This window comes from Panthera pardus, unplaced genomic scaffold, assembly GCF_024362965.1.
Source record: "Panthera pardus isolate Hobbes unplaced genomic scaffold, ASM2436296v1 HiC_scaffold_6, whole genome shotgun sequence".
Classification (NCBI taxonomy): domain Eukaryota; kingdom Metazoa; phylum Chordata; class Mammalia; order Carnivora; family Felidae; genus Panthera; species Panthera pardus.
In genome coordinates this window covers 59,371,010-59,442,180 of record NW_026526991.1, presented here as the reverse complement: position 1 = coordinate 59,442,180, position 71,171 = coordinate 59,371,010, and the positions used below count along the sequence as shown (strand labels likewise).

At 46.7% G+C, this 71,171-nt stretch overlaps 4 protein-coding genes across 4 annotated transcripts; 1 reads left to right on the top strand and 3 right to left on the bottom strand.

The window, feature by feature from the left end:
- Positions 1-11,153: 11,153 nt before the first annotated feature.
- Positions 11,154-12,092, bottom strand: LOC109270246 (olfactory receptor 9-like). Its single transcript, XM_019454660.2, has one exon. It carries the CDS (start codon positions 12,090-12,092, stop codon positions 11,154-11,156), a length of 939 nt encoding a protein of 312 aa, XP_019310205.2.
- Positions 12,093-39,544: 27,452 nt separating this feature from the next.
- On the bottom strand, positions 39,545-40,836 carry LOC109270292 (glyceraldehyde-3-phosphate dehydrogenase-like). The gene has a single exon (XM_053895211.1). The coding sequence runs from the start codon at positions 40,759-40,761 to the stop codon at positions 39,760-39,762; it is 1,002 nt and encodes a 333-aa protein (XP_053751186.1). The 5' UTR covers positions 40,762-40,836; the 3' UTR covers positions 39,545-39,759.
- A 6,508-nt stretch (positions 40,837-47,344) lies between these two features.
- On the top strand, positions 47,345-50,145 carry TMT1B (thiol methyltransferase 1B). The gene is made up of 2 exons (XM_019454692.2): positions 47,345-48,159; positions 49,256-50,145. The coding sequence occupies exons 1-2, from the start codon at positions 47,662-47,664 to the stop codon at positions 49,490-49,492; spliced, it is 735 nt and encodes a 244-aa protein (XP_019310237.1). The 5' UTR covers positions 47,345-47,661; the 3' UTR covers positions 49,493-50,145.
- On the bottom strand, positions 50,106-70,011 carry ITGA7 (integrin subunit alpha 7). The gene is given in 27 exon segments (XM_019454685.2): positions 50,106-50,835; positions 52,901-53,026; positions 53,115-53,213; positions 53,443-53,556; positions 55,854-55,985; positions 56,164-56,340; positions 56,877-56,979; positions 57,123-57,197; positions 57,340-57,419; positions 57,525-57,605; positions 57,688-57,880; positions 58,442-58,557; positions 59,235-59,384; positions 59,809-59,978; positions 60,124-60,185; positions 60,342-60,437; positions 60,547-60,674; positions 60,804-60,892; positions 61,256-61,394; positions 61,396-61,450; positions 61,579-61,786; positions 62,635-62,754; positions 63,050-63,181; positions 63,662-63,917; positions 65,070-65,149; positions 65,251-65,378; positions 69,644-70,011. Coding segments are annotated over 27 exon segments (3,546 nt in total). The 5' UTR covers positions 69,850-70,011; the 3' UTR covers positions 50,106-50,604.
- Positions 70,012-71,171: the final 1,160 nt, after the last annotated feature.

Below are 71,171 nucleotides of genomic sequence, written 5' to 3'. Positions count from 1 at the left end.
AGACTCTGTTTAGAAAGACCAGCTAAGGGGTTCCTGGGTGACTCAGTCAGTTGAGCGTCCAACTTCAGCTCAGGTCATGATCTCACAGTCCATGAGTTCAAGCCCCACATCGGGCTCTGTGCTGACAGCTCAGAACCTAAAGCCTGCTTTAGATTCTGTGTCTCCCTCTCTCTCACCCCTCCCCCCACTCACCCTCTGTCTCTCAAAAGTGAATAAATGTTAAAAAAAAAAAAAAAAAAAAAAAAAAAGGGCACCTGGGTGGCTCAGTCAGTTAATCATCCAACTTTGGCTCAGGTCATGATCTCACAGTTCATGTGTTCAAGCCCTGCATCAGGCTCTATGCTGATAGCTCAGCCTGCTTCAGATTCTGTGTCTCCATCTCTCTGCTTCTCTCCAACTTGGACTCTGTCTGTCTGTCTGTCTGTCTCTCAAAAATAAATAAAAACATTAAAAAAAAAAAGGAAACAAAGACCAGCTAAAAGGAACTTGGGGTCAGAGAACATGCGCAAACAGTTACAGAATCAAGGAGCCCACAGCTATATGGCACTCCTGATACTCAGAAAAGACCTGATGAGGTCCTTGCTCTCATGGGGCTCCTAATATAATGGGGGTGGTCATGAGGAGAATGGAGTGGAGAGAAAACAATCCAGCAGAGGCATATAATGAGAGTCATTATAAAAATGTATAATCATGCATTGGAAGGTTAATGATTGATAACAGTTTGAGGGTATTTCTGGAAGTCTTCCTGGAAGAAGTGGCCCACTGCCATACTTCCAACCTTCCTCACATAATGGCATACACAGAAAGTGCTAATATTTGAATGGCACACTGGAATAAACTGAAGGGGTTTCCAATCAGGGCTTGATGGAAAAAAATTCATTGCACTGTCTTTTTACTATATAATTATAAGGCAAATAAAATATACAGTAATACGGAAGTTTTTAAAATTGGTTTTACATAAAACTTCCAAATAAAATATTTATATTTTTATAAGGAATTGAGCTTGTTTCTGTAAACATAATTTTTATATTAGATTTTGTGCTTGAAAATGACTGAATGGGGACGCCTGGTGGCTCAGTGAATTAAGCGGCCAACTCTTGATTTCAGCTCAGGTCAGGATCTCACGGTCAGTGGGTCATAGAGATCGAGCCCTGGTCCAGCTCCATTCTGGGCATGGAGTCTGCTTAAGATTCTCTGTCCCTCTCTTCTGTTCCTCCCCCCACTTGCACAAACTGTCTCTTTTTCTCTTTCTCTTGAAAAAATAAAAAATAAAAATAAGGAAAATGACTAGATGCCTCCTGATCAAGATCTTTAAGTACTGATTTCTTAAAAATAACTGATGGTCACCATCAAAGAAAACTACTCACATAAGTGCGTGATAAAAAATGGAAAGTCTTTTCAAAGTCATTCAAAATTTTGCAGTAATTAGAATTATATGCAAGTACATATTTATATTTGCTAGCTCTTCCTTTTCTTTCATTGACAAATGGTAATTTTGAAAAATTTTGTCTCAGTCAGTTAAGCATCCTACTCTTGATTTTGGCTCAGGTCATGCTCTCACAATTTCATGAGTTCAAGCTACGTCAGACTCTGCGCTGACAGCACAGAGCCTGCTTAGGATATTCCCTCTCACTCTGCCCTTCCCCTGCTCGCGTTTTCTCTTTCTCAAAAATAAATAGTAAATTAAAAAAAGAAGAGGAAATTTTGTAATAATGAAAAAGGATTTTGTATCCAATCATACTTTTCCATGTTAAGTATTTCAATACAGTACCATTGGAGCCCTAATGTGCAGAATGCACATGCATTGTTACAGCAGCCACCATGAGAACAACTTAGCTACCACAGTGGGGCCAGCAGGTAACAGACAAAAGTATTGGATATACATGAAGACAAGTATTCAGGACCACTATGAACAGCTGACCTCCCAGGAGGCCCCCTAGGCTCCCCATCCTCCAACCCATGAGGGCCACATCTTGGGCTGCACTCTGTGCTCCTTGAGCACATGAAAGTCTGGCTCCTTAACAGCTCCATGGGCCTCTTGTCCACAATGAACAGCAGACACTCAGGAGCTGGCTGCTGGAGTAGACATGAACATAGCAGAGCACCTCCTGGGCTTCCCTGAACAGCTATGGCTATGGCTCATTTTTCTTTGTCAGGGTTACCAAACCCCACTCCCTTTGGGCTTCCCCCTGAGGAGTCCCAGGCAAGGCTGTTTATGGTCAGATGCAATAGGCCTGGGAGCTGTGTCTATTCTGAGACCCCACAAATGCAGAAACCAAGGGCTTAGGGGATCATTCTCTTACAGAACACTTCCAATATGAGTGGCCCTCCAGTGTGCAATAATGCACCCTTTAGGAAGTTCAAGGTTTTCATTCAGAAAATACTATGTCAAGCTGTGTGCCAGGAATACAGGGCAGAGGAGAATAAAACACAAACTAATGGGGGAGGCAGGCCAATTAATAGGCAGCTACAAACTTATAATTTTCAAAAGATGTGTACCAAAGATAGCAGCAAGACAAGATGATAAGGAGCAAAGAAGAGGTCCTGAATCCAGTCTGAGAAAGATGGAGAAGGCTTCAGGGAGGAGAGGATATTTTAACTTAAATCTGAATAACAAGAAGTTACCTGGAGTAAGAAGTAAGAAAGGGAAGAAAATGTCCAAAAGGCCCACACATTATAAGCCATAAGGCATCCTTTACAATCTAGTATAGCAAGCAATGGGGAAGTGACAAGAGCGAGAGATAAGGGATGACCAAAATTGTGGGGGTGTGAAGAGGTTCAGTTAACCACGCATCTGTCTCCATTTTGGGTCCTCTCCCAACTAAGAAAATATATTGGTAATAGATAGGGAGCAAAAGATCAGCTTTATTACTGAATTGGAGGATATGGCTTGAACCCAAGGTCAAAATGAGCTTCCTATTCCCCACGTTTACCATCACCCCCCAGGTACAAGTGGAGAATCTGTACAAATTACAAGTCAACCCAAACAGGCCTACCCCTGAGCTCACCATCTGAAGGGGGAAAAAGTGTATGCAGCCTCAAGCAGGGCAGCCTGAGAAAGAAAGCCAAAGAGGGCTTAGGCCATGCATGGTCAATATGCTTTCTACAGTGTCAGCAGTAAGTTCTCCTCCTCCCCAGAAGAAGCGGTGAAGTCTTGACAGAAAGGTGGGAGATGTCCCCACCCTTGTTCCCTTCTTTGAAAGTAATTAAAAAATCCCCTCATTTTGTGGAAAATCTAAGGAACGGGATAATAGATGTGCTCCCACCTCCACACAGTATAGATCATGAAGGGTATTGGGGGTCACTTACAAATTTGGGGACTCATCCTGAGTGACGAGATGGGATTTGAGGGGTTTTTAATTTTTTTAATGTTAAATTTATTTTTGAGAGAGAGAGAGCACATGAGAGTGGAGGGTGGGGGGCAGAGACAGAGGGGGACAGAGGATCCAAGTGGGCTCCATGCTGACAGCAGGGATCCTGACACAGGGCTCAAACTCACAAACCAGGCATGAGATCATGCCCTGAGCTGAAGTCAGACACCTAACCAACTGAACCACCCAGGCGCCCCGGGATTTGAGTTTTTAAAAGATCGTTCTAGTCGCGATATGAAGAATAGATAACAATGGCAGAAAAAGAGCCAGAGACCACTAATCAGTTTCTTAGGGCATCCCACTGCAAACCACAGATTCTGCTCTGATCATCCGAAGCAGAGAGGAATTGATCAAAGAAGACTTAGCAGTGCAGTCTCCAAGGGAAGCAGAGAGTCAAGGTCCTCGGTCACACATCAGGGATGAAACTCAACACTCCACAAGGGCATTCCAGCATCCATACCACTGACACCAGACTCAGTTCACCCAACACTGTCCAGTGCATACTGATGACCCTCGGGCCCAGACATCAGAGTTCTGCCACAGCTGTCCCCATGAGCCAGATGCCTTCTCCACACGCTCTCCAGACCATAAATTCTACATCCCTCTGCCACATTGCTCAACTCCAAACCAATGTATGACTTACAGTAGAACCACAGTCACATGCCAGTGCCCTAGCTACAAAGGTAGCTGGGAATAGAAGTTTTCTGGCTACTACTTTGGAGAAAGGGGACTTACAAGGCAGGAAACTTCCCAAACATTAGAGGGGTGTTTGAAAGATAAAGACCAAAATAAATAAATAAAATAAAAGACAATGTCTACCACTTACAAATCCCACTGCTGTAACTGGAATCCAGATGATTCCAGCACACTCTCCATTGAAAAGAAGGGGTATACAGTGCAGTGACCTGGTAGAAATTTGAGGCATAAAGGAAGTGATTAGGGCCTAACCAGAAGCACAGAAAGGCATTTAAGCCAGAATAAACAGTAATAATAATAGCTAATATCATTTGAGTACATATTGCACTCATATAATAACATGATAATAACCTCTTGACTAGTGATTGTCTTATTTAACTCCCATAAAAACCCTATGTGGTAGGCAAAGGGAGAGATCCTGATTTTGTGGGACCTAAAGCTTATATAATTTGAGATGGCCCTATTTAATAAAATAAACAAAAAACTACTAATATAAAATTAGGCACAAATGTTTATTTAAGATGAGAAAAGAGGGGCGCCTGGGTGGCTTTGTCGGTTAAGCGTCCGACTTTGGCTCAGGTCATGATCTCACGGTCCGTGAGTTCAAGCCCCGCGTCGGGCTCTGTGCTGACAGCTCAGAGCCTGGAGCCTGCTTCGGATTCTGTGTCTTCCTCTCTCTCTGCCCCTCCCCTGTTCATGCTCTGTCTCTCTCTGTCTCAAAAATAAATAAACGTTAAAAAAAAATTTAAAAAAAAAAATAAAAATAAATAAATAAATAAATAAATAAGATGAGAAAAGAAACTGGAGTGCCTGAGTGGTTCAGTTGGTTAAGGGTCCAACTCTTGGTTTCAGCTCAGGTCATGATCTCATGGTTCATGGGATCCAGCCCCATGTATGGTTCTGTCCTAACAGGGTGGAGCCTGCTTGGAATTCTCTCTCCCTCTCTCTCTGCCCCTCCTCAGCTCTCTCTCTCTCTCTCTCTCTCTCTCTCTCAATAAATAAATAAATAAACAAACAAACAAACGTTAAAAAAATTTCTTTAAAAATATGAAAAAAGGGGGCGCCTGGATGGCTCAGTCGTTCAGCATCTGACTTCAGCTTAAGTCATGATCTCATGGTTCATGAGTTTGAATCCCACATTGGGTGAGCTCAAGCCCCACTTCAGGTGAGCTCAAGCCCCACTTTGGGCAAAAAAAACACAAGCCCCGCTTCGGATGAGCCCTGCTTCTCTTTCTCTCTCTACTTCTCTCCCTTTCTCCCTCTCTCTCTCTCTCTCTCTGCCCCTCTCTCACTTGTGCCCGTTGAATTGTATCACCCTCTGTACATTGGGTATAACATGATCCACCCAGCCTAAAGCTAGGCATTCTCAATAGCACTTCATCAATAAGTGATAGTGTTACTGAATGTTAACTAACTGGAATTTAAATTAAAACTTTTAAAAAATAAGTGGTAATGTTAAATTCACATGGAGCCCAAGCACATCCTGGAGACACAAAAAAAGTTTCATCTACCCCTCCTTCCCCAGCAAATCATGCCCAGTTCATTCATAATGAACCTGTGAATAAAATGGCTGTCATGGCAAGAAAGGAGGCCATGCATGAACTTGACAAAAGGGGCTTCCCTTTACCAAGCTAACCCAGTTACGACCACTGCTGAGAACAACTCGCCATTTACTTTGAGTTGGTGGTTAAGAGCTTTGTGAGAGACAAATATCCACCCTGGTATACAAAAGACAGTAAGGCCAAAATATTGGCTTTCCCTAAAGTCTGGCAGCCAAGACACAAGCCTATGACCTTGGCTAGCCCTAGTGCTAGACTTTAAATTGAGTGCGAGTGATACAAACAGTGGAGGAAAGTTTACAACTCATTTTGGTGATGGCAGCAGTGCAATTCAGGGCCCATAATCAGCAGAGCCACACAGTGCCAGAAGAGTCACCAATAACCAATGGTGGCAGTGCCAACAGCCTCCTAATCAGACCACTCTTGTGGTGTGACCTTAGCTGTAACTCTGGTCTCTAAACTTCTCTTGGTTCCTAATCATTTTCTAAGCCTGGTTCTCCAGGATTCCTATAGCTCTGTATGCCACCAGAGTTCTTTTTTCTCCACCCCAGAGTTGCTCACTTGCTACCCTTTTCCTTCTCCTCCATGGCCCATCTCTACTCACAGTGTGCATCAAGATTTCCTAATTTCCAAATCCCCTCTCTTCAAAAGCCCACACCCCACTTCTCATTACCTTTTTCAACATAACACATTTTTTTAGAGAAGAGAGAGAAGGAAAGAGGGGCAAAGGAAGAGGGATAAAGAATCTTAAGCAGGCTCCACACTCAGTGCACAGCTGGACTCAGAGCTCTGCCCTAAGCATGCACTCTGCATTCAGGCCCTCAACGTAACACATTTTAGACTTTCCAGCAACTTTAGAAGAATTTTTTTTAATGTTTATTTATTTTTGAGAAAGAGAGAGAGAGAGACAGAGTGCAAGCAGGGGAGGAGCAGAGAGAGAGGGAGACACAGAATCTGAAACAGGCTCCAGGCTCCCAGCTGCCTCGAACTCACAAACCACGAGATCACGACCCAAGCCAAAGTCGGCTGCTTAACCCACTGAGCCACCTAGGTGCCCCTAGAGGAATTCTTTTCAACGGAGAAAGTCCCCAATTTTTAAGATCTAAAAACCTCTATGTGGGGTGCCTGGGTGTCTCAGTGTGTTAAATGGCCTGCCGACTCTTGGTTTCAGTTCAGGTCATGATCTCACACTTTGTGCATTGGAGCCCCACATCATGTGCTGACAGCACAGAGCCTGCTTGGGATTCTGTCTCTCCCTCTCTCTCTGCCCTTCTTCTGCTCATGTGCTCATGTGCTCTCTCTCTCTCTCTCTCTCTCTCTCTCTGGATAAATAACTAAACTTTTAAAAAATCTCTGTGAAAGTCATCATAGGGGCACCTGGGTGGCTCAGTTGGTTGAGTGTCCAACTCTTGATTTCAGATCAGTCATGATCCCAGGGTCATGGGATCAAGCCCTGAGTTGGGCTCTACACTGAATATGGAGCCTACGTGGGATTCCCTCTCTCCCTCTGCCCCTCTCCCCTGCTCTCTCTCTCTCTAAAATAAAATTTAAAATTTTTTAAGAAATAACAAATTATAATAGTATCAATCATAGTAGTAATCAAAATAGATTAGTTTACACTTCACTATTTGCCATGCACTGTGCGAAGCAATTCTCTTATATTTATTGACCCAGTCAACAAATGTTTTCTGAACATCCACTATGTGCCAGACACTAGGAATACACTGATGAACAAGACAGGCAACATTACTGCCTTTATGGGACATATATTTTAGTGAAGGGAGAGAAGCCACAAACAAATAAACAAGTTGATTTCAGATCATGCTAAGTGGTCATATAGTAAAGAATGACTGGAGGAGGCTACATTTAATCCTTACAACAATCCTGTGAAGCATAGAAACTTTTGTAATCATTATTCTACAGTTGAGGAAATTAAGGCATAAACATGTTAAGAAATCTTCCAAAGTTTCAAAGATGGTAAATGACAGTCAGGATTTGATCTTGGACCTGCTCCACACCAAAGCCAAACTCTAAAGCATTATGCCATAGTGCCATTTATAACCTAGCCTTCTGGTCAACCTTCCTTAGCTAGCTCTATATTCTCCTTGACTTTCCAGTTACATAAGGGACCCCATTCTACTCTTTAATGCCCTCGATTCACAAGGATTGACTTGGGCTCCTCCATCTTCAGAATCCTATATCCTCCTTTGCACTTACAGGAGGGCCAACATTCACACAAGTACTCAGAGTGGGTCTCTGGTCAAACAAAGGACTCATATCATAGGAAACTACTCTATTTCCCAAGGGGCTTCCTTCTTCCTTAATGGAGGTGATCAGAGTTTTCTACTTAACTCCTCATCTCCAACTGCAGTTCCAGTCCTGCTCAAACAACACGTGGGACTAGAGTTGCCAGATTTAACAAATAAAAATACAAGATGTCCAGTTAAATTTGACTTTCTGATGCACAGTAAATAATTTTTTATGTAACTATGTCCCTAATATTTCCTTTAAAAAAAGATTTTTGGGGGGCGCCTGGGTGGTTCAGTCGGTTGAGCGTCCGACTTCGGCTCGGGTCATGATCTCGCGGTTTGTGAGTTTGAGCCCCGCGTCAGGCTCTGTGCTGACAGCTCAGAGCCTGGAGCCCGCTTCAGATTCTGTGTCTCGCTCTCTCTCTGCCCCTCCCCTGCTTATGCTCTGTCTCTCTCTGTCTCAAAAATAAATAAAACATTAAAAAAAATTTTAATATTTTTGTTGTTGTTATTTATTTGGGGGGAAGAGGGGCAGAGAAAGAGGGAGAGAAAGAATCCCAAACCTGGCCTATACCCAGCATGGAGCCAGACTCAGGACTTAATCTCATGACCGCAAGATCATTACCCAAGCCAAAATTAAGAGGCGAACGCTCCACTGACTGACCCAGCCAGGCATCCCCCAAATATTTCTTTCCCCAGAAAGATAAAACAATGCTAAATCCCTGCGGCCAAATATTTTATGGGACATACTTATACTATAATATTGTTCGTTGTTTATCTGAAATTCAAATTTAACAGAGCACTCTGTATTTTCCTGACAGTTCTAACCAGGAACCCTGAAAATAGGGGACCTCAGCTTCCTGAGATTATGGTCACCATCTCAAGTGAGAAAAGCATGAAACCAACTTGGGCTGAGCCAGTCTGATTTCATCACATCCTCCTCTTGTCACAACCCCAGCTCAGAACAATGGAGAAAGAATCGTCTCCCCTTGTCTTGTTCAGACACCAACTCTATCAGGAAGTCATCCTTGGGTCTGACGGTGATGCCCCATGTTGCCCTCTCAGTCCACCTCTGTCTCAGCCAGACCTCGTCTGACTGAGGGAAAGTGGGTTCTTGTCTTCCTCATCACATCTTTTCTGCACTATAAGAATATTAAATATCCACACCTCTCCATCTTTCTTTTCCCTAGGCCATCTAACACCAACATACTCCTCATCCTTAACCCATCAATTTCCTTGCCCTGAACATTGGACAGCCCTCAACTGGGCTGCAAAAAAATAAGAATTCTCTTGGAAGGCAATTTGGCAATATGTTTCAAAAGCTCTAAAACTGTATGAGTTTTTACCCAGCAATTCTACTTCTAGAAATTTGTGCTCATAAAAAACATAAGATAACAATACAAAGACATAAGTGCAATGATATCTATCTCGGCAAAATTTATAACAAAGGTTATTAATTCCAGGGGCGCCTGGGTGGCTCATTTGGTTAAGCTTCTGACTCTTGATTTCAGTTCAAATCATGATCTCACAGTTCATGGGATCAAGTCCTGCATGGGATACTGTCTCTCCCTCTCTTTCTTTTTTTTTTTTTTTAACATTTATTCATTTTTGAGAGACAGAGAGAGACAGAGTGTGAGTGGGGGAGGGAAGAGAGAGAGGGAGACACAGAATCCAAAGCATGCTCCAAGCTCTGAGCTGTTAGAACAGAGCCCAACACGGGGCTTGAACTTACAAACTGTGAGACCATGACCTGAGCTGAAGTCGGATGCTTAATCAACTGAGCCACCCAGACGCCCCTCCCTCTCCCTCTCTTTCTGCCCCTTCCCCACTCATGGTCTTTCTCTCTGTCTCTCAAGATAATAAATAAACTTAAAAAAAAAAAAAAAGACACATCTCTGGTCTGCAATTTGTCACCAAGAAACTGGAGCTGTCCTTTTTAAAAATAAATAAATAAATAAATAAATAAATACACTTTTAAAATATTATTAATTCCAATAGTAGGAGTTGCTTAATATTATAGTATGTATCCATATATCAATACTATAAGGATATTAAAATCATGCTTTGGAAGTCTACTTATATGGTAAAATGCTATCATATAGTTTAGTAAAGTGGAAAATAAGGGTTATAGAACAACCTAGACAATAAAATCCCATTTTTAGTTTTTAAAAATATGTTTATATACATATATAGAGGGAAACCAGAGTACAATAATTTCCCAAGAACATTAACGTCAAAATGGTAATAGTTATTTTCTTTTCTTCAGAATGTAAAATTTTCTGCGATTAATAGTGTTAATTTTGTAAACTGAAAATCAATGCTATTTTAAAGGCCCCATTTATTGTGTCTTGAGAATGATTTCCCTGTTTATATTGGCCCCTCCTGTGGCTTATTGCTGAAAGTAAGTTAACGAACAAGCAAGAACTGGCTTCCCAAGAAAAGTAAAATAGTGCCAGGTCTCTCTATCCAGCATATTAAGGTGGACTCCAAGTAGAAATAGTGGACAGTTTACAAGAAACAAAGGCATCATCTTGGGAGTCAAGGGGCCAGACTGGACCTTTTGATCGGTCAGGGGAGAGAAATCATATGTGCATTTTTACCTTAGAACCAGAGGAGAAAATAGAGAGCAAGTCAGGCAGCAGGTGAGAAGGAAGCTAAGTAGAAAATATTAACATCTCAGGGATCCCAGGATGACAGTTGTAAATGAGCAAAGTACTAGGCAGATGCTTCCAGACCTAAAGCAACACCAAGCAAGACTTGGCGCCTGAGCTTCTGAGCCAGACAAGCTATGCCCTGCTTCTGTTCCTTCCCTGCCAACCCAGTCACACAGATCAGACCTTGCACCTGGACTGAAAGAGCTCCTGCTGTACGAAAGGCAACTGATATGAGTGAGAAAGGCTTGCAATGAGGAGTCTGGGAGAAGAGTTATCACCAGGAAGCATGGTCCCACACAGTGCCTTGAACCTCAGAAAAGAGCAGAAATTGCTCAATTATCGCACAAGATGGGCACAACTGCCCTCTTTCCTCACCCATCCCTCCAGTGTATGTTTTTGCAGCTCTGCACCTACAAACAAGACAGGTCAAGGCCATAAGAGGAGACCCCAGAAGCAGAGCTCTGAGAATCATGTCAGTGGCTTGGGCCCTCGAACTGGGCAGGCCAGGGAACCTCACACTCACAATGCAGAGCAGACCAGATCCCTGGGGACCAAGGGTCCTAGCTTCTCCCTCCTCTGAAAACATCCAAGGATCAGGCCCTTATCTTCAATAACTCAAGGGAATCAAGGGCTCCAAAGGTATTTCTTCACAAGCCGCCTCATTGCCCCTGTAACCTCCCTGTTCCTCAGAGTGTAGACAAAAGGGTTGAACACAGGAGTGACAACTGTGTAGAAGAGAGCAAGGATCTGGTCCATGTCCTGAGAGGAGCCTGCCCAAGGCCTCATATATGCAACAGTCCCAGTCCCAAAAAAGAGTATGACCACAAACAGGTGGGAGGAACAGGTAGAGAAGACTTTTCGACGTCCCTGGGATGTTGTGACCCCAAGGAGGGTGGCAAGGATGCAGGCATAGGAGGCTACGATCAGTAAGAAGGGGGTCAGGATAAAGGCTATTGTGACGGCAAGATTGCCCACTTCGCCCCAGAAGGTGCTGGCACTAGCCAGCCTCAGCGCAGGCAGGATGTCACAGAGGAAGTGGTGGATTGTGTTGGCACCACGGAAGGGCAAAGTGAAGATGAAGAGGGAGTGCGTGGTGCCTGTAATGATGCCCATGAGGTAGGAGGCCCCTGCCATGCTCACACAAGCTTCCTGGTTCATCAGAGTGGTATAATGCAGCGGCCGGCAGATGGCAGCGTAGCGGTCATAGGCCATGGCAGTGAGCAAGCAGCATTCAGCAATGCCAAAGAGGGCAAAGAAATACAGCTGGGTGAAGCAGCTGGCAGATGAGATGGTGGGGCAGGAGGCGAGGAGATCAGCCAGCATCCTAGGCACGACGGTTGTGGTGTAGAGGATTTCCACCGTGGAGAAGTGGCGAAGGAAGAAATACATGGGCAAGTGCAGGGCAGGGTCTGCCAGCGTGAGGAGGATGATGAGGGAGTTGCCCAGCAAGGTGACCAGGTAGATGCAAAGCACCCCCCAAAACAGAGGACCCCGAAGGGGACCAAAACCCGAGAACCCCAGCAAAACAAACTCAGTTACTGCTGTGCCATTGCCGCTACCCATATCCTCAAGTCCAGACTGGAAGAAGGAGCCGGGCAGGGGCTCATGCAGCACCAGAAGGCAGCCAGGCAAAGGCAAAGGCTCCTGCTGCAGCAGGAAAGGCATGAAATAGTCTACAGGAACATTCCAGTTACCAGGAATGAGATGCGTGAGCACCTGAGCCGGTAGCAATTCCCTCCCAGAAACTCCCTCAGAACAGAAAGAAGACAAACCAGAGGAATAGAGGGAGAATGGCAGGCCTTCCTTAAGCCTGGGAACTGGAAAGAAATCAGGGTGGTCCTTCTATTCACTGAGTTCTGGGTTCGAGGAGCAAAGAGCTGGTACAGGTAAAAGAGCTCCCTTTGAGAAAGTCGTGGTGAAAATGGGCAGAAAGATGGGTGAGCAGACAGAATAAACAAAGCTAGCAGCAAACTGGAAGAAAAATAGATCAACCATGAGGCAGAGGAAGAGCTGGAGTGGGAACAAGAGAAAGAAAGAGAAGGCACAGGATCACAGGCTAAAGAGAGAAGGCACAGGGTGCTTTTACCTACAGATGAGTCCCCACAGCCCTCAGGATGCCTTCCTTGGCAGCACATCAACAGGTGCTCTGTCCCCCCCAAGAGCCAGATTCCCAGAGGATAGGGAGGGAAAATAGGCAACGGAAGCTAAGGAGAGTGTTAGAGTCTTTTCTAGGCTGCAAAAAGTTTATTAAGAATTTCAAATAATTTATGTAAACAATCCACCTTCAAGGAGGGGAAGGATAACTCCCCACTCCTTAAGTGTGGGCTACATATAGTGACTTTCTGGAAAGAAGGTGACAAAAGAGTAACTTTACAGTGGAGCAGCCTGACAAACACCACCTCAACCAAGTGAGAATCAGCTGTGTCAAATCATGTTGATAGTATGTACCTTTGATCTCGTGTGATGACAATGGCATGTCCCTCCTGTGGCCTTTCTCCTGAAACCCATAACTCCAGGCTAATCATAAGAAAAATGTCAGATAATTCTAATAGAGACACATGCTACAAAATATCTGACCAATACTCCTCAAAACTGTCAAGGAAGGTCATCCAAAACAAGGAACATCTGAGAAACTACAGAGCATAACAACTAAATGAAATGTAGTATCCTTGAAAGGGAAAAAAAAAAAAAAAGAATATTGGGCCAAAACTAAGGAAATCTGAACAAACCGTGAATCTTAGTTAATAATAACATATCAGTATTGGTTCACTAATTGTGACTAATGTATCATACTAACATAAGATGTTACTAATAAAGGAAACTGGACACGGAGTATTTTTTTTAATGTTTTATTTATTTTTGAGAGAGAGACAGAGTGTGAACAGGGGAGGGGCAGAGAGAAAGGGAGACAGAACCCAGAGCAGGGTCCAGGCTCTGAGCTGTCAGCACAGAGCCTGACGTGGGGCTCGAACTCAGAAACTGCGAGATCATGACAGGAGCCCAAGTCAGGCGTTAAACCAACTGAGCCACCCGGATGCCCCAGACACAGAATACTTGGGAACTAGGTGTACTATCTTTGTAATTCTTCTGTAAATCTAAAACTATTCTTAAAAATGTTTATATTTATTTCATTATTTAATGTTTATTTTTGAAAAAGAGAGAGAGACAGAGCATGAGTGGGGGAGGGGCAGAGAGAGAGGGAGCAGACTCTTCACAGACTCTGAAGCAGGCTCCAGGCTCCCAGATGTCAGCACAGAGCATGATTCAGGGCTCAAATTCACAATCCATGAGATTATGACTTGAGCTGAAGTTGGATGCTTAACCAACTGAGCCACCCAGGCACCCCAAAAATGTTTATTTTTAAAAGTTTGTTTTTAAAGGTTAATTTATTTAAAAAAAATTTTTTAAATAGAAGTGAATTTATTGATAGAGAAAGGTGTTTACAACATATTATTACATGATAAAAGCAGGGTTAAAAGACCAATAAATTCTTAATATAAAATATATATCAGATAGATAGACAGATGGACACCAAAGTAGTAAATGATAGGCTCTGAATGAAAAAGACGTGGAGTTTGTGTGTGTGTGTGTGTATGTTGTTTACTTTTTTAATGTTTTTGATCCAATGATCATACAGCAGGAAAAAATAATTTATAAAACATTAAAAGAAAAAGATGAAATTTGTTTTAACATATTTTGATATTTAAAAAAATGTTTAACGTTTATTTATTTTTGAGAGACGAAGAGGGACAGAGCATGAGCAGGGGAGGGATAGAGAGAGAGAGGGAGACACAGAATCCAAAGCAGGCTCCAGGCTCTGGGCTGTCAGCACAGAGCCCCATGCGGGGCTCGAACCCACGAACCGTGAGATCATGACCTGAGCAGAAGTCCGACACTCAACCGACTGAGCTATCTAGGCACCTCTAACATATTTTGATATTTTTAAATGTCTAATTTATTTTCAACCAATGATGCCTACTTACACCTTTGGAAATGTTTTTATTAATAGTTTAATTATGCAATTTGAATTAGTAGTGAGTGTTTCTGAATATTTCAAAAGCTGTGAGTGGAACACTGCGATGGACACTTAGGTTGTTTTCAGATTTATGATGTTCCTACAATTTCCAATTTAAAAGAGTTACAAATAAAAACAGCAGGGGGCGTGGGAAGTCTGGAAAATGACCCCAAAAGGTAGATTTTTTTTTTTCCCTGAAGAGTGCACAATTCCGGAGTTTGTTCAAAATGGGATCGCATCGCTCCCCATGTGGTGAATCTCAGAATAGCCACGTTCTGTCTGCACAGGACGGAAGAGCTTCTCAGTTGGTAACCTCCTAGGGAGCTTCTCTGTTGAAATCTGAAATCTGTCCCTGTACTCAAGAGAGCAGGGAGAGTTGAGAGAAAGAGACAGCCACTCTAAGCTGGTAGGTGGCATTTTTAATAAGCAAAGGGAACTTACAGATGAGGCTTGTCTTGGGCGACAGCAAAGCGAATGGATCCCTGCACCTGCCCGCTGCGCCTTAAGAGTTTATAAAGATGCCCTAACTGGGTTTAGTCACGTATTCCGTGCAGGTGTTCTCAACACCACATCACTATCTCAAGGCTATGTCCTTGGAGCAGTCTCTGGGAGCGGGAAAGGCAAGTGGAACCCACATTCCAAGAATAGGAGCGGGGGTGAGAAGCCTGTGATCACCCAGGTGCAGCTGACTGGTCAACGGGTGGTCATGTCTTTTCAATGACCTTCTCCAACGGATCTAGAAAAGCTCATTTGGTTTACCCAAGATCACTCAGTGAATTAAGGGCAGAGCTGAAACCAGTAATAACATGTGTCATTTATAGGGCATGGCATCGTTGCATAAACCACCTCTCTTAATCCTGACACAGTGAGGTTCCATTAACCCCACCCTACAGTTGAGGAATAGGTGGGGAGAGAGATGAAGTGTCTTGTCCAAGGTCACACAGCCTGATAGCAGCAGAGCCAGAATTCAAACATAGTCTATCTGCCCCCAAAGCCAGTGTAACTGAACACTGTAAACCCAGTCTCTGTCTAACCCAAAGCCTATCCCACTTGTCTTTGCAAAGTGTCTGCATCTACATCACAAAAGAAGATGCCTTGGAGACAACTGCTCTAATCTCTTCTTGTTACAAACGAGGAAACAAAGACAGAGAAGGGATAGATAGGATTTTTCCACAGTCACCCAGGGACAGAGCTAGGCCTGAGGCCAGGTTTCTCATTAAATGTTCTCTCTCAGCCTTTGTTTTATCTCCCAATCCACTGCAACTCTGTGTACATGCGTGCATGTGTGTGTGTGTGTGTGTGTGTGTGTGTGTGTGTATGGGTCTGTGTGGGTGCACATGTGTTCCATGTTTGCGTGCAGGGACTAACCTACTCATAGGAAGAGTAACCATGAAAACCCCAGAGTAATCCCCACCAGTAACAGGAACTTCTCAAATCAGCACCTTCCCATTTGCAGAGCCTTGAAGTCAATGTCAAGACTTAAGAGTTTAAAGGAAGAAAGGATTCATCAGTGGCATAAGACAGCACAAATGGAGCCCTGAGGGGGACTAAGGGTGCTTCAGTGGTGCAATAAGTCAGGTATATATAGTTGATCTTTGAACAATTTGGGGGTTAGGAGTGCCAACCCCCACCCCACAGGCAAAAATTCACTTATAACTTTTAACTCCCAAAAACCTTAACTACTGATAGCCCACTGTTGACTAGAAGCCTTACCAGTAACATAGTTGACTAACACCTATTCTGTATGTTACATGTATTATATACTGTATTTTCACGATAAAATAAGCTACAGAAGAGAAAATGTTATTAAGAAAATCATAAGGGAAGGGTGTCTAGGTGGCTCAGTCGATTGAGCATCAGACTTCAGCTCAGGTCATGATCTCATAGTCAGTTGTGGGATTGAGCCCTGTACAAGGCTCCATGCTGGGCATGGAGCCTGCTTGAGATTCTCTCTCCCTCTCCCTCTACCCCTCCCCAACTCACACACACACATGCACATTTGTGCTCTCTGTCTCAAAAAAAATTAAAGATTAAAATTAAAGAAAATCATAAGGAAAACACATTTGTAGTATCATACTTTTAAAAATCTACATATAAGTGGACCCATGAAGTTCAAACCCATCTTGTTCGAGGGTCAACTGTATTTCCCTGAAGTACAGTGTACAAGGCTCAAAAGGACACATGAGGCCACTAGGGGGTCAGACATCCTATAAATAGGCAGAGCTCAAACCATAAGCCCCTTCTTCCCCCAGGAGAAGAAGCCCAGGGAACCAAAATAGGACCTACTTCAACCAAGAAGCTTAGCATCCTCCATGCTCCTGCTTCAGCACAGAACTCAGGGTCTGAGCCTCCACACAGACCCTGTGGAGGGGGAGCAGGTAAACTGAGACAGGAGCAGAGATGGTAGAAAAAGTAGCACTGGACAGAGAGGAGAAAGCATGGCCACAGCCAAGGGAGGAACATCCCTGATGCCCCTGAGGAGGAGGTGCCCCAGCACCAGTGAGCCCGTGCCAGAGCACTCGAGGACAAGCTGTGAAGCAGCATAGGACAAAGACCACAGGCCCTATGAAGACATGTACCACTGACACAGAAGAGCCACTCCTGCCTCAGGTAGGATGTTTTCCTCCAGGTACATATGTAGGTGAGGTGATTTCCACCAAACCAGATTTCACGTTCCTGGAAAACTCTTGTTAGTTGTTCCTCTGCTTGAGAATCTTTCTCTACCTACTTCTCAAGTTCATATCCTGTCTACCCCTCCTGGCCCAGTACAGACACACCTCCTCTGAGAAGTCTCTCCTGATTCTCCCTCAGAAACCACATCACTCCACAGCTTTCCGTGTAGTATTATCTCAAAACTTAGTAACTTGAAACAACAAATATTTATTATCTCCTGGTTTCTGAGTCAGGAGTGCAGGTGTGAATTAGCTGGGTGTCTGTGGCTCTCACAAGACTGCAATTAAGACTTCAACTGGGCTGCCTCATCTCAGGGCTCCGGTGAGAGAGGGTGTGCTTCCAAACTCACCCACAGGGCTGTTGGCAAGCCTTAGGTGCTTACTGCCTGAGGACCTCAATTCCTTGCCTTGCGGGCATCTTCACAGGGCAGCTCACTCTGTGGCTGCTGCCTACCCTCTAGGTGAAGGAGCAAAGGAGAGAGGGAGAAAGGGAGGAAGACCAAAGTCACAGTCTTTTGTTGCCTAATCTCAAAAGTGACATCCCATCACTTCTGCTGTGCACTGTGAGTTAGGAGTGAGTCACTAACACTAGCCTGAAAAGATCCAGGGTACAAAAAGACTGTGACTTCAGTTTTTCTCATTCTCTCTCTCTCTTGCTCTCTCAGTCTGAGGGAGGAAATCTGCCATGTTGTGAGCTGCCCAGTGGAGAGGTCCACATGGCAAGGGATGACTATCTCCACTTACTCAAGGGAAGGGGGTTACATGAAGGCTCAAGCACCAGAAGGTGAGGGTTGCTGGGGGACAGCTGAGGGGTGGCTACCCCACGTGCAGCCGGTACAGTGGCATTACCTGAGCAGCTCCTGAGCCAAGCACTAGGCTGAGTAATCACTTCAGTTAAATCCCATCATCCACCTAGTAAGCCAGGCATTATTATTACCTCTTTACAGATAACATGCTGAGGCTAAGAGAGGTGATGTGTGTGACCTGCCTGAGGTCCCATTAGTCAGTGACCCAGGCAGGATTCAAACCCAAGCTCTGACCCAATCCCATGCCTTTTCTACCTCAACTGCTTGCCACTGCTCACTTTTCAGGTTAGATTCTTGGCTTCACCACCTATGAGCTGTGTGACCTTGGGCACATTGTTTAACCTCTCAGAGACTTGTTTTTCTCATCTGTAAAACAAAGATAATTCGTACCTCTTAGGGTTATTGCAAGAATTTAGTAACATGTTTGAGAAGCGTGTAGCACAATGTCTGGTGTATAATAAAAACCAACTTCATATCACATGAATTGGGGAGATAGAGAAGGGGAGTTTACTGTATCTATTTCCACCCTGGTCTGGGAAGACAATAAAATTTCAAAGCCATTTTTAAAAAGGTACCCAAGGGGCGCCTGGGTGGCTTGGTCGGTTAAGCGACCGACTTCAGCTCAGGTCACAATCTCGCGGTCCGCGAGTTCGAGCCCCGCGTCGGGCTCTGGGCTGATGGCTCAGAGCCTGGAGCCTGCTTCCGATTCTGTGTCTCCCTCTCTCTCTGCCCCTCCCCCGTTCATGCTCTGTCTCTCTCTGTCTCAAAAATTAAAAAAATAAAAAAAAATAAAAATAAAAAATAAAATAAAAATGTACCCAAGACTGGAAAAAGTATGGGATCAAAGGAAAAATGTCTTGAAAGTTATTTAAGTGGAGAGAAGGTCCTCCCTTAACAGCCTTGAGGGCAAGGAGAGGGTTTTCTTGATCACACCCTACGACTTTTCTCAGAACATTTTTAGAAATTGATTGGCTGTGGTATCTGGGGTGTGTGTTGACAGGGGGACATGAGGGGAGCCAAGGAGAAGGAAAATGAAAAATATTATGAAAATGGAAGGTGGCTGGAGGCTGTTGGCTGACCCCACAAAAGTCAGAAGACGAAACTGGCCTCAAGAGGCAGCTGAAGACATCACGATTAGACCCAAGAAACTAAGCCTTCCCCCTAGAGATCATGAAAGAACACACAAGTCTAGGAAATCCATTTACCCTGAACCCCGGACCTCCTTGACTCTCCTGAGGGAAAGCTTTCCCTTTGTAGAAAACACTGTTAAGTGAAGATCTCATAGGTGCTTGTTAGCTCCCATGAGATAGAAAGAGAGAGACAGAGAGAGGGGTGGGGGAGAGGGGGAGGGACTGGCCTTTCAAACCCCCTCAGACACTTTTTACTCTAAAAATCTAAGCAGTAGCTTGCATCCATCTGGGTATATGTATAGAATGATTAACAAATACTTTCTTCCCATGGATACTATGTACGTTTTAATTAATTCCCACACGTCAGCCATGTCTCTCTGTTTCCCTCAACACTGCTTCCCAGCTTCACAGTCCCCAGGGCCTCTGCCACAGCAATTACCTGCTCCAGATGAGCATGTCTCCACAGCACATCAGCAATTGTAATCACACCACAATAACTCCACAATGACTTTTGTCCCTCAACATTTAAAAAAAAAGAAAGAAAAAGTTTACACCCTGGCAATTAATAGAGCACTTCAGCAATTTCCCTTCAGTATCTCATTTGGTTCTCACATTGACCCTAGATATAAGCTTAACAGGTATCACTAACCTGTTTTAGCAATGGGAAAACTGAGGAGCCACGTGACTGCAAAGTCACTTGTACAACAAGAGTGCAACCAGGACTAGAAACCTAGAAGCCAAATCCCTGGCTCTCGGTCCAGGACACGCTAATGCACCACCTAGTGCTGTCCCACGATCTCTGTCCCACATCGGTTACTTGACCTCTGAAAGCCCAGCTCCTTCCAACACCAAGAGGCCACAGTGTCCCACAGAGCAACCAGAAACAGCTGCCCTCCCCTGAGAGTCCCCTACTTCCTCACACCGTCACCACTTAGCCAGGCTTCTGGAGCACAGACAAGTGCACTCTGGGGAGGTCATTGCTCCCTGCTCCCAGTCCTCACTATGCCCCTGTAACACTACCACATACACCAGATAATCCACCTGATTATCTGTCTCCTGCCTCCCACTTCCATCCCAGAGTTACAAAGAAGCTCACAATTACATTTGTTAACTTGCTGTCTTGGTTCTTGTTGCATAGCATCAATAGCTTACCAAGACCTATCAAACACCACAAGATGGCAAAAATTAAATGTGGAAACAAAGGAAAGAAAGAGAAAGAAAAGAAATGTTTTAAAAAGAAAGAGAAAAGTAGGGACATATGATGGAACGAGGAATGAAACTAAAAATCCAAATGTAAGACCCATACCCTTCCCAAGGGTGGGCCACAAGTTTGGCCTAACCTACCTAGCAGCCAATCCAAAAAGGAAAGTCTGATCGGTTCTAGAGTTCACTGTGTCTGTGAGATAAAACAGAGACAGGCTACTCAGGGCAGTACAATTATTCTAGGGGCCAGGACCAGACAGAAATTTCTCCCAAGGACACTCCTAGAGAGATGACTGTGGCTCACATCCTTGCCATTGCCTTCAGAGTGAATTACCTAGGATGGGTCTTAATAACTGCCCTCAACATAGGGGAGGCCATCACACCACAGGACCTCTGTGACTGTGGAAGAGGTAGCTCTGTCTTGATGGAGCTTGATGTAGGGCAGGTTTCTCAACCTTGGCTGTACTGACAATTGGACCACGATAATTCTTTGTTGCTGGCGAATGTACTATGCATGCACTGGAGGGTGCTTAGCAGCATCCCTGGCATCTACCCTCTACATGCCAGAAGCTTCCTCCCCCAAAACTGTGACAAACAAAATGTCTTCAGATAAAGGCAAACGTCCCCTGAGGGACAAAATCATTGAGAACCACAGATCCAACAGTAGAAATCATTGCTTCTAGTTTCTTTTTAATGTGGAGAGGCAAAGAAGGGACCGGTTTTACTATTGTTATTTTTGTAGCTTTATTGAAGTATAATTTATATACCATACAAATTCACTCATTTAAAGTATGTAATTCAGTGTTGCTTTTGTTTGTTTGTTAGTATATATTCACAGGGCTGTATAACCATCACCACCACCTAATTTTAGAACCTTTTCAGCATTTCAAAAAGTAACTCCATGCCATGCCTGGGTGGTTCAGTTGGTTGAGTGGCCAACCTCAGCTCAGGTCATGATCTCACAGTTCGTGAGTTCGAGCCCCGTGATAGGCTCTGTGCTGACAGCCCAGAGCCTGGAACCTGCTTCTGATTCTTGTCTCCCTCTCTCTGCCCCTCTCCTGCTCATGCTCTGTCTCTTTCTCCCAAAAATAAATAAATGTAAACCAAAAAAAAAATTTTTTTAAGTAACTCCATACCTTATAGCAGCCACTCCCTATTCTTCTTTTCTCCCAGCCTCTGAAAGCAAGTAATTTGGTATCTCTCTTATGGATTTGCCTATTACGGACATTTTATATAATAGAATCATACAAAGTGTGGGTTTTTTTGCACCTGGTTTCTTTCATTCAGCATAATTTTTTCAAGTTTTATCCATTACCAGTACTTCTATCCCTTTTATTGCCAGATAATATTCCACTGTGTGGATATATCATATTCTGTCTATCCATTCATCTGTTTATAGACATTGGGTTGTTCATACTTCGGGGCTATTATTAATAATTCTGCTATGAACTTTCATGTACAAACTTTTAGGTGGACATTTGGTTTTAATTCTCTTGGGCATATACCTAAGAATGGAATTGTTGGGTTATACGGTAGCTCTAAGGTTAATATTTTGACGAGTTGCCAGTTTTCCAAAATAACTGCACCCTTTTATATTCCACCAGAAATAAATGATGGTTCTAATTTTTCCACCTCCAGCACTTGTTAGTTGGTGTATAGTGTGTAGTTCAAGCCTTCTATTTCCTAGTTGATCTTCCTCCTAGTTGTTCTCTCCATTATTGGAAGTGGAGTGTGGAAGTCTCCAGATAGTACTTGTCCAATTGTCTATTTCTGTTCTGCCAGATTTGGATTCCTGTATTTGTTGTTAGGTGGCTCTACTAATACCATGCAAAAAAGGGTTTAAAACAGAAGTTATTACTAGAGATAAAGAAGAACATTTTATAGTGATAGGAGATTCACTCTATAGTGCAGGAAATAATAAAAATTAAGCTGAAATAAGTGATGTAGGAATTTTAAAAAATAGAGAAAATCAACAAAACAAAAGTTGAGTCTTTGAAAGGATCAAAAAAATTGACAAACTTTTAGCTAGACTACCAACAAAGAGAATAGAGTTATTAAAATCAGGAATGAAAGAGGGAGACATCACTACTAACCTTACAAAAACAAAAAAGATTATAAGGGAAAGGGCACCTGGGTGTCTCAGTTGGTTGAGCATTGGACTTGTGATTTTGGCTCAAGTCATGATCCCAGGGTCATGGAATGGAGCCCAGAGTCAGGCTCTGTGCTGAGCATGGAGCCTGCTTGGAATTCTCTCTCTCTCTCTCTCTCTCTCTCTCTCTCTCTCTCTCCCTCTCTCTCCCTCTGCCCCTCCCTCATTCACACACTCTCTCTCTAAAATAAATAAAATGAAAACAAAATTTTTAAGTTATAAGGGAATACTATGTGTCTAGTAAGTCCAATATCTGGTTTTCCTTAGCAATACTATTTACTGCTCTTTTTTTCCTCTATGGATGGGCCATAATCTCCTGTTTCTTTGCATGTCTCATAATTTTTTTGTTGAAAACCGGACATTTTATGTATTTATGTATTTTTTTAATGTTTATTTATTTTTGAGAATGAGAGACAAAGCACAAGTGAGGGAGGGTCAGAGAAAGAGGGAGACACAGAATCCGTAGCAGGCTCCAGGTTCTGAGCTATCAGCACAGAGCCCAATGTGAAACTTGAACTCACAAACCAAACTGTGAGATCATGACCTGAGCCAAAATCAGACACTTAACCAACTGAGCCACCCAGGTGCCCTGATTTGTGCATTTTTTTTAAGTAGGCTTCATACCCAGCAAGGAGCCTAATGCAGGGCTTGAACTCATGACCCTGAGATCAAGACCTGAGCTGAGATCAAGAGTCAGATGCTTAACCATGTGAGCCACCAGGAGCCCTGAAAACTGGACATTTTAAATAATATTATGTGGTAGCTCTAAAAATCAGATTCCCACTTCTCAGGGATTTTTGTTGTTGCTATTTGTTATCATCATTTATTTAGTGACTTTCCTAATTCTATAAAGTCCATTCTTTGTTATGTGTGGCCACCTAAATCCCTGCTTGGCCAGCTTAGCAGTGAGCTAATAATCGAACAGATTTCCTTAAATGCCTTGACCACTAAATCTCCCCGCTTTGCTGAGGCATTCATTGTGTGAGGATTGCGACATGCCTTCAATTCTCCAGCAGTTTACGACTCCCACTTAGTCTTCATTTCCTGCTTGTACAGAGTCCCAAGGTCAACCAGAGCTGAGAGATGTGCAGCCGTGTACATTCTAAACCCCTAGGATTAAGAGATTTCAAAGCCTCCTATTGATATCCCCAAATTTTCCTTTCAAGATTTTAGTAGCCTCTTGTTTGCACCAAGAGATGCCATGTCAGGCCACTGATTATTTGACCAATGCCCTAAGGGTAGGGATTTCCTCACCCAGACGAAATAAAGACAAATGCCATGAATGGGGCTTTTCCAGGGATCTTTCAGACAGGTCAAATAGTGACAATTCTCTGGAAAACAGCTCTTTCAGGAGCTCAAGCCCATTCTACCCCTTCCAGTAGCTGCTAGGATTCTGGATTTTGCAGTTACTGTGGTTCCAAGGCCACTGGTTTCAAGGCTACACGGAGCTGGGGAAAGAGGATAAAAATAGGGCAAGTTAAAACACCACAAAACTCACTGTTCTTAACAAAATTCTGCCATTATTCTTGGGAAGAATGCTCCTCAGGTTGCAAGACTTTGATTAATGTCTAGAGTTCTGGAAAACTTGATTTTGATGATTTTTGTCAGTGTTCTTATTGCTGTTATCGAAAAACGTTTTCAGAGGTCTTTAGTCCACCATTCCAGAAGTGCTTCCTCCAGCTCTTAAGGTTTTAATCACACTCCCTTAATAGTTCCCTGGGGTCTCAGCAGGGAGTGGGTCCTGAAGAAACAACCCAACCAAAAAAGATTTCAAGGACTTCAAGTCTGCCTTTTGCCAGATCCCAGAGCTGTAAACCCTCAGGATGAGCCCTCTGTTTCCCCAGGACCACAGTTTTATGGTTGCAGGGGTATGATAGCCATGCTGGGAAACCAAGGCCAACCCTGACAGAGACTGCCTCAGGAGCCGGGCAGGACTGGAGCCACAGTGACTGGAGTGAGTCACAAGCTTTTGTGATATCAGTAAGTTGGTCCATTTCATGGTTTTCCATTGTTCTTAGTGACTGTCTTGAAAGGAGGAAATACAATTTTCACAGTGTTTCAGAACACAAAACCACAAGTAGCTTTCTACAACTGTCATAACTGACTTCACATTCTATCACCAGCCTGTGGCAGGCAAGGCCACTCAGAGACAGAGAGAAGACTAGTCCTCTTCGTTTTCCAGGGAGTGGGTATGTTGAAAAACAAAGAAATGCCAGAACAGAGTTACTAAAATATTGATATATTTTAGATATTTATTTTTAACCAACCAAAAGTTCTAATACAACAAATCAATACATAGACAATAGGACCTTATTTGGCAATAAGGCAAAATCTATACTTGAGGCTCTGCATGGATACAAGGCCTAGACCCTATAGCTTTCCTAGTAATAAGACCCCTCCTTTCTGTACTACTGGGGAGTTCTTTGCTTCCCGATGGGAGGAAGGGAGTGAGAATTCAGATAAATCAACTTCAGGTTCTCTCTTGAAAGGAGAGCCACCTACAGGATCAGTAGATCAAAGTGGTAGCCCCTCCTCACAAACCCAAGGAGGTGAAAAGAAGTTTATTCTCCCCAACTCATGGCTACATTTCAGCCCCTGCTCATGTCCTCCTTCCTGCCTCTTCCCTAGGGGAAAAAAAAATCATTCCCTATGTTTTCATGGAGAGCTACACTACTCTGTAATAGGGAACTATTACAGAGCAGTCCAGAAGAAGACTAGAAGAGTTGTTTTATCTAAAGAAACCATTCCCTTGTATCACACAAGCAAGAGTCCTTATAGACCTAGATCTTCAGAAGAAAAGGATTTCCTGTGGACCCTTCCTCTCTCTCTACCCATATTCCAACTTCAGATGTTAGCCAACTGCTAATAGAAACTTTCTGCTGTCCAATACCATATGTTTTCACTCTTATGTGGATCCTGAGAAACTTGACAGAAGACCATGGGGGAGGGGAAGGGGAAAAAAAGGCTAGAGAGGGAGGGAGCCAAACCATAAGAGACTCTTAAAAACTAAGAATAAACTGAGGGTTGATGGGGGGGGGGGGTGGGAGGGAGGGGAAAGTGGGTGATGGGTATTGAGGAGGGCACCTGTTGGGATGAGCACTGGATGTTGTATGGAAACCAATCTGACAATAAATTTCATATTAAAAAAAAAAAAAAAAGAAACTTTCCACTGTCAGGATTTTACCAGATCCAAAGTGGGGAGAAATTGTCTCTGATTTCATGAATGAAGTAGACATTGTGTGCTGTAGCCAATTTCCTCACAGGTTACCTAAAAAGCAAGCATATATCATCCCAGTGAGGATTAATTTTTCTCCCAAATCAATAAAATCGAGTTTCATATCAAGAAAACATATATTACTGTGATGTTAAGATCTTGACTCTATCCCTTGCAAAATAATAACCCCAACAGGACTGTGCTAAGGCATACTTGCCTTCTTCCCGAGCCTGCAGTATCTCTAATAGGTCACAAAGCCCTCCCAGGCCAGGTCCAAGCTCCAAATTCTGATCCAAAATTCTCTTCCCTGACAGAAGAAAAGGGCGGGTATCGATACTTCTTAACACATATCACAGTTTGCATTCTAACACATATCTGATGGCTTCCATTATTTTTGCTGTGAAATTCTGAAATAGCACATTTGAACATAAGACAGTGCATGCAGGAGCCACACAACAAATACATATGACAAGAAGAGCACACTGGGGTGCTGGGAAGGCACCAGCTCTTCTGCCACTCCAGCTTGTGCTCCCTGTGAGTTGTCCTTATGACCACAGGAGACCTAAGGTGTAAGTCTGCCAACTGCAGTATAAAGCAGGACATTTTAGCACAGCCACCACTTCAAAAGGTAAATTATTGCTATGGATTACACAGAATGTTGTTTACATTCAACATTCTGACCCTTACTCCAACCCTGCACCTTGCCCCATTCCTGAAGCTGAACACCCAGCCCCAGTCCCTGCCCCACACCCAGGAATTGACTCATCTGATCCTCTGGCCCTGACCTATGCTCACTGCCCAGGCCCCTGATTGTCTCCCCTCTCAGTTCCATCCAGGTCCACCTCCTGCCACCCTTCCCTGCCTAATCCTAGCTGGACTCCATTTGAGCCTATTTAACCAAGCCCAGTCTCAGGACCCAAACAGTTCCTGTTTAACCTGACCTGAAAGGTGCTCAGTCTCTAAACCTGACTTGGAACAGCTGCTAGATTGAGTCCTTTGCCACCACTCCTTCCTGAGGTCAAGCTCTGGAATGTCCAGCCAGCCAAGCCTTAAACAGCACTGCTTCCTGGAAGAGTGAGAGGGACTAAGGACCTGAGCTCACAAGCTTCATCCCCCTCTTCAACTAATAGTTTGTTTTTGGGGGTTTTTTTTAATGTTTATTTTTGAGAGAGAGAGAGAGAGAGAGAGAGAGCGTGTGCACTCAAAGGTGGGGGAGGGGCAGAGAGCGAGAGGGAGACACAGAATCCGAAGCAGGCTCCAGGCTATGAGCTGTCAGCACAGAGCCCCACATGTACCTCAAACCCGCGAATCATGAGATCATGACCTAAGCCAAAGTCGGACACTTAACCGACTGAGCCACCCAGGAGCCCTTAAAGTAGTTTCTTAAGACAGTGTGTCTCAAACTTGAATGCACATAGGAGTGACCTTGGGATCTTGTTAAAATGCAGATTTCAGGGGCACCAGCGTGGCTCAGTCCGTTGGGCATCCAATTTCAACTCAGGTCATGGTCTCACAGTTTGTGAGTTTGAACCCTCTGTCAGGCTCTGTGCTAACAGCACAGAGCCTGGAGCCTGCTTCGAATTCTGTGTCTCCTTATCTCTCTATCCCTCCCCCGCTCACACTCTCTCTCTCAAAAATAAACATTAAAAAAAATTTTTTTAATTAAATAAATAAATACATGAAATGCAGATTTCAATTCTGCATGTCTGGTGTGAGGCCTGAGACAGTTCTTTATTTTTTTTTTTTCTTAATGTTTATTTATTTTTGAGACAGAGACAGAGCATGAACGGGGGAGGGGCAGAGAGAGAGGGAGACACAGAATCAGAAGCAGGCTCCAGGCTCTGAGCCATCAGCCCAGAGCCCGACGCGGGGCTCGAACTCACGGACCACGAGATCATGACCCGGGCCGAAGTCGGACGCTTAACCGACTGAGCCACCCAGGCGCCCCTAGAGATAGCAGTTCTGACAAATGCTCAGGTGAAACCAATATTGTTAGTCCAGGGAATATACTTTGAGTAGCAAGTTTCTAGAATACTAATTACTAATTGCAAAATAAAAAATATATATATATATTTCACATTAACAACAGCCCTAATGTCACCAAGGAAGAGGAAAAATTTTTCACAGTTTGCTCTACCCCACAGAATTTGGAGTCTGTCCCATGCATATTTTGCACCAATCACATGCAATATTGCTTTGAATTTCACTTAAAAGTTTCCTATGTGTTGTGATAAGCACCAGGTGATGTATGGAAGTGTTGAATCACTATATTGTACACCTGAAACTAATATACTTTATGTTAACTAACTGGAATTTAAATAAAAACTTCTTAAAAATTTTTTTTAACTTTTTAATGTTTACTTTTTTTGAGAGCGAGAGAGAGAAAGCAAGCAGAGGAAAGGCAGAGAGATAGGGAGACGCAGAATCCGAAGCAGGCTCCAGACTCTGAGCTGTCAGCACAGAGCCCAACACGGAGCTCAAACCCACGAACTGTGAGATTATGACCTGAGTTGAAGTCGGAAGCTTAACTGAGCCACCCAAACACCCCTAAATAAAAACTTTTTAAAATTTTTCCTATATGTGTGTTTTGTTTACTACTCATGTATCAGATTCCTTTATAGCATTCATTCATTCTGCAAACAATATTGAGGGGCTATAGGAATATATAAGACATAATCTCTGTGCTAGGTAAGCCAACAGGCCATTGAAGGAGACAGATACAGGGGCACCTGGACGGCTCAGTCAGTTAAGCATCCAGCTTCAGCTCAGGTCATGATCTCACAGTTCGTGAGTTCAAACTCCACTTTAGGCTCTGTGCTGACACAAAGGCTGGAGACTGCTTTGGATTCTGTGTCTCCCTTTCTCTCTGCCCCTCCCCTGCTCATTCTCTCTCTCTCTCTCTCTCTCTCTCTTTCTCCCCCCCCCCTCAAAAATAAATAAACATTAAAAATTTCTTAATAAAAAGATAAAGGAGACAGAAACATAAGCAGGTATTTTGGGCACAATATGGTAAGAACAACAATAGTATCTGTATATAGTGTGAGGGAAAAGAGGTCTATGACATTATCAGAATTGGGGAGTCATCAGGAAAGCATTCTGGGCAAAGAAGAGCCTGAGTTGAATCTAACCAAGAGAGGGAGTAAACCAAGTGAGGTATAGGGGACCCATCTGGCAGAGACTCCAATATGAAACACCTGGAAAGCAGAGGAGCTGCACACACTTGAGGTTATCGAAACACATTACCAAAGGAGAAGGCTTCAGAGAAGAGGCTGAGGTGTTGATCAGGGGTAGATCACAGAGAGCCTCTCTACCATATTATGGAGTGTAGACTTTATCCTATGAGTGACAATGAGGAAACAATTCAGATTTTTAAAGAAGGGCATGGCATGGTCATGTTTGTCTTTTAGGTAAATCATGTTCCGTGACTGTCTGGAGAATGGATTTGAAGGTGACAAAACTAGAAACAGGGGGACCCATTAAGAAGCTGATTTCATGGTCTAGAAACCAGATGATATGGGCCTGAACTTAAAGTACTGGTGGTTGGGATAAGAGGAGATAGATTCAAGATATGTTTAGAAGGCATTTGGAAATACATGGCAAGATTTAGTGATGAATTCAGGTGCATGTGTGGCTCTGTTGGTTGAGCGTCTGACTTTGGCTTAGGTCATGATCTCTCGGTTCATGGGCTGGAGCACTACAGCCAGCTTGCTGCTGTCAGCACAGAGCCTGCTTTGGATTCTCTGTCCCCCTCTCTCTGCCCCTCCCTGCCTCGTGTTGTCTCTGAAAATTTTTTTAAAAATGGAAAAAAAAGTTAGTGATGAATTGAATGGGGATGGGGTGAGAGAACAGGAGGATGAAGAATGGTTCCCAGGTGCTTCCTTGGAGAAATTTCAACCAAATCAGAAAGGACAGGAAGAGTTGGTGGATTGGAATTCTGGACCAAACCAAATCTCTATGTTAATGGGTCTCAAATATTTATCTCTAGCCCAAAATGCTCTTCAAAATTCCACATCCATATAGTTAATGGCTCACTGGACATATCACTTCCAAGTCACACACCAAATTCACCATCTTTAAAAAAAAAACAAACAAACAAATCTTATGCTGGTAAATTGCATCCAGCGACCAGAGTCAGAAGTCTCAGAGTAATCTGTAAAAAATTATAAATATCGATCCCATTTACAATTGCACGAAAAACCATAAGAAACCTAGGAATAAACCTAACGACAGAGGTGAAAGATCTGTATGCTGAAAACTATAGAACACGTATGAAAGAAATCGAAGAGGACACAAAGAAATGAAAAAACATTCCAAGCTCATCGATTGGAAGAACAAATATTGTCAAAATATCCATACTACCCAAAGCAGTCTACACATTTAATGCAATCCCTATCAAAATACCACCAGCATTCTTCACAGAGCTAGAATAAACACTCCTAAAATGTGTATGGAATCATAAAAGACCCCAAATAGCCAAAGCAATCCTGAAAAAGAAAAGCAAAGCTGGAGGCATCATGATTCCGGACGTCAAGCTATATTACAAAGCTGTAATCATCAAGCTGTAATCATGGTACTGGCACAAAAACAGACACATAAACCAATGGAGCAGAATAGAAAATCCAAAAAAGGACCCACAACTATATGGTCAATTCATCTTCAACAAAGCAGGAAAAAATATCCAATGGAAAAAAAGATAGTCTCTTCAACAAATGGTGCTGGGAAAACTGGATAGCAACATGTAGAAAAAATGAAACTGGACCACTTTCTTACACCACACACAAAAATAAATTCAAAATGGATGAAAGACCTAAATGTGAGACAGAAAATGATCAAAATCCTAGAGGAGAACATAGGCAGCAACCTCTTTGACCTCAGCCAGAGCAACTTCTTTCCAAACATGTCTCAAAGGCAAGGGAAGCAAAAGCAAAAATTAATTATTGGGACTTCATCAAGATAAAAAGTTTCTGCACAGTGAAGGAAACAATCCATAAAACTAAAAGGCAGCCTAGAAAATGGGAGAAGATATTGCCAAATGATGTATCTGATAAAGGGTTAATATCCAAATCTATAAAGAATTTATCAAACTCAACACCCAAAAAACAAATATCCAGTTAAGAAATGGGCAGAAGACATTAACAGACATTTCTCCAAAGAAGACATACAAATGGCTAACACACATGAAAAGAGGCTCAACATCACTCATCATCAGAGAAATACAAATCAAAAACCATGATGAGATACTACCTCACACCTGTCTGAATAGCTAAAATTAACAACACAAGAAACAACAGGTGTTGGCAAGGATGCAGAGAAAAGGAAACCCTCTAGCACTGTTGGTGGGAATCCAAACTGATGAAGCCACTCTGGAAAACAGTATGGAGGTTCCTCAAAAAGTTAAAAATAGAATTACCCTATGACACAGCAATTGCACTACTACTACCCAAAGGACACAAAAATACAGATTCGAAAGGCTACATGCACCCCGATGTTTATAGCACCATTATTGACAATAACCAAACTACAGAAAGAGCCCAAATGCCCATGAACTGAAGAATGGATAAAGAAGATGTGGCATATATATACAATGGGATATTACTCAACCATCACAAAGAATGAAATCTGGGGCACCTGGGTAGCTCAGTCAGTTAAGCATTCAACTTTGGCTCACATCATGATCTCATGGCTCATGAGTTTGAGCCCTGCGTCAGGCTCTGTGCTCACTCTCTCTCTGCCTCTCTCCCACTCCTGCTCTGTGTCTCTCTCAAAAGTGAATGAATAAATAAATAAACAAATAAACATTTTTTTTAAAAAAGACTGAAATCTTGGGATGCCTGAGTGGCTCAGTCTGTTGAGCATCCAACTCTTGATTTTGGCTCAGGTCATGATCTCATGGTTTGTGGAACCCAGCCCTGTGTCAAGCTCTTCACTGACAGTGCAGAGCCTGCTTGGGATTCTCTCTCTCTCCCTCTCTCTCTCTCTTCCCCCACCCCGCGCCTCCCCTGTTCATGTGCTCCCTCTCTCTCTCTGTCTCTCAAAAACAAATAAATATTTTTTAAAAAGAATGAAATCTTGCCATTTGCAATGACATGGATGGAGCTAGAGAGTATTATGCCAAGCTAAATAAGTCAGAGAAAGACAAATACCATATGATTTCACTCATGTGGAATTTAAGAAACAAAATAGAAGAACATATGGGGGAGGGGAAAAAAAGAGGGAAACAAACCATAAGAGACTCTTAATTATAGAGAACAAACTGAGGGCTGATGGAGGGAGGTAGGTGGAAGATGGGCTAGATGGGTGATAGGTATTAAGGAGGGCATTTGTTATGATGAGCACTGGGTGTTGTATGTAAGTGATGAATCACTGAATTTTCTACTCCTGAAACCAACATTACACTGTATGTTAACCAACCAGATTTTAAATAAAAATTTGGAAAGAAGCACCTGGGTGGCTCAGTTGGTTAAGCGTCCAACTTTGGCTCAGGTCGTGATCTCACAGTTCATGACTTCAAGCCCTGCGTCTGGTTCTGTGCTGACAGCTTGGAGCCTGGAGCCTGCTTCAGATTCTGTGTCTCCCCCTTTCTCTGCCCCTCCCCTGCTCGTGCTCTCTCTCTCTCTCTCTCTCTCTCTCTCTCTCTCAAACATAAACATTAAAAAAAATTTTAATTTTGAAAAGAAAAAAACCAGAATTGTAAGTGTTTGGTGATTGCCAAGGGCTCATGTGAAGTTATTAATAGGTATGGAGTTTCAGTTGTAAAGGTCAAAAAGTTCTGGAGATGGATGGTGGCCATGGCTGCACAATAATGGGAATGAAATTAATGCCACTGAACTATACACTTAAAATTGACTTAAATGGTAACTTTTATGTTATGATATTTTACCAAAATTTCATAAAAGAAAAATAAAATGCTACCTTAATAACACCTCTTACACAAATCTTCTCTCTGTTCCCCACTTTTGCTCCATTTTCATTGTCCTTTTACTGGACAATTGTAAATCATATCTCCTTTTCTTTTTCATTTTTATTTTTTTCTTTTATTTCCAGTATGATTAACATACAATGTTATATTAGTTTCAGGTGTACAATATAGTGATTCAACAAGTCTATACACTACTCAGTGTTCATCATAGAAAGAGTACTCTTAATCCCCTTTATCTATTTCACCCATTGCCCCCCACCTATCTACCCCCTGGCAACCATCAGTCCTTTGTCTACATTTAAGAGTCTGCTTTTTTGTTTGCCTCTTTTTTCTTTTGTTCATTTGTTTCTTTTTTTATTATTTTTTAAGATTTTTTTAAGTTTATTTATTTATTTTGAGAGAGAGAGAGAGTAAGTGGAGAAGTGGCAGAGAGAGAGAGAGAGAGAGTAAGTGGAGAAGTGGCAGAGAGAGAGAGAGAGAGAGAGTAAGTGGAGAAGTGGCAGAGAGAGAGAGAGAGAGAGAGAGAGAATCCCAAGCAGGCTCTGTGCTGTCAGCACAGAGCCCAACTTGGAGCTCAATCCCACCAACTATGAGATCATGACCTGAGCCAAAATCAAAAGTTGACACTTAACTGATTGAGCTACCCAGGAGCCCCTATATTTTTTTTTAAGTAGGCTTTACACCCAGCATGGAGCCCAACACATAGCTTGAAATCACGACCCTGAGATCAAGACCCAAGCTGAAATCAAGAGCAGAATGCTTAACCAACTGAGCCACCTGGGCACCCCAAGATTTTATTTTTAAGTGATCTCTACACCCAACGAGAGGCTCAAATTCACAACCCTGAGATCAAGAGTCACATGCTCTACTAATTGAGCCAGCCAGGCACTCCTGTTTTGTTTCTTAAATTCCACATATGAGTGAAATCACATGGCATTTGTCTTTCTCTGACTGACTTATTTCATTTAGCATTTATACCCTATGTCCATCCATGTTGTTGCAAATGGCAAGGTCCCATTTTTTATGGCTGAGTAATATTCCATTGTAAGTATATTCCACATCTTCTTTATCTATTCATCTATGGATGGACACTTAAGTTGCTTCTACATCCTGGCTATTGTAAATAATGCTAGAGTAAACATAGGGGTGCATATATCTTTTTGAACTACAGTTTTTGTTTTCTTTGGATAAATACCCAGTAGTAGATTATTGGATCTTATGGTAATTCTATTTTTAATTTTTTGAGGAAATTCCCTACTGTTTTCCAGAGTGGCTACACATGTTTGCATTCCCACCAATAGTGCCTTTTTCTCCACATCCTCACCAACACTTGTTGTTTCTTATGTTTTTTATTTTAGCCATTCTGACAGGTGTGAGGTGCTAGCTCATTGTGATTTTGATTTGTATTTCCCTGATGATGAGTGATATTGAGCATCTTTTCATGTGTCTATTGGCCATCTGGATATCTTCTTTGGAAAAATGTCTGTTCATAGCTTCTGCCTTTTTTAATTGTATTATTTGGGAGGGTTTTATGTTGAGTTGTATAAGTTATTTTTATATTTTGGATATTAATCCATTATAGGATATATCATTTGCAGATATATTCTCCCATTGGGTTGTCTTTTTATTTTGCCGATGGTTTCCTTCACTCTGCAAAAGCTTTTTATTTTGGTGTAGTCCCAATAGTTTAAGTTTGCTTTTGTTTATATCTAGAAAAATGTGTTTCTCCATCAAAACCCTAGAAGGGAAAACAGGAAAAAAACCTCTCTGACCTCAGCCACAGCAATTTCTTACTTGACACATCTCCAAAGGCAGGGGAATTAAAAGCAAAAATGAACTATTGGGACCTCATGAAGATAAAAAAAAAGCTTCTGCACTGCAAAGGAAACAATCAACAAAACTAAAAGGCAGCCAATGGAATGGGAAAAGATATTTGCAAATGACATATCAGACAAAGGGCTAGTATCCAAACTCTATAAAGAACTCACCAAACTCCACACCCAAAAAACAAAGAATCCAGTGAAGAAATGGGCAGAAAACATGAATAGACACTTCTCTAAAGAAGACATCCAGATAGCCAACAGGCACATGAAAAGATGTTCAACGTCACTCTTCATCAGGGAAATACAAATCAAAACCACACTGAGATATCACCTCACGCCAGTCAGAGCGGCCAAAATGAACAAATCAGGAGTCTATAGATGATGGAAAGGATGTGTGGACAAACAGGAACCCTCTTGCACTGTTGGTGGGAATGCAAACTGGTGCAGCTGCTCTGGAAAACAGTGTGGAGGTTCCTCAGAAAATTAAAAATAGACCTACCCTATGACCCAGCAATAGCACTGCTAGGAATTTATCCAAGGGATACAGGAGTGCTGATGCATAGGGGCACTTGTACCCCAATGTTTATAGCAGCACTCTCAACAATAGCCAAATTATGGAAAGAGCCTAAATGTCCATCAACTGATGAATGGATAAAGAAATTGTGGTTTATATACACAATGGAATACTACGTGGCAATGAGAAAGAATGAAATGTGGCCTTTTGTAGCAACGTGGATGGAAGTGTGATGCTAAGTGAAATAAGCCATACAGAGAAAGACAGATACCATATGGTTTCACTCTTATGTGGATCCTGAGAAACTTAACAGAAACCCATGGGGGAAGGGAAGGAAAAAAAAAAAAAGGTTAGAGTGGGAGAGAGCCAAAACATAAGAGACTGTTAAAAACTGAGAACAAACTGAGAGTTGATGGGGGGTGGGAGGGAGGGGAGGGTGGGTGATGGGTATTGAGGAGGGCACCTTTTGGGATGAGCACTGGGTGTTGTATGGAAACCAATTTGACAATAAATTTCATATATTAAAAAAAAAAAAAAGAAATGGTGGTTTATATACACAATGGAACACTACCTGGCAGTGAGAAAGAATGAAATATGGCCTTTTGTAGCAATGTGGATGGAATTGGAGAGTGTTATGCTAAGTGAAATAAGTCATACAAAAAGATACCATATGTTTTCACTCTTATGTGGATCCTGAGAAACTTAACAGAAGACAATGGAGGAGGGGAAGGAAAAAAAAAAAAAGAAAGAAAGAGAGGGAGGGAGCCAAACCATAAGAGACTCTTAAAAACTGAGAATAAACTGAGGGTTGATGGGAGGTGGGAAGGAGGGGAGGGTGGGTGATGGGCATTGAGGAGGACACCTGTTGGGATGAGCACTGGGTGTTGTATGGAAACAAATTTGACAATAAATTTCATATTTAAAAAAATAGAAAAATGTGTTTCTATGGCTGATGTCAATGCACATCTCTTGACTGATCTCCCAGTTCCCTGTAAGTCAGTCATCAAAGAGATGCTTCCAACAAGCCAATCATACTATATGACTCCTTCCTTTTTTGTAGGATAAGATCCAAACTCTTTAGGTTGGCATATAAGATCCTCAATGATACAGACATTACTCAATGAAATGAACCCTTTCTCAATGACATGGACCTTTTATTCATTCATTCAATAAATATGTGTTGAGTGGTCTCTGAGACAGACACTAGAAATGGACCTGAGTATATACGGCAATGAAGAGGAAAATATGTTTTCTGACAATGTAGAGCTAATTCACTAGGAGTCAGCAGGCTTTAAAATACTGGCAAAAAATTTTAATTATAAATCATGACAAAACTATTTGTTGTTTATTGATCACACATGTTTTTGATGCAGGCTGGCTGGATCCAAAGACCAGAGGAGGTCCCTCAGGACCAGCCAAGAGGGTCCTTGGCTTCTTGCAGGATGCAAATCAAATGCAAGCTGAGAGGAAGTGAGAATAGAGCTTATTGAAGACATAAAGAATCTCTCTTCTGGGAGACTCAGAAAGGAAAGGAGAGTGAGTCTCATCCTTGCTTGGGATTTGGGTTTTTATTGAGGATTGCAGGCTGGTCTGGTGATGTGTCTTCTCAGGCATCCAGGAACAAAGACAAGTGTTTAGGTGTCCTCCATGAGTCACTTATACCCTGGATCCAGGGGTCTTTGTGAGTCAGTGGTTTTGGGAAAAGTTCATGACAACCTTAGATGTCATGACTCCTTAGATGTTATCTACTGTGCTGGAAGAGCCCAAAGAAATCATTAACTTCTTGACTTTTACAAGGAGGACATATATATAATCTGTTCTATAAGGCATGGGTAAGGCAGGGGTGTAGATCCTAGCAAGAATAGAAGCAGGAAAAGGAGAAAAAAGCAGCTTTTTTCATGGGGTACCTTTAGTTTCCCTGTTTCATTTTCAGTATCTACTACTTGCCAGGCACTTGCCATAGCACTTACTATGTGCTAGATATGTGATGATAAGGAAAAAATACATAATCTTTGCTCTTATGGAGCTCATCGACAGAAATTAATCAGATAATACCAGCAACAAACATTCATTACAAACTGAACTAAGAGTTCTTGACCTAGATGGGAGAAGGGAAAATATGCTTTTGCTCTAAACTCTGAAAGGTAAGTAAAAGTTAAGTCAGCACGAGGGAGGAGGGGACTGCTGCAGAGAAAGAGAGCATGGTAGGCAAAGGAAATGACAAGCTCAAAGGCCCTGAAGCAAAAAGCAGCCAGAATGTGAGGAACCGAAAGATTGTATGGCTGCAGCTTGGTACATATTGGAGAACGGGTGAGGTGAGTAGAGGCTAGATCTGCAGGGCCTTTAGCCACCATAAAGATTTTGGATTTTATGCTAATGATGATGGGAATTCACTAAAGGGTTTTAAGCCAGAGGTGGCAGTGGGGAGGCCAGTTATGAGGCCATTGCAATGGGCCAGGCAGAGGAGGGTTGTGGCCTGTCTGTGCCAGTGGAGATACTAGAAGCGCATGAAATTAAGATAAATCAGGGGCGCCTGGGTGGCTCAGTCTGTTAAGCCTCTGACTTCGGCTTAGGTCATGATCTCATGGTTCATGAGTTAGAGCTCCACATCAGGCTCTGTGCTAACAGCTCAGAGCCGGGAGCCTGCTTCAGATTCTATGTCTCCCTCTCTCTCTGCCTCTCCCTCATGCACACTCCATCCCTCTCTCAAAAAAAACAAAACTTTTTTAAAAATATATATAAATCAGGAAGTAGAACTAGCAGGACTTGGAGATAGCTTAGATGTAGGAATGGGGGAAAAAAATTTAAAAATGAGACCTAGGGGGGCACCTGGATGGCTCAGTCAGTAGTGCATGCAACTCTTGATCTTGGAGTGGTGAATTCAAGCCTCATGTTGGGTGTGGAGCCTACTTTAAAAAATAAATAAAATATTTTTTTAAATGGGTCCTAGGAATTATGTCAGACTTGTTTAGGTGTGATAATATGGTGGTTATATTTTTTGTTACATATTTTTTCAAGATATATGTTAAAATATTTACAGATGAAATTACATGATGTCTAGGGTTTACTTCAAAACAATATTCAGGGTAGAAGGGGGAAGTGGGTGAGGATATGGATGGGGCAGGACTGACCATAGCTTAAGAGTTGTGTTGGGGCTGGATGATGTATACATGAGAGTGCATTATACAATTCTGTCAACTTTTATGTGGATTCAAAGTCTTCCATTATAGAAGGTTAAAAAGTTAGAAGAAGGAGGAAGAAGAAGTGGTGGGGGTGTGAGAAAGAGGGAGAAGGAGAAATAAAATAAGTCCTAGGGTTTTGCTTGAGCAATTGAGAAGCTGATGGTGCCATTTATTGAGATGGTGAGGAGAATGGGCAAAAGAGACTTGGGGAATATCACAAGTCCCATTTTGGACATGATAAGTGACACATCCAGGACACAGGCTGAGGAATTTGTCAAGTAGGCAATTGGATATGCAAATCTGAATGAAACTCGAAGGAAAAGTCTGCATTAAAGTCCACATTAAAGATATGTGAATAATTAGTATATGCATGGTATTTAAACCCATGAAAATGGATGAAATTACTTAATGAGATAATGTACAGACAGAGGGAGATCTAAGGCCAAACCTAAAGAAACAAAATCTAGAGGTTGAGTAGGTAAGAAAGACCTAAAAAGGGAGTCTGAGAAGAACAGCCAGGGGTATAAAAACAAGAAGGCTGTGATGTTGGTACAGCTTAGATGAGACAATATTCCAAGGAGGAAGTAGTAGCCAACCATTCCTGAAACTGGTAGGAGGTCAAATAAGATAAGAACAGTTTTTATTACAATTTTAGATTGGAGGGGGTGGGAGAGTGAATGGAAAGTGAGGAAACATGAGCAGATGGTTCAAGAAGTATGGCTGTGAAGTAGATCTATAGAATGGATATATAAAAGGAGATGTGAAGTCAAGAGAGGGTTGCTTTGTTATTAACCTGACATATATTAGAAATAATAGTACGTTGAAAGATCCATGGAGATAAATGACCTAAGAGAAAGAAGAAATAAAGCTAAAATTAAAATTTATGGAGGGGCACCTGGCTAGCTCAGTCAGTAGAGCATGCGACTCTTAATCATGGGTTCAAGCCCCATGGTGGATGTAGAGCCTACTTTAAAAAAAAATCATGGTAGCTTGTTTATAATACCCAGGAAGTGGTAACAACCCAAACAAACATCAACTGATGAATGCATAAACAAAATATAGTATATCTATACAATGGAATGCTATTTGGACATTTAAAAAAAGATGAAAAAGTATTAATACATGCTCCAATATGGGTGAACCTTGGAAACATTCTGTAAATGTAAGAAGCCAGTCACAAAAGGCCACATATAGTATGATTCCATTTATATCAAATCCATAATACCTAAAGCCATAGAAATAAAGCAGATTGGTAGTGATGGGGAGTTGAGGAAATAGGGAGTGACTGTTAATAGGCATAGAGTTTCTTTCTGGAGCCGTCAATTATTCTAAAATTGATTGCAATGATGGTTGCACAACTCTGAATTTCATAACTTAAACTGGAGAAATTTTTTTTTTGGTTGGATACAGTATACTTTATTGATGGTACCTGATAAGGTAGGGCTCCCCAAGCCCCTCCCCTTCTTCAGGGGGTCTGGGATGGAAACTGGAGGTCAGGAGATTCTCAAGTGTGTTGGGTGATGAACGGGGGCAAGGACTCCCCAGCAGCTGAGAGCCTCTCTCTTCTTCTTCCTCTTGCTGGGGCTGGTGGTCCAGGGGGCTCTTACTCCTTGGAGGCCATGTGGACCATAAGGTCCACCACCCGGTTGCTGTAGCCAAATTCATTGTCATACCAGGAAATGAGCTTGACAAAGTGGTCATTGAGCGCAATGCCAGCCCCAGCATCAAAGGTGGAAGAGTGGGTGTCACTGTTAAAGTTGCAGGAGACAACCTGGTCCTCAGTGTAGCCCAGGATGCCCTTGAGGGGGCCCTCTGATGCCTGCTTCACCACCTTCTTGATGTCATCGTATTTGGCAGCTTTCTCCAGGCGGCAGGTCAGATCCATGATGGACACATTGGGGGTGGGGACACGGAAGGCCATGCCAGTGAGCTTCCCATTCAGCTCAGGGATGACCTTGCCCACAGCCTTGGCAGCGCCAGTGGAAGCAGGGATGATGTTCTGGGCAGCTCCTTGGCCATCACGCCACAGCTTCCCAGAGGGGCCGTCCACGGTCTTCTGGGTGGCAGTGATGGCATGGACTATGGTCATGAGTCCCTCCACGATGCCGAAGTGGTCATGGATGACCTTGGCCAAAGGGGCCAGGCAGTTGGTGGTGCAGGAGGCATTGCTGACAATCTTGAGAGAGTTGTCATACTTCTCGTGGTTCACGCCCATCACAAACATGGGGGCATCAGCAGAAGGGGCAGAGATGATGACCCTCTTGGCCCCACCCTTCAAGTGAGCCCCAGCCTTCTCCATGGTGGTGAAGACCCCAGTAGACTCCACAACATACTCAGCACCAGCATCATCCCATTTGATGTTGGCAGGATCTCGCTCCTGGAAGATGGTGATGGGCTTTCCATTGATGACAAGTTTCCCGTTCTCAGCCTTGACTGTGCCGTGGAATTTGCCGTGGGTGGAATCGTACTGGAACATGTAGACCATGTAGTTGAGGTCAATGAAGGGGTCATTGATGGCGACAGTGTCCACTGTGCCAGAGTTAAATGCAGCCCTGGTGACCAGGCGCCCAATACGGCCAAATCCGTTGACTCCGACCTTCACCATCGTGTCTCGGGGACGCGGCTGGCACTGCACCAGAAGATGCGGCTGTCTGTCGAACGGGGAGGAGCAGAGAGCCTAAACTGGAGAAATTTAAGGTATGTGAATTGTGAACTATATCTCATTAAAGCTGAAATGTTATGTGAGAAATTTAGAAAGTGAGAGGAGGTATAATATAGGAATAAATAGACAGATTGACCCTCAACAGGGCTAGCATCATACCCTCCATTATAAGACAGGAAAATGGGAGAAGATGCAGATAATGTGTAGGCCTTGTGATAGAAAATAAAGAAGTTCACATCTGATGACTTCTGTCATAAACCACAATGTAAATTCATCAATGGAAAGCAAGGGTAAGAGAGGTTTTAAGAGGACAGAGGATTTGGTATGAGCCATTCATCTCAATACTTATTTAACACAATTAATCATTTTTATTTCAACCCCAAAGTCCACATCCCTCTCTCTCTCTCTCTCTTTTTTTTTTTTTTTTTTTGAGAGACAGAGAGGGCACAAGTGAGAGAGAAGCAGAGAGAGAGAGGGAGGGAGAAAGAGAGTCCCACAGGGACAGAGAGAAAGAGGGAGAGAGAGAATCCCACACAGGCTCTGCACTGTGGAGCCCAAAGCAGGGCTCAAGCTCACGAACCATGAGAACATGACCTAAGCCAATATCAGATGCTGAGCCAAACAGATGCTTTATCTCATGTTGAGCATCCAACTTCAGCGCAGGTCATGATCTCACAGTTTGTGAGTTCAAGCCCCACATCAGGCTCTGTGCTGATAGGTCAGAGCCTGGATATACTGATATATTCTGTGTCTCCCTCTCTCTCTTCCTCTCTCTCTCTCTCTCTCTCTCTCTCCTTCTCTCTCAAAAATAAATAAACATTAAAAATTTTTTTAATATGTTAAACCAAAAACTTAATTTAAAAATGTTAAACTAAAGGGAGAAGTTAGGAAGTTTGAAGGGGCAAAAGGAAGAAAAAATGATACCCAAAGATCATAAGCTGCTAAGAGCCCTGGGCTGGAGCCCACAAACACTGCTGATGTTCTGTCAACATTGTCATGTGTTCTAGATCTGCCAAAGAGGGCAGTGCTGGAATTGCTGAAAAGGTGCAGGCTGATAGAACCTGGGATCACCCCATCTCCATTGCTGCTATGGAACACCACTGCCAGCAATTGCCACACTGTGTAGCTGGAAGCAGGACTATACCCTCTTCCTCCCACAGTCTGATCTCCCTCCAATGTTTACTATTCGGCAGAACCCACAAAGAAGCCAGCAAGCAAATGAGCCAGGTAAATGCTGACTCAACCTCAGCAATACAGCAAAGTATAAAAAGGCAGTGAAGAGCTGAGAGAAAATAGCTATAGCCTGGGGAAAAGCATTAGAAGTATTCCCATTCATTTCAAGAACAAGAAAAGGATTTAGTACCCATACTACTATTTAACGTTGCTATGGAATTAGACAAAGCAATTAAGCAAGAAAAAGAAACAAAAGATATAAAAATTGGAAAGGAAGATTTAAATTATTATTATTGGCAAGGATCATTTTATGCTTTATGCTTAGAAAACCTAAAGAATCAAATAAAAAAGACGAATTATAAACAATAAGACCATTTGATAAGATGACTAGGTATAAGGATGCCTGGGTAGCTCAGTGGGTTGAGCATCTGACTTGATTTGGGCTCAGGTCATGATTCCAGGGTTGTGGGATTGAGCCCCACATTGGGCTCCAGGCTGAGCATGGGGTCTGTTTGAAATTCTCTCTCTTTCTCTCTCTCTCTCTCTCTCTGTCTCTCTCTCCCTCTGCCCCTCTCCCCTGCTCTCTCTCTCTCAAAAAAAAAAAGATGACTACATACAAAACTAATTTACAATAAACAAATGTACAATAAACTAATGTACAATAAACAAAATACACACACACACACACACACACACACAAATGGAAACCAATCAGAAGATATAAATGAACAAGAGACTTCCTTTTATAAAAGGCAGAAAACGTAATATAACTAGAAATAAGTTTAACAAATGTTCAATATCTACATGAAGATATCTTTGAAATACTCCTGAGGTAACAAAAGAAGATGTGAACAATTGGGAAAACATAACATACTTTTGAGCAAAAAGATATGTCATTCTCGCTAAAAGATATTTCATATAATCCTAATAAATAGAGCAAACATTATACTCAATGGTGATAGACAAAAACTTTTTCCTCTGAGATAAAGAATAATAAAAGGATTCCTGTTTTCTCCACATCTATTCAACACAGTACTGAAAATTCTAGCCAAAGCAAGGCAAGAAAAAGAAATAAAAGTCATCCAAATTGGAAAGGAAGAAGTAAAATTATCTTGAATGTAACTACATTACTTATTTAACACAAGGACTTCTGTCTCAACCCCAGAGCCCACATCATTCTTTATGGGTTCTGTGGAAAACAGTATGGTGGTTCCTCAAAAAATCAAAAATAGAATTACTGTATAATCCATCAATTTCACTTCTGGGAATATACCCAAAAGAATTGAAAACAGGGTCTCAAAGAGATATTTGTACACACACTTTTATAGCAGCATTTTCACAGTAGCTAAAACATGGAAACAACCCAGTGTCCAACCATAGATGAATGGATAAGCAAAATGTAGTATATACATATAATGAAACATTATTCAACCTTAAAAAGGAAGAAACTCTTCAATATGCTACGACATGGATAACCTTGAGGACATTAGGCTAAGTGAAATAAGCCAGTCACAAAAAGACAAATGCTGTGTGATTCCATTTATAAGACATACCTGGAGCAGTCAAAATCATAAAGACAGAAAGTATAATGGTGGTTTCCAGGGACTAAGGAGAGGGGATAATAGGGAGTCATTGTTTATTGGATATAGAGTTTCAGTTTTACATGATAAAAGGAGTTATGGGGATGGATGGTGATGATGGTTGCACAACAGTGTGAATGTTTTTAACACCACTGAATAGTACACTTAAAATGTCTAAGATGGTAAGTTTTGTTATGTGTATCTTACCACAATAAAAAAGAAAAATAAATGGCATTTCCTCTTTAAGGGAAGAGACCCAGCTTCCTATCACCTTAAACCTGTCAGAATGACTAAAATCGAAAACCCAAGAAATAATAAGTGTTGGCAAGGTTGTGGAGAAAAAGAACCCTCATGTACTATTGTTGAGGATGCAAATTGGTGCAGCCACTATGGAAAAGAGTATGAAGGTTCCTCAAAAAATTAAAAATAGAATCCCTATATGTTCCAGTACCTCCACTACTGGGTATTTACCCAAATAAAACAAAAATTCAAAAGGTATATGTGCCCTATGTTTATTGCAGCATTATTTACAATTGCCAAGATAAAGAAGCAATGCAAATTTCCAAAAATAGATGAATGGATAAAGAGGCTGTGAGATAGAGATAGATAGATGATTGATAGATACATACATACATACATACATACACAGATAGATACATAGATACATAGATGATAGATAGATGATGATGATGATGATGATGATAGATAGATAGATAGATAAATAGATAATGGAATATTACTCAGCCATAAAAATAATGAGATCTTGCCATTTGCAACAACGTGGATGGACCTAGAGAGTATAATGCTAAGTGAAATAAGTCAGACAAGGACAAATACCATACAATTTCACTCATATGTGGAATTTAAGAAACAAAACAAACAAAGAGAAAAAAAGGAGACAAACAAAAAACAGACCGTTAAATACAGAGAACAAACTGGTGTTTGCCAGAGGGGAGGTGGGTAGGGGAATGGGGGAAATAGATAAAGGGGATTAAGAGTACTACTCATCGTGATGAGCACTGAGTACTGTATAGAATTGTTGAGTCATTATCTTGTACACTTGAATTAATTAATTATATATAACACTATATGTTAATTATACTTCAATAAAAAGTTAAACAAATGACACTTCCAAAATAAAAGAATAATTTCACATTATAAATAAATAAATAGCCATTCCACACCCAGGCAATTACCCAAAGGAAATGAAAATGAAAACATATGTCCACACAAAGACTTGCACATAAATGTTCATAGCAGCTTTATTTGTGATAAGCAAAAACCAGAAATAATCCAAATGTCCATTAACAGCTGGATGGATAAATAATTTGTGGTATATCCATAAAATGGAATACCACTTAGCAATAAAATGAATTACTGATACATGCAATGACACAGATGAATCTCCAAATAATCATGCTGAGTGAAATAAGCCAGACAAGAAGAATACATACTATAGGCTTCCATTTATCTAAAATTCTAGAAAATGCACTAATCTATAGTGACAGAGCAGACCAGTGGTTCCCTGAGGATGGGGATGGAAAAGGGAAAGATGGATTGCAGAGACATGAGGAAACTTCAATGGTTGGTAGACATGTTCATTATGTTGATTGTGATGATGGTTTCACAAGTGTAATCATACGTCAAAACTTATCTAGTCATACACTATAAATATGTATGCTTTCTTATGCAACTCATACCTTAATAAAACTGTAAATAAATAGGGTATTAGGTTACAACCCATTGAATAAAAAAGGAAATCTGTGAGTCAATAATAATATGAATGAGTGAATAAACAGATAGATGATAAATAGATGATAGATTAGATGATTGATAGATAGATAAAAGATTCATAACACCAAATGTTACTATGTTACTGGTGGAAGTGTAAATTGAAATAGCCACTTTGGAAGACTCTTGGGCAGTATCTGCCAAACCCAATAAAGCAAGGTATTCAGGAGTGTGTACAACAAACTATCATTTGTAAAGAAAGGGGAGTATGTATATGCATATGTGTCTATACATCTAAATGCGTGGTGGGTATGTTATCTGCTAATTTGCAGATCCTCTCCAGCTCCAGAAAGATTCCAGGAAATGGCTGGTGTGATGCTTAGTGCATCCAGAGGGGGCATCCGAGTGGTTGAGAGATGGGAGTAGAAGACAGAACTTTCTCCGTAGTCCCTTTGTACCTTTTAAATTTTGTGCCTTGTGACTGTATTACCTTTTCCAAAAAAAAAAAAGAGTTTAATGATTCTTTTAAAAACAAAAAGAACCCTTCTCTAAGGAACAACTATTCTCTGACCTCACCTCCCACCACTTCTCCAGCTCACCCCAGTCTCCACTGAACTGAGCCATTCACCCTTTCCAGGAAGGGGCAGGCAGTGTCTGTCCCGTACACCTGCTTCGTTCCATACACCTATCCCCCTCTGAGGCGCCTCTTTTGTCCCCCAGTAGGGTTGTCTACCCCTGACTCTCTTTACTACTGCAGAAAGCGACTCTGTGCCTACACCGTTTCATGAACAGGCTTCAAACATTGCCACTTCCTTCATGAGCTCGCGCCCCTACTGTGGGGGGAATTTCTGCCTCCTTTACAGTGACAACAGAAGCAAAGCCCAAAGAAGAATGTGTCTCACTGTGGGGTCACAGAACCTCTCTCCTGAGCAGCAGCACAGGGGCTGCTCCTGGCTCTGGCAGCTGTGTGGGAAAAGACAGTTTCCTGAAATAGTTCATCCCTGCCTGACTCAGGAGTTGTCCCCAGACCTTTTTTCTAAGGCCCCCACTGGCCAGGGCAGATCCGTTGGTGGGTCGACTGGAGGGCAGAGGCAGCGGACTTTGACAGAGTGACCCTCTCAACCAGGGACTTTTTTAAAACTCAATCCTCCTCCAGAGGCCATCAATGGCCCTGGGAAATGTTCCTCATGAGATTTTAGACTATTGTCATTCCCTCTTGTATAATTCTGAGCTATACAAAATTTCCTTTGGCCTCTGTGCAATTGGTGTGCAGTCCTTAGGACTGTCTGGGGGAGCTTCCCCCAAGACTCTGAGGGAGGCTTGGGCCAAAAGAAAAGCCACCATCTAATAATTTGGGGACTTTCTGCTAAGATGACTATGACCCCAAAATCTGGGCTCTGAGACTCCCTTGCCTTAGTGGCAGCCTAGTACCGAAGCCTCAGGGGGTACCGTCCTAGGCTGTAAGGACAGCTAGCATCACCTGCTTCCCGTCTCCCCCCACTCTCCTTAGATCACACGAATGTGGAAATAGGAGGAGATCTTGGAAACTGTGTAAGGCCCACCCAATCTCTCTCCATCTCCCCATTTTACAGATGAGAAGTTGGAGCCCAGAAAGCAAAAAGGCTTGCCCAAAGAAACAGCAAGTTGTAATGGCAGAACTAATTCTGGGACCTACACTTCCCGACTCTTCTTCTCCATTCTTTTTCTCCCTTCTTTTCTTCTATTGCTTAGGCACTGCAGCTTTGAATGTGATAACAAACACCAGTCAGTTGAGAAAATGCCTTCCTTTTGGCCTGCAACCTCCCTCCTTCTTCTGAGCAATCAGGCCTTACCCTGAATACTTTGTGTTTGACTTCTATCTGGGGCAAAGGCATGTTACAGTTTACAGAGCCCTGGGGGTGTGCCAGGAGAATCCAACCAGAGTTTCCAGCTTGCATAACCTGTGCACGTCCCGGGGACAGAATGAGGCCAACACATGCCCATGAGTCAGCTCTGTCCCAGCACTTGGCCCCCATGAAGCTGTGACCTGAGACATATCTGTCTCCGCCCTTCCCACTCCTCTCTGAAATGATCAGCACTTCCTGCCTTCAACTGACAGAGCACCCCGGAACTCAGGACACTAGCACCACCTGTGCCTCCACCCCCCATAAAACTTGTTGAAGAGCCTGTAGGGCTAAAGAGCTGAGCCCTCCGGAGGTATTCCATACACCCTCCCCCATCCTGGCAAAGAAAAAATTGACAATGAGGACACAGGGAACAAAGTCCTGTCACAGGAGGAAGAGAGACTCCTGTCTGCAGTGACTGCAAAGAGAGAAAAGGCCAACGCCCCAGCGGAAGCACCACTCAGAGTCCGTCTGTCATGGATGTCCTGGTCCGACTCCTGCAGCTGCTGGTGCTACTCCTGACCCTGCCCCTGCACCTGATGGCCCTGCTGGGCTGCTGGCAGCCCCTGTGCAAAAGCTACTTCCCCTACCTAATGGCGGCACTGACTGCCAAGAGCAACCAAAAGATGGAGAGTAAGAAACGGGAGCTCTTTGGCCAGATAAAGAGGCTTACGGGAGGCTCCGGGAAGGTGGCCTTGCTGGAGCTGGGCTGCGGCACTGGTGCCAACTTCCAGTTCTACCCAGCTGGCTGCCGGATCACCTGCCTGGACCCAAACCCCCACATGGAGAAGTTGCTGACAAAGAGCATGGCTGAGAACAGGCATCTCCAGTATGAACAGTTTGTGGTGGCTTCCGGAGAGGACATGAAACAACTGGCCGACGGGTCCATGGACGTGGTGGTCAGCACCCTGGTGCTGTGCTCTGTGCAGAGTCCGAGGAGGGTCCTGCAGGAGGTCCAGAGAGTGCTGAGGCCAGTAAGCAGAAGGGAGAGGGAATGGGCAGGGGGCAGGCAAAGGCAGCAGTGGCCGCTCCAGAAAGGAGAATGTGCTGTACTAGCGCGTTAGACACCCATCCACCCCCATCTGCTGGTGAAGAGCAAATAGGACCAGGGCTTCGATGGGGCAGAATAGGATGCTGTGGAAGCACACAGGAGAGCCACCTTACGCGGCGGTTGTTTGGGAGGGAGGGGAAGATGGGAGGAGGGGAGAAGGACACCTAAGGAAGTGAGGTTTTACATTGAGATCTGAGAGATTAAGCAGGTTGTGGAGGAGTGGGGAAAATAAAAGAGTGTTCTAGATAGAGATATTAGGGGAAATAGAATCTATAAGATTTTGAACTGAGCATGGAAAGGAGTTTAGGATGGTTTCCAGGTTTCTGGCATGAGTGACTGGTGGAGGGAGGGAGGTGAGAGGGAAGTGTCATTTGCTGAAATGGGAGAAACCTATTTGGGGCTTGTTAGGCCTGAGATGCCACTGAGACAGCCAGGAGGAAAAGTCACAGAGGCGGTTAGAAGTCCAGATCTGGAAGTCAGAAAAAGGTGTAGCCTGAAGATAGTGATCTGGAAGTCACCAGCTTGTAGCTGGTAAATTCAGAGCACAGGGGTACATGAGATCACTCAGAGAGGGTTCAGCAAGGAGACAAGAGCTGAAGGAACCCCAGTGTTAGAAGTCAGGCGCAAGGTTTCCCTGGGATGTTGGCCAAAGGAAGAGGTTGGGCGTACGCATCTGAGTTTCAGAAGTGAGCATCTCTGTACACAGTGAGATCTCTGCTCTAGTCTCTCCATCTCACCATCTATCTGCCCTTGGCTAGGTTGTTCCTCTGGCCATCTTTTAAAGATCTCTCACCAGTCATCCCCACTGGGAGGTTCCTTACATGCACTTTTGAGTGGGAGGGTGGGAGCCAAAGTCTGCAGAAAAAGTCAGGAGCAGAACGATTCCCCTCATAAACTCACAGACCAGCAACCCCTGCTTCACCAAGAGGCTTGACCAGGTTTGGTCAGCGGGGTGGGGGTGAAGTGAGAGGAAGGGTGCGGAATGGAGCAAGTAAGTGACACTAACTCTTCTCTCCCAGGGAGGAGTGTTCTTCTTCTGGGAGCATGTGGCTGAGCCCCGTGGCAGCTGGGCCTTCCTGTGGCAGCAAGTTTTAGAGCCTACTTGGAAACACATTGGGGATGGCTGCTGCCTCACCAGAGAGACCTGGAAGGATCTGGAGAGTGCCCAGTTCTCTGAACTCCAAATGGAACAACAACCCCCTCCCTTCAAGTGGTTACCTGTTGGGCCCCACATCATGGGAAAGGCTATAAAATAACCCTTCCCCAAGCCCTGCCTCCAGCCAGAGCAATCCCACCTACCTGCTAAGTCTGTCTTCCCCTGAGAGAAATCTAGGCAAAGAAGTCATTCCCCCCACCACCCCCTCTTCCTCCTTCCCTCCACCTCTGCCAGGAGTCTAACTTCAATTCTTCCTTCCAAAGTGAAAAAGCTCTGGGGCGCCAGCCTGGCTCAGTCAATAGAGCACGTGACTTTTAATCTTAGGGTCATGAGTTCAAGCCCCACACTGGGTGTGGAATCTACTTTCAAAAAAAATGAACAAAGTGAAAGAACTCCATTCCCACCCTGACCACAGGGAGGAAAGTGATATTCTCTCCTTTCCTAGACTGGGTCTCCCAATTTTTGCCCACCCACTCCTAGGGCAGTTCCCTGTCCCTTTCCTTTGTTCCCACAGTAGAGCTCCCCCTCCTCTCTGTCTGAAGCACGTACTTCCAGGGACTGGTCACGAAAGTCATGATACATGCACCCCGCCGGCCCCCCAACCCTCCCTCCCACTACCAGCTTTGGAGCTGGAGCGGGGGGTGCAGAGAGAAGCAATCTTACCCTGGAGATCCTGGACAAGGGGGAGCAGGACTCAGCAAAGAAGTCAGAGGTTTTGTCCTCAAATATTGTTTAATAAATAGATAAAATCCACTAGATTGATGCAGCACACTAAGGTCAGAGGAGAGGGGAAACTAGGGAGAGAAGAACCCCTGAGTCGGCAACACAACCTCCTCCCCAACCCTCTGGGTTTAAGGCACTTTCAGGGGGACAGGTCCTTGGGGTCCTATTAAGGTGAATGGGAGAAGGAGGGATTAGGGTCCCCTCTCCCACTTTTGCATCAGGACCTCACTGCCCTTCTCCCCCGACCCCCACAACCCCATTCTTGATCTGCCCTCATCTCACAGTGTTCTAAGGGGAAGTGTGTTCTAAGGGGAAGTTTTGGGAGATGCTCCTTGTAGGGGGTGGGGGGAGACATCTACGCCCCTGAGGAAACAGATCCTGTCACATCCTGATGGGACTCCAGCAACCCACTCTACCCTCTTCATCCCAAGGAGCCATATCTGGGGAAAGGGTGGAGGGGACCCACAGGCCAGGCTGGGACGGAAGCAGCTAGGCGGTGCCTGACACGGGATGCCCCTCTGAGCCTGGCTCAGGGTGCCCATCCGCAGCCAGGATGGGGTGTGCATCGGGGCCCTCCCGCCGGGGGCTGCCCCAGTTGTTCCTCAGGATGGTGCCCGTCTTCTCCTCTTTGAACTGCTGTCGGTCTTCCCGCGGGATCTTCACCGCATGGTACTGGGGCACGGTGGCCTCGGGGTACCGTGCCCGCTTGAAGAATCCCATCTGTAAGGACACCAGGCCCAATGTGAGGAGTGTGCAGGGCTGAGGTCCCTGGAGCAGATATCAGCACAGCACAGAGCCTTGCCTCCACCATCACTGGGACAGAAAGTACCAACTACGGCTGAAAGGGGTTGCGTTGGACAGCATCCAGTGCAGTGCGCGGCCCCTGCAGGTGCCATAATCAATGCGGGGTCCCCAGGTCCTCACTCACAGAAAGAGAAAGACCAGGAGGGGCCAAGGGTGCAGGACCAAGGACATATCCCTTGGCTCCTGGAAGAGGGAGTTGAAGATGGAACGTCAGGACCGCTGACCCCACCCAAACTTTTTAAGAGACCCAATAGCATGCCCCAGGACATAAACGAGATCTGAGGCAAAACATCGCTCCCTAGACCCCTGCATACTTGGAATGACTCCTCTCGAGCCTCAGATGCACACAGCCCGAGTTCTCAAATGGCATCTTCCTCAGGGCAGGGCCCTCTCATCCATGAATATGGTGGCCTAGCCCCTTCCTACATCGTGAACATGCTGGCCCTTACACACGAAAGTGGAAATGTGTCCCTTGCACACTCACACTCAGGACTGCCTGAGACTCCTACATGCTCCAACTGCACGGCATGTCCTTGCACGTTTGTCTCTGCACGCCCATGCCCACAGAAGAGCCATGCACGAACCTTCCTGCACTCCCACATGCTCATACGCTGGGAGCCCACCCACCCCTCCGCGCATGCCTCAGGCTATGTATACTCACCTTATAATCTCACCCTTATGATAACCACCCACCCCAGTTCCTAGAACTCACACCACCCTCATGCAATCTCAGTTCTTCACCCTGCACATTCTTGGTCCCCTGAATGCCGGGGGCTCTACTCACAGTTACACACACATACACACACACACACACACACACACACGTGCACACACACACACACGCGCGCGCGCACACGCACACACATGCACACACACAATTACCCCGCAGTCCCTGGGCCCCCAGCTTCCACGGCCGAGGGCTGCACAGCCAGACGGGCCCGGTGATAGTTGGTGGGAAAAGACGAGCTCTGGCTGCTCCGATGGAAGAAGCCACACTGGGATGTCAAGGGGGGGGGGGGGGGGGGAAGGGAGCAAAAGAGGTGGAGGATGGGAAGACTCAAGAAGGATGGAGGCCCTTATCTCTGCTCTGTCCCCCTCCCATGAAAGCAGGGAGCAGAGAGTCTGGTGCCAGTTTCATGAAGGTATCCATCTCCCCTAAGACTGGCCAGGCTCCCAACAGTGTAGATGCTAATCCAGAGGCTTGGTCCACTGATGACTCACATTTGCCCAACAGTGTGCTTGGTCAGCAACTGGTCCAGGGAAGACTAGGGCCAGTCCCCCATGGGGCCCCAAGAACATGCATGGTTCCCCAGAGCCCCATTGTGGCATGTGGTTCAGGGTATGACCACTGATGGTGGATGTGATTCCGTGTACTGACATGTGCATGTGCATGCTTTTACATGGAACCCCAGACACAAATGTGATTCCATCTATACTATGTACGAAGACAGTTCCAGGTAGAGCCTGGTACGTGGAGGCTCCAAGCTCAGTCCTGGAGGTAGTCCCTGGAGTTAAGTGTCACCGCTGTGCCTTCTGTGTCACAGTTCCCTTCTCGGCCTTACCTGCCAGGCTCCAGTGAGATCAGACCACACTTCCCTGCCTCTATGACTTTGCCTCCCTTGATCCCACCCACCTCATCCCCCACATCCACATCCTACAACCGCACCTTCTTCTAAGCCAACTGCTCTCGAGCTCTCTCACCTCTGAACTCCCACTGCACTGTCTTGCCTTAGCGCCTTCTGCCTTGTCCTTAACTACAAGGCTCACCTCCCCCACTAGACTGACTCTCAAATCCTTGAGGCCGAGATCTGCATCTGACTTCTCTCTGAGATGTCCAAAGCCTGAGAGAGTCCCTGGGACATACAAGTGTTGAGCGCAGGCTGGCTGAACAAATGAGAGTGTGGCTGGGAAGGAGAACCACAGCATGAAAGGCCACCTGCCTGGCAGGGAAGACCCCTGGCCCCACCCCCCCGAGCCTCACCTTCCACATGAGCAGCACCAGCAGCGCCAGCACCAGAAGCCCGGCCAGTACAGCCAGGAGGATGACCCACCAGGGGACTCCTTCTGCCACCACAGCCACAGGGTCCAGGTAAACCATCACTGGGATCTGGGGAATGAGGCGTTAAGAGAATAAGGGCTGGCACAAAGGGAAAGAAGAGCGTCCTCACCCCAACATCCCCAGGCCTGCAGCTCACCACTGTGGAGGCGTCTCTGAGCAGCAAGTTCTTGATAGAGGACTTCACAGTGATGTTCGCTCGCACAATCACTTCCAGGGACTTCACAGCTGAGTACTCCTAAAGGAGCAGGGAAGGACAGCCTCCTCCTGAATGCCCCATGCCCCCCATCTCCCCTCCCCCCCAGCTCCTGAATTTGTAAATGGAAGGGTCCCCAACCCAGAGGGTATTTCTGTCTGTCTTGGGTTAAGAGTGTGCTGTATTTCGGGAGAAGGCAGAAGCAGCGGTGAGTCCCAGACAGACTGCTGGGGAAGAAGACACCAGTCCGGCACCCCCACAGGGCTCTTACCTCCAAGAAGGTGCTGTTCCAGAGGCGGCCCCAGACGTGCAGCACAGCAGCTCGGTCAAAGCTATATAGAGGGCAGCTGAACACCACACAGTTGGCAGTGCCCCGGACACAGTCCTAGGGACAAGGACAGGCAGGGCTCTGAGCCACTTGGCCCCAGCCCTCTGAGCATACGGAGGGCCCAACACCCTCACATATGTGTTCACACAGACACAGAGTCTGCCCAGAGCCTTCACTCCACCCCTCCATGAGCTCCCACACCTTGGACCCCCTTTTCCCCTTGTTCCTCACTCATGTCTCTCCCATTTTCCTTACCCGACCTCAAACTCACCTTCTCCAGGAAGTCTTCCCAAACTAACCCCATGGTCCAAAAGAGCAGCCTACCCCAAATCTGCTCTATCTGGCCTTGAAATACGTGGATAGCAGGGAGGGGGTCTCTTACTTGACATCAGCAGCAGAGTAACTTCCCCAATGAATGCTTATGTTATATAACAATGGCTCCCTTTACTGAGCACCACTTACCTGCAAGGTACTTATTAAAGCTTCACAACTGTCCTGCAAGGTGCATATTATTATCATCCCCATTTTCCAAACTAGGGAATTAAAGTTCAAAGAGGCCAGGTGCAGGACTCCTGGCTGGCTCAGTCAGTGGAGCATGCAACTCTTGATCTCGGGGTCATGAGTTCAAGCCCCATTTTGGGTATAGAAATTACTTTAAAAAAAAAAGAGGGGGGTACCTGCGTGGCTCAGTCCGTGGAGCATGCAACTCTTGATCTCAGGGTTGTGGGTTTGAGCCTCACACTGAGCTTGGATATTACTTAAAAATAAAATCTTGGGGCGCCTGGGTGGCTCAGTCGGTTGAGCGACCAACTTCAGCTCAGGTCATGATCTCACGGTTTGTGAGTTTAAGTCCCGCATCGGGCTCTGTGCTCACAGCTCAGAGCCTGGAGCCTGCTTCTGATTCTGTGTCTCCCTCTCTCTCTGCCCTTCCCCCACTCATGCTCTGTCTCTCTCTGTCTCAGAAAGAAATAAACATTAAAATAATAATAATAAAAATAAAATCTTAAAAAAAAAAAAAAAGGCCTGGTGACCTGCCTCAAGTTGCACAGTTAGCAAAGCTGGTAAGTGGTGGGACAGATATTTGAACCCAGGTCCATGGTGGGCAAAGCCACATGCCTACACTAAGCCCAAACCCACAGACGGAGGAGGAGGCTGTCCCAGGAGCTGCTGTGGGACAGGGGACTTAAGCCCTGCTCCTTCCAGGTCAGACCTAAGTTCACTTGGCCCAATCCCACCTGATGATCCAATTGCCTAAAATTTGTGTTATAGTCACCACACTTCATGTACAGAAGAATGGCTTTGAAAGCATTCGAATTCTTTGCATGGTCTTTTATTTTGCCGCTTTTGAGCAATTCAAGAATCCTTGATCGGTTTGTCTAAAAGCAATTTTAAAGTCTTTAAGTTTATTTCTTTACTTTGAGAAAGGGTGCGGGGAGAGAGAGACAGAGAGAGAGAATAGGGGAGAGGCAGAGAAAGAGAAAGAGAGAATCCCAAGCAGGCCTGATGTGGGGCTCAAACCCGTGAACCGAAAGATCATGACCTGAGGCAAAATCAATGACACTTAATCAACTGAGCCTCCCAGGCGCCCCCCTCTAAAAGCAATCTTAAGCAAAAGAATAGATTTCAAGTTCTTATTAAAAAGGGAGGCCTTTCAAGGGAAATTAGTCATGTAGAAAAAGCAGGACAACACACGTAACAGGGAGTCTGCTGTTTTTCAAGTTCGGACTACCCGCACGTGCCTTCATCTTGCCTCCTGCCATGCTCCTGCTATGCTCTAGTGGAGCAGGGAGGCTGAGGGCCCCCACAAGAAACAGGTGCTCTGGTGGAGCTCCCTCCCAGACAGATGACACCAGAGCTGGCCCAACTGTTTAAGATCCCCCTGCAAACTGTCTCTTTGACTCCTTCTACTGCCCACTCCTCCATAGCTGGGATTCACCTCCTTGCAACCAGGCCATAGTCTGCCCCCACCACCACCCCCCCAGTCTGCCCCTCCACACTCTCACTGCCAGCACCATCCTACAAGGGTCGAGCACAGAGCGCGTGCTCATCGGCTCAATATATCTACTTAAAGAACCAAACTATGTAAAACAAGGAATTGATTGTGCGGCTAACTGGCTATAGGTCAAGTGCCCTGCTCTGGACTGAGTACTTGGTGGCCATAGGGGACCTGTAATGTCAGCGGCTGTGACGTAACCTGTCTTGTCAACTCTGTCCAAGTGTCTGGCCATCACACCTTTCAACAGGCCAGCCTCTCAGACAGCCACCCCCTAAAGCTCCATGTCCCCCAGCATCCCGTCACAGCACCAACACCCCTGCCCTTCATTCCCACTGTACCATGTCTGCCCTGCCCTCACCAGGGTGATGTTTTTCTTCTTCTCGGCAGAGGACACTGGCCACCAGGATGTGCTGGGCTCTGGCTGCTCAGGATGTTCCTGCTGCTCCGGCTGCTCCAGCTCCCTCCGCCTCCTATCCCTGCTGTCCACGTCCTGGATGCAGGGAGTGGAGGCAGTGAGCATCCCTCCAAGCAGCAATCCTGAGGTAGCCTCTCCTCCCCCACTGCCTTCCTCCTGGCCCTCCCTCCGGCTTCCCAACCCCACGACATCCCCAAAGTCTAACCACCCCCACCCTGTTTCAGTGGCCCCGACCACCCTGCTTAAGCCTCACCAGTTGGAGGATGTTGGGCCTCGGGGAACAGAGCCCCTTCTGCCCAGGCCCTTGCCCGCCCTCCAGCTCCACCCGCATGGGGTACAGCAGCCACTTTCCGTTGGCAATCTCATGGGGCCACATGATGTTGAGGAAGGCAGAGCCCAGGGTGTTAAGCGACTGGCCTTGGTTGGAGACCTGTGGGCACAAATAAATATGAAGGGAGGGAGCTTGGTTTTTGAACAGGCCCTAAATCTGCAGAGATAGAGGAGACAAGGGCTGAGGGGAAGGCCTCAGGAAGCAGAATTTCAACAAAGACTTGGGATCCTAGACCCCACCAAGCATCATTCTCTGCCCACTCCAAACCAGGAAGACCTGGAGATGTCACTGCAAGGGTGGGAGGCCCCAGTCAAGCAAGGGCAGAGTTCTAAGGAGAAACATCATCCCTCCCCCTCTGTCCCCATCCCCCAGCTGATGGCCCTGGCAGAAAAGCTTCCCTGGACCCTCATGGCCTACCCAGACCAGTAGGTGAGATGTCCATACAGACATGACCAGAAAATGGTCAACTGAGGCCCCAACACAAACACCTGCCCACAACCAAGGTCCAGGAGCAAGGGGAGGCCCTGAACTTGCCGAACCATCATGCCGCCATAGAGTAGAAGAACCACAGCTCTTGGGACATGTCTCAGCCTCTCTACGTGCCAAAAAAGGAGGGGCCTTACCAGGACACTCACCGTGACCTCATACTTGACCTTGCTGCCTATATCCCGCTCAGACCGCATGGCGCTCTCGCCCCGCACCACACCAGAGAAGAAGAGCTGCTGGGGAATGGCCACCCTGGAGCAGAAGGGTCAAAACGGGGGCTGAGGAAGCCTGGGGCCTGGCTGATTGGAGGGTCAGTAGGCAGAGCCCGGGCCAGGGCTCGGGAGTAGCAATGCGTCCCCCCTTCCAGCAGATATGCCCATTTGGTTGGAGCTTACCCCGTGATGGACAGCGGCAGCTCAATGAAGACACGTGCTCGGGCAGAGACCGGATGAAGCTCCTGCTCACTGATCCTGGCATATGAGCAGGAGCAGGCATGGGCAGGGGGCACAGGCACCACCCCAAGGGCTCAGATGAAGACAGCAGAGCCCCACCCAGGTGGACATCAACCAAGCTGCCCCCACCCTCACCACACCCTGGCCCCACCAGGCTTACGTGGCCAACAGCAGCTCCACTTCCAGCTCTGTGGTCTCAATAGTGATCCCTGAGGTGCTAAGGATGAGGTAGAAGGTGACCTAGACCAAGAGTGGAGAAAGATTAGGGTCAGGGAAGGCTAAGGGCGGGAGAAGGGTCTGGTCTTAGACGGGCACTCCAACAGAGATAAGGGCTGACATGCTCACCTGGGCACCTCTCTTCATGGGGTTCCCCAGCTCACACTCGACATGGGAGGCATTCTCGTTGGACAGGCAGAGCGGCTTCTCCTGCAGTGGGGAGGGAAGGAGAGGTTAGTTTGGGTTACTGGAGCCCCCAAGACCCCACCCCCACCCCGCTGCAGGTCCTCACCGCAGGGTCCAGGGCTCGGACTCCTGAGTAGTGCAGGGAGGCAGGGAGGGTGACCAGAAGCTGGGCTTCATGAGCATCATCCCCATCAGCCTGGGGCTGGGCTGGATCCGAGGGCAGGTTGGTGACCGTCAGCTCCAGGCCAATGACTGGCTGCCCACTCAGGGCAAACAGGGCTGTTGTCCCATCTGTATCCCTGGAGGTCAGATCCCATTCACTCTAAATCTGAACACCTCCCTCTGCCTCTCCCACTCCTGCCTCCTCCTCGCCCAGTGCACGCTGCCTGCTTCTACCCCCTGAGTCTCTCCTCCCACCAGCTCCCTCACATTGGCCTCCACACCAGTCCAAACCTCAGGTCTTCCCACACTCCAGAGAATCAGACTAGGAGTCAGGAGACCTCCCTTCCAGTCCGAGCTCCCTTGCTTACCCACCTGGGGGAAGTGACTTAACCTCTCAAGGCCCCCGTTCTCTATCTATAAAGGGACTAATAATAATTCCTACCTCACCGGGTTGGGAAGACTAAACAGTGAGCTGTATGTACTTTATATTATCATATACATTCACATACATATACTATCATATATCGTGAAGGCTTGTTATTCTTCGCCAGGAGAGCCCCTATGGCCCCATCACTGATCCTCATCTTCTGAATTATCACAGATCCTCCCCAGCCTCGGCCTGGCCCTCCTGAGGGGGCTTCCTTCTCTTCCTTGAATTCTCGCCTTCCCACCCCACCTGACCCCTCACTCCTCCTCACATGGGCAGAGGTTGGAACTCCGTGTCGCTGACCCGGGCACAGAAGCGAGCATGAACCAGCTGCAGGTTGCTCTGACAGATCTTGTCTTCACCACAACCTTGTTTCAGGAAGTGGATCTAAGGAGAGATTTGAGGAGAGGGTGATTCGTAGGTGTGAGGCAGGGGATGAATGTGTCACTAAGGCATACAGTGGGGTAGAGTATCACAAGATTAAGCAACCTGGGTTCAACTCTCAGATCTGCTGCTTACTAGCTGTGTGATATTGAGCTGGTCACTGACCACCCTGTGCTGTGTCCTTTTCAGTAAAACAAGCATGTGATGATGACAAGGTAGAGGCCAGCAGGTAAGTCCACAGCGAGGCCACATTTCCCTAGCCTCCCTTGCTTGTAACTGAGTTCCAGATTTAGAACATGAAGAGAAGTGAAGAGCATCCCTTCCAGACTGGCCAGGAGGGCCATACAAGGAGCTTCATGTTCTTCCTTCCAGGTGATAAGGAGGGAGGCTACCTAAGGACCTTGGAGGCCACATCTGAAGATGGCAGATCCCTATGAGCCCAGGCCCCTGAATGAATGCATGGGATGGAGGATTAGTGTCCCCTCTGACTAGGAACACATGATCACTTGGGCCATTTTCCATTTGGGGGTCTACTTGTCACAGCACCTAGAGATATGAGGAACTGCTGAGGTAGCACATAAAAGAGTTTTGAAAGCTACAAATGCATGTCACTGGGAGGGACAATGATCACTGCTTCTCCTAGCCCCTTCTCCTGAGCTAAACCAGAACCCATGGCTCACCTCTGCCCTCTGGGTGCTGGGCTGGTGGGCATTGAGGATGGGGGCCACTGGGGGCAGACCCTGGCCAGGAGCCTGTCGCCGGAGCCGTGGGGTCTGGAGACCGTAGGACAGGGTCACCACAATGGCCCGAAGCTTGTCTTTGACATTCTCCTGGGAAGAGGAAAGATGGACAAGGATACAATCTTCAGGCCCCAACCAGATCTAGGACAGATTTTGAAACCTGGCAAGAAGATTAGGGAGGTGAAGGAGAGAGGTGGAGACCGGAGCTAAGGGGAGGGAAAGCGACTGGGATGGAAAAGGGAGGAGCCCAGGATCTAGGGTTTTGAGGACCATGTGTGACAGGGGAACCTGCCATCTCCATCTCCAGGGAGGACAGAACTTGTACTCTGGACATAGAAGGCGGAAGACACAAGAAGGCAGCTGGCGAGGAGAAGGTCAGCCTATAAGGGAGGCTTCCCAAAAGTGGAGATCAGAAAATGAGGTGTAAGCATGTTTGGGAAGAAGCTAAGAGGAATCAACCAAAAGAGACCATGCAATGACAATGACTCTCAGAGGCCAAGGGGTCAGTGTCCACCTGTAGCTGGAACATGGTGTCTCCACAGACTCGGTCATGCTGGTGCTTCAGCCACACGGTGCCTGAGGCCTGGTGCTTGGGGTCATCTGGGCCACGGCTCAGGAAGGTCACACGGGGGACCTGGCCCCGGAGCCTTCGGTCTGTGTCCCCATCTAACACATAATCCAGGGCTATGGCGTGTGGGGAGAGGAGGGGAGCCAGTGAGCTGGAGAACTGCTCTAATCTGACCCTATCTCTGAGATGCCTTTCTCTCCACCTCAGAGTGACCCACCCTGAAACCCAAAGGGTGGAAAATGGGAGGAGAACCTCACTCACCCACAATAGGGCTGTAGCTGCTGGGGGTTGCAATGTAGCTGAAACAGACCCGCAAGTCCACACTGTGGGGGCAAGGGTAGCTCCTGAGCCAGGCAAGACCGATGGGCCAACACCTCACTCCTGTCGCAGCCCCAGTCCCCAGCCCCACACGGGGCAGAGGAAGAAAAGGGGAAAATGGACCCTGAATTTTCCCTGCCTCCCCTTGGATCCCACCTCACCAGACTGAGTGGCCAGCAGCACAGTTAGGCTGTTCTAGATCAATGGCTCGGGGAGCAATGAAGACCTCATGCGACACATGAAGGACGGGTCTGGCCCTGTGGAATGAGGAGTTGAGAGCACAAGAAACATGAGACTATGAGGCAGGGAAAGAGAAGAGCTGGCCTTAAGGAGGGAGAGGCAAAGGCAGAGGAGGGGGCTGATCACCTGAAGAGCACAGCAGTGTCAGCCAAGGAGCCAACCAGTAGGTCTGGGTAATGATTCCCATCCACATCCAGGCCACTGGACAGGGAGTAGCCAAAGCTCTTTATGCCCACGGCCTCACCCTCCAGCACCTGCAGGACCAGACCATCAGCTCCCCACCAGCATCACCCCCAGCCTGCCCCCTGCCCTCTGCTGTTGTGCCTCCTTTATTTCCCCCACACCCATTACCCCCACACCTCATCCCAACGACCCCCTCTTACCTGGGAAGGTTTGATGACAACCCCCAGGCTGCTCCCATGGTAGATAAAGACTTTCCCATCCCCATCAAAGGGAGCCCCCACAGCGATATCTGTGGGTGTGGGAGAAAGGTAATCAGACTGGGGCGGGGCGGGAAGATGGGGTCCAGGCCCCAACTTTCCCTCAGTCACTCAGTTCCATATAATATGCTTTCTATTTTATTGAGAGGCTACTAAGTCCCAGGCACCTTACACACATCATCTTTAAGCCTCTTAGCTACTCTCTGCAGATATGACTATCAGAAAGGTTACTTGCCCAATGTCCCAAAGCTGGTAAAATGATAAAGCTCAGATGTGAGCCCAGGTTGCTTCTCTCTCAGAGCCCTCAGAAGGCCTCCCCCTTGACCTCTGAGGCACTTCCCCATCCCTGCTCCTGCCCCCTCCCACCCCTGAGGCTTTCCAGTTCCCAATCACACCTGCAAAGCCATCTTGGTTGAGGTCCCCCAAGACAGCCAGGCTGATCCCGAACATGGAGTCAGGAGAGCCACAGAGCCGGAGAGGGGAGACCCCAGCCCAGTGACCCCCCTGGTTCATGTACACATACACGGCACCTCCCCAGCTCTTCTTGGCGCTCAAAGAAGTAGGGGGCACCCACTACCAGGTCTGCCCAGCTATGGAGAGAGGGAAATAGTCAGTGTGGCTCCCTCCCCAGCCAGGGGAGTCAGACAGATGCCAGAGGCCCCTGAGACCTCCTAGACCCAGCCTCCCCCAGGCTGCACTCCCCTGTGCCCACTCTTACCCATCATTATTGAGATCGGCCACAGCCAGTGAGTAGCCAAAGCCGGAGGTCAGGCGCTCCCCAGACAGCATAACTTCGGGCACCAGGCGACTGGCACTGTCTTTGCGCAGAATGACCACAGCACCCTTGTGGTTGGCACGGGGGGCCCCTGCCACAAAGCTCAGCTCTTCTGCACGCACCAGACCCTTCCCCGAGTCGATGGAGAAACCTGGGTGGGGCGGCTTACCAGTGAGCACTCCCCAAAAGATTTAGGAGCCAGGGTGTGTCCAAGCTCCCCCCACTTTGCCCCCTCCTCACAGGTCCAGAGCCAAAAGGTAGAGGTGCCCTCCAAGTTATCAGCACGACAGCTGGACTGCTCTACCTCCCCCTCCAGAGCCCTGGAAGCCCTCCCACACCCAGAGGCTGGAGTTTGGCACAAGAAGTGAGATGAGATCAGCCTTGGGGACTGGGGAGGAAAGACAAAGGCAATGACTAGGAAGGCCAGCCAGCTGGGCAGGAGCTGAGCAGGGCACCACACGTAAAGTTCCCAGGGAACGTCTCCCCTCTGCACACCCAGGTGGCCCCAGTCCCATCCAATGCACCTTCTTTGCCCCCACTCCCAATGCACTCACAGGGAGAGGAAGTCTTCATGTGGACAGAGGGGAGCCAAAGGGGAGTGGGAAAGAACTTGGTTCACCCAAACATCTCCCAGGCCTCGTTTCCTCCCCCTCTGCAGAGGGATGCAGTTGAGACAAGGAGAGGGACTTACCAACAAGGCTAGGGCTTTCTCAGGCATGTGCCCACCGTCCACCCTTCAGAGAAAGTCCCACTAAAGCTCCACCCTCCTTCTTTCCCAGTACGGTCTCAGCCCACCTGGTTCTTCCTCCATGGAGACCCCAGGTCACATCCCCCTAGGCCATCCCCCTGGGGGCATCTTCTCAGGCCTGGTCACCGCGCCCAGCTCTTCTCTGAAATTTGGGCCCAACATGGATTTCCCTGGGTGTATGTTGGTGAGGGCAGGGCAGGAGAGGAGGGGAGGCCAGGCCAAGCCCCCAGGGCCCAGGGAAGCTTACAAACCTAAGTAGCTATTCAGGGCCAAGTCTCCGGCTGGTCCTGGGAGCCGGTCAGCGGGGTCCAAAGTTTTATACACCAGCTGGTCAGGGTCTGAGCTATCAATGTTGGTCACAAAGAGCAACCCTGCGGGGGGCAGGTAGGGGGAGACACCAGGGAAGGGACATCCAGAGGAGGGGCCACAGAGTGGGGAGACAGAGTCAGACATAAAGGCAAGAAGAAGGAGGCACAAGAGGAAGAGGTGGAGAAAGAATATGAGAGAGACAAAGAGGCCAGAGAGATAAGAATCAGAGACAGAAAGAGAGAGAGAGACAGGGTGAAAGCCAGAGACAAAGACACAGAAGGATGGGAGCATGGAGAGGGATGACAAGAGAGAGGAGCAGAGGGTTAGAGCAGCTCTGGGCCAGGGAGGGGTCCCTACCAAAGTAGCTGTTGGCAGGGACCGGGATGAGGCGGGGGTCCTGCTCCTTCTCACCCCCCGCCTCGTAGGGCCCGTCGTCCAGGTGCGCCAGGTCCGCCGAGCCCTGCACACAGAGCTCCACCCTGGCGGTGCCTGCAAGGACAGACCCATTAGTGCTCCGGGGCAGGGAGCTAGGAGCACCTCTCAGGTCAGATGCCAGTTAGACAGGCACACGGGGACGCCCCTGGTCTCCCGTGCAGCCCTGTCTCTACCCCGTCCCCAGCCCAAGCTTCCTGGCCCCACAGACTTGCTGTCCCACTCACCAAGTGTCAGCTCGGCCAGCGGCAGCGTGCGGACATGGGGATGGGGGTGATGAGGTTGGGGAGTGAGCAGGCCCAGCCGTGCACGTGGGGGTTCATGCCAGCATGGTGAGGAACACTCGGCCATTCGAAGGACAGGAGACGTCCCCATCTGTGTGTGTGCTGGCACGATGGGGGTGGGAGATGTGCCAGTGCCCCAGGGCTACGTGGTGGTGAATGTGTGGGCATGCTCAGCCACGTGCTGCTCCCAATCCCATTTCTGAGGTAAGAGGCCATTTTGGTTCCCTTCTCCCCTCCCCAAGGAGTGACTCACCCTTCCAGTTATAGGTTCCCGGGGCCCCAAAGAGGAGGTAGTGGCTGTCAGGGGAGAAGGCGGCAGCTGTGCCCTGCTGGCAGAACCCAAATTGTTCATGGCCTTGGGGGCGACCCTCACAGAACTTCCATTCCCCGCCATCCAATTCATCACGGACGGCCAGGTCTTGGCTTAGCACAAAGCAACGACCGATCACATCCCTGGTCTCCAGGATCTGGTCTACTCGCTGCCGTGCCTCATACCGGTGTGCACAGGTCTGTGGGAGGAAGGGATGTGGGGTCATCCACTGTGTGGGCCAATGACCCATGAGAGCCACGCAGCCCGCATGCAGACGTGTGGCAGGCACGGTTTCGTGAGCACACACACATGCACACAGACACACACATCATGTGAGCACCGCCACTCAGCTCAGTGGTAGGCAATATATACGTAACTATCCCACTTGTGCCCACTCGCTTGTCCCAGAAGGGAAAAAGCCTTGTTCCACATTCTGCCCGGGCACCCGCAGGTACGACTAAGCCAGCACACAGCACTCTGCCTCTTTGACCATGCCATATGTGCCTGTCCCCAGCACACCAAGCTGGTCCTGTCTCTACACTTTTGTAAGTGCCACCACTTTGCAAAGAACTTCCTCCCCTCTCTGCTCCTGACACGTTGCTCATTCTGGAAAGGTTGCCTAAGATCTCTGCCACCTGCAGGAGTCTTTTCTGTCCACTCTCCTTTGGACTTTCACACAGTGACCGTACCCCTCACTTAACATTAACCATATTCTGCCCCACAGTGGCTTAATTGTGCATCTGTGTGTCAGTGATGATACAGAGAGAAACACGCAAAGAAAAAGAGAGAAGGAGCGTCTCCAGAACTATGTGGTAGGCTCTTTGTGCCGTGGACCAGGCTTTTCCTTGTCTTTACGTTTCCTCTCTTAGTAGCTAGCACAACACCTGATGCTTAAAACGTTCTCAGTAAGAGTTTGACAAATGGATAGATAGATAGATAGATAGATAGATAGATAGATAGCTGGCTTTAAATTATAAGACCAGGGACCAGGGGTACCTGGGTGGCTCAGTCAGTTGAGCATCCAACTCTTGATCTGGGCTCAAATCATGATCTCAGGGTCATGGGTTTGAGCCCTGAGTTGGCCTACTTAAGATTCTCTCTCTTTCTCTCCCTGTGCCCCTCTCCCTGGCTCACACTCACTCTCTCTCTCTCTAAAAATAAAAATAAAATAAAATAAAAATAAGGACAGAGACCATGTCTTATACCTTTTTTCTATCTCCCTGAGGTCCTGGGAATTAGGCCATCATACTACATGCCAGCCTGTGTTCTATAAACACACCTGTGCACATGCACACCATATACACACTCACACACCCCACCCTTGCATACGGTCACAAGGAGTGATACTCACGACAATCTTGCCTCCAGGCCCCTGGCTCCGAACACTGACTCCCAACCACTGGTTCTCCTTGCTTTCTTTCTGCACATCAGCTGGAGGCAGGACACTGGGAATAAGGAGAGGGAAGAGGAGGCCAAGTCCTCTCCTCCCCTTCATGCGCTGCACCCCCTCCCCGCCCCTACAGGGACCACACCTCCACGGTCGATGTCCACTCTGTAGCAGTCGGTCTCTTCCAGGCTCAGGGGACAAGCGAAGAGGCCTCCAGTGCGATTCGCCTGCTGCCCAGGCAGAGCCAGGGCCTGCGGAGCACCCACCAGCAGCCTGCACAACAGGACAGGAGCAGGAGTTAGCAGACAGAACGCTGTGCCTCCCCAGGGCTGCCCAGGCCCGACCCCTCAGAACCAAGCCGAGTGTGGAGAACTAAGGAGTAGGGCCAGAAGTCAGTTTCCCCAAGTCTGGCGAGGACAAATTAATATACTTGGCCATGCAATCATCACATTACACACGCACATTCTATCTGGATGAGGGGCCACATGCACTGTAGATACACACACGTGCGCATGTGCCAAACAAAGCAGCCTGGCCAGCGCTGCTAGTTTGAAAGAACCGCCTGTTCCCAGCACCTGTTCCTGGCCAGGCCTTCCCTACCCACTTCCTGGCCCCATCCCCAAGCTCTACCCTCCTCCCCAAACCCAGTCCCGTTAGAACCCTCCCAGAAATGCCAAGAATGCTGAGAGCAGAAGCAACAGGAGCCCACACTGGTACCACAGGGTGGCCCAGGGAGCAGCCTCAGAGGCCGAGCAAGAGGCTAGATATGGGCCTGTTCCCCCACGCTTCATCCGGGGCCCACCAAAGACCCCACCCCACCCCCAGCAACCCTGCCAACCCCAGATTCCATCAGTCAGCTGGCCTGGAGGTAGGGGCCAGTTTCTCCTCTGTCTCCAATCCTACGCCCATTTTCTGCCCCTGTCCTGAATCCCCTTCCCCATTGTTCCTCCTCCTCCCCACACCCATGATTTTCCCCATTCCTCTCACCCTCCCTGCCCCCACCCTGTCTTCTCTCCTACCTCCCCCTCAGACGCTTTCCCAGCTACAACTTTCTTGGCAGGACAATTTTCCATGATCACAGCCAAGGTTTTTTCCCCAGGGGAGGACTGTGCTGGGAATGAAGGCTGCCTGGGTCCCCTGGGGCTGAACCCCAGGCCAGGAGTGAAGGAAGGGGTAAGGTGAGGTGACTGGCACCCAGCTGACTACAAGGATCTCTCTTCACAGAAGGAGAGACTCAAAAGTGGAAGCAGGGAAACCTCGAGGCCTCTCTCCCACATTCTTCCTCCATTTCCCTTGCTGGGGATGAGGCCCAAAGTGGTGTCGGGCAATATTGCAGACAGGCATCTATGGGGCACTGTGCCAGTCCTGAGGGGGAAGGGAGGGCACAGAGCCACACTCCCTTCCCACAGCTTTAGTCTCTTAGCAGCTGTCATCCCGCATCAGAGCCAGTGTCCAGAGTGAGGAGGGGGCAGGGAGTGGCAAGGAAGACAGCGTGCATTCGGCATTCATCAACAGCTACGTATTGAGAACTTAGCATCTGCCAAGCCTTGTGTCAGGCACTGGTGAGACAAGGAAGTAGTATTTCTTCAGCACCTACTATGGGCAAGGCCTTAGGCTAGATGCCAAGGATATGAGGAACGAACGTTTGTCACCCTCTACCTAGGTTGTAGACATCAGGCTGGGCAAGTTACATGCATTCTCTCTTTTAAGCGTCACAGCAATCCTATATGAGGGTTCCTTTCTCGTCTTTCAGAGGAGGAAACTCACTCACATACATTAAGTAGGATGCTGGAATTCAAATCCACATCTGCCTAACTCTAAAACCCATGCCTTTTCCACCATAGCCAATGATGGGCCATCTCCAGAACACTGAGACCACTCCAGAGAAAGAACAGGAGGAAGGGGAGGGGAGGGTACCCTGCACAAAAAAGGAAATGACACGGCCAACCTTCCAACAAGTCCGCAGTACCCCCCGCCCCATCACCAAACTCAGAGATGGCCATGTCTTGGAGGACTGGGGCTATCTTACTCATCTCTGCGCTTGCCCCATAGGAGGCATGTGGATGCATTTGTTGAACGCACACGTTGTATGGACTCACAGAGACACCCAGTGCCTCAGCTGGTCAACACATAGCTAAGAACCAGAAGAAGCTAATATCAGTGTTTAGTGTTCACATCTCCCCTAGAGGTCTAAGTGGGGAGGAGGATGGAGGGAAGAGGTCCATATGGAAGAAAGAGGCTTGTGCACATACATACGGCCAGCCTCACTCTCAGTGGAGAACAGACCAGCCCACCCAACCTGGGAACAAGAGTTCCCACACACAGCCTCTCTAGTCCCTCCACCTCTGCCCTAGCCACACCCTTTTCTGGCTTCATCCCACAGTCCCTGGCCACCCCAGGTCTCTGGACACTGACTCCCAACCACTGGTTCTCAGCCACAGCTGTACCCATTGCAGACAAAAGCAAGAACACCTTGGCAGCTGGGGGCAGAGGGATTCCCCAGGAGCCTGGCCAAGTAGAAGCAAAGGAGTAGCCCACTACCACCACACCTCTCAATTCTGCACACACTCCAGGGCTCTGACCCAAGGCCTGCCCTCTCTGACTCTCTCAAACTGGGTGGCCCTCTGGGGGGGGGGGGGGGTGCTTGGCCCAAAAGTTGACTCAACCGGGGTGATCTGGCCAAGCCTTTGGATCCAGGTTTGCAGTAAGGCACTAAAGCTATTCTCTAGCTCTGTGGATCATGATACAGGAATAACAGTAACAGGAATAACACTTTCACAGCATTCCCTGTGGACTTTGCGCTATTCTAAGGGTTTTATACATACTAAGAACTCTTAATCCCCACAAAAACTCTATCTGGTAGTCCTACTGTTGAACTCCACTTTACAGCTGAAAGATATAAATGAGGCTGAAACCACAGAGCCAAGAAGGTTAGACTTCAAAGTCTCATCCAGGGGCAAGACTGAAAGACATCACAATGGGTGAAGCCTTTCAATCAGTGGGTGCTGGTGAAGGCAAACTGAAACTCAAAAGCTAGGGACTGAGCAAGGTGCCTGGTCCCTCACATGCCACCAGGCAGCAGAGCACCCCTTGCTGGAACCAAAGCAGGGTTAGACAGTCAGGCTCCTCTGGGAGTGCTCCCAGTTTGGCTCTGGGAGACAGAGTCAAGGGGCCACCTTCAGAGAGGAGGGGGAAATGACAAGAGACCAAGCTATTAAAAATAACTTAGAATTTGCCTGGAAATAGTTCAGAGAGTTCAGCATGTCCTAAAAAGGCCTCCAGTCCTGGAACTCTGGCAGATGGGGGAAGAAGGGAGGGAGAGACAAGATGAGGTAGGAAGCAGATAGAAGGCTGAAGAGATGAAGTCAGTTGCTTTCTATCTCTCCCAAAGGGTGGGGGACCACTGACCATGCTCCCTGATGACAGGGATAATGGAAGAAGATTAGAGCTAGCCCCTCCTTCCCAAGCTGGGGAAGAGAAATGAGCTCCTGTCCCTACCCTCTGCCCCCAAGCAAACACTATCCAGGAGAAGACAATCCCAATGGACAGCATTGATCCCAGTAATGGACACTTAGTGTGACTTAGGCTCTGGCCTAGGAAAGAAAAGCCCCCTGGCAGGAGGGGGTGGGAAGCTTTCTTCCTCTTGTCTCTCTTCTTAAAATCATACATGCAGCTGGAGCCAATAGGATATGAAACATGACAGACATAGGCCCCACACATATGTGTCCATCTCCCAATGAGTCCTGAACTGAATAGGAAATAACTAGAATTGTACTCTGCCCCTCACTCCTCCCTGCCTTCCCCCACTACTGGGATTCCTAGACCTGGAAATTTCCTGAGGAGGAGGAAGGGGAGCACGAGCCTGGCCAGCATCCTTCTTGAGTCTCTGTCGCTGTTGCTGCTGCTCCTGCTGCTGCTGCTGCTGCTACAACTTTTGGGGGTTCTGTTTTCTGCTCCATAATCAAACCACCTAGTACAGGCTGCCCTGTACCCTCCCAGGTCCTCTCCCAGCCTCATATTCTTGAGCCACAGAAATAAATGGCAGGTCTCCCCTGGTCTCCAGTGTCCTGCTGTCTTAATTCCATCCCATGGCAATGTTCTCACAGGAACTTATGTCTGGAGTCTAACCCTCCATCCTTCCCAGGGTGTCTTCAACCTCTCTGCCCTTTCCCTCTCCTCCTGCCCTAAGCAAAGACAAGACGTTCAGTCCCTCTTCCTGAGGAAATTGAGCCCTCTGACGGAGGGGAGTCACAGACCCTGGGACTGGAGCAAGGATGCAAGTTGGGGGGAAAACAAAAGGAGATCGTTCCCTGCCAAGACAAGAACCTCTCTCTCCCAACTCATCCCCAAAGCAAGACCCTCGGGGTCTCAGAGCCTGAGGGTACGCCTCCAGACCCAAGACAGATGAGGCAAGGTTGGAGTGTGGGGTATCTGTGGACAGCCTGAGTCGTCGTGGGGTTGGAAGACAGAGATGGGATGGGGGTTGGGGGAAATCTGTGGCTCGGGCACGGGGATTCTGGGCGGGTGCGGTGACTCACCAGCTCTGGGGTCGGGGCTGCAACTGCCGGTGCAGAGCCACAGAGAAGCCGAAGAGGCTACCCGGCTCGCCCTCCTTGCGCAGGGCGCCCATCACGTCCAGATTGAAGGCGACAGCCCCCGGGCAGAGCAGGCCGGCCAGCAGGGAGCCAAGAAGGTAACAAATCCCGGGGGAGCCCCGAGGACCACGGCCCGGAGTCCCGGCCATGCGGCGAACCTTGCGCGCGCTTCCCACGAGCGCAGGAAAACTCGCTCCCGCCCCAAGCTCCAGGTCTCCCACGGCGAGCCTCTGGTCTCGCGTCTCGCAGATCTTCCAGGGGTCTCGCAATCTCTCGCCTCGCCCCCCTCTCCCGCCGCCCCGCCGCCCCGCCGCCCCAGCACCCCTCCAGGGCAACTGCAGCGGCCGCAGCCCAAGGGTAAGCCAGAGCTCCCGCCTCCGCTCCCAGGGGCGCCGCCCCGCACCCCGGCTCCGCCCTCGGCCCCGCCCCTCGCCCGCGCGGCAGGTGGAGGCTTCGCTGCGCCGCAAAGGGATGCCCGGGCTGGCGACTCCGGGTAGGAAAGGGCCTGGCTCGGCGGGATCCCCACCCCAGCTTCGGCCCCGCCCCAGCCTGCGCGCTCCTGCCCTTCCCCCACTCCAGCCCAAACCCGCGAGTGGTGCGGGCGGCGCCTGGGAATGGGGGGGAAGAGAAGTACAGATAGAAAGGGACCGAAAAAGAGAAAGGAACGTATGAGATGAGAAGTGCGTGACGCAGTCTGGGAAGAGAGATGCAGACGGAGAGATGAAAGGGGAGGGTCCTGTGTGGTCCTTTGGTGCTCCTTTCTCTCCAAGGTCAAGTAGAACGCCTCATTGCTTTTTGAATCACGCCGCTTCCCGCCCCATGCCATCCCACACCCCACCCCACCCCCCAGAAACGCCCAGCAATGACAACGGCTACGCTAGCCACGACGTCAGCATTCAGGGAGACTGAGGAAAAGATAGAGGAAAGAGGAGAGAGAGAAACTCAGCAGGTCTGGAGAGGAGAGCAAAAGAAGCAGGTAGAAAGAAAACAGAAAGAGAAAAGAGATGGAGAAAGAAGGGCAAGAGTTTGACTAATAAAGGCGGGGGGGGGGGGGCGCTTGGCCGGCTCTGTCCATAGAGCATGAGATTCTTGATCTCCCAGTCTGAGTTGGAGCCCCACCTTGGGCAGAAAGATTACAAGAGAGAAAGAAAGAGAAAGAGAGAGAGAGAAGAAAGGAAGGGAGAGAGAGAGAAGGAGGAAGGAAGGAAGGAAGGAAGGAAGGAAGGAAGGAAGGAAGGAAGGAAGGAAGAAAATAAAAACACCCACAAGGAATGGAATGGAGAAAAGAAAATTACTGAGTCTGATACAAGAAGAGGAAATTAAGCAGCAAAAAGGGAGTGGGGGTCAAAGAAGGGCAAAGATGAAAAAGATTGGACCCAAGAGGGAGAGGGATGGAAAGGATGTCTTCATTGGAGAGGGCAGAGTTCCAGACTGGTCCAGGCAGGATCAGGGTGGGGCTTTGCAAGGATCT

Bases quoted from the DNA above. Each gene is read 5' to 3' on its own strand.
- TMT1B (XM_019454692.2), top strand. From the start codon at position 47,662: ATGGATGTCCTGGTCCGACTCCTGCAGCTGCTGGTGCTACTCCTGACC. The intron at 48,160-49,255 runs GTAAGCAGAAGG...CTTCTCTCCCAG, and splicing joins TCCAGAGAGTGCTGAGGCCA to GGAGGAGTGTTCTTCTTCTG.
- LOC109270246 (XM_019454660.2), bottom strand. From the start codon at position 12,092: ATGGGTAGCGGCAATGGCACAGCAGTAACTGAGTTTGTTTTGCTGGGG.
- LOC109270292 (XM_053895211.1), bottom strand. From the start codon at position 40,761: ATGGTGAAGGTCGGAGTCAACGGATTTGGCCGTATTGGGCGCCTGGTC.